Raw genomic sequence first — 72089 nt, 5'->3', positions numbered from 1 at the left:
TAAGTGGGTTTGTTGTGTGTTCAGTGTTTCCTTCTCACTCGTACCAGGTAATTTTATCCACCACTAATGCTAGGGTTACAGGACATGCCTGACTACATCTGGCTTTTAAGTGGGTGCTGGGAATTCAAACTCAGGTCCTCACACTTGTATAGCACACGAGTCATCTCTCCACCCCTATGGTTTCTATATTGTATTTAGAAACCTGTTTATATATATTATTATGTAGAAAACAACTGAGAACTTACAATCATATTAATGTTACTCTGCAATGCTCTGGGCTCCAGCAAGTGGTTTTGCTTGGTGGGTTTTGTAGTTAGAGGTAGACTAGAGGTGCAGACTTGAAAAACTCACTTGTGCTGGAGACCCAAGAGAGCTCTACCATATGGCTGGCAGCAGATACTGCCGTCAGTCAGGAGCTTAGCCCTGGTTGTCAATGGTACAACAATACTGGGCTTCTCCATATGGGCTGGAATCTCAGTGCTTTGTAACTGTGTATCTAGAAAAAAGAGTCCCCTCAATGAACTCTCCGATGTGGAAGCCCAAAAATGAGGGCCCATTTCTACCTTGTCTGAAAGTCAGAGAGTTGGGAGATCGCTCAAAATGATTAATAAAGCATAGTTGCAGGTCCCACCTCAGGATGTAATTGCTTGGTTCTTTTAACATTAGAATAGCTGATTGAAGTAAGTCCATGCCATCCTGACAGGTGGTCAGGATATGCAAATGTACTTCCACTCCTTTAGTAACAATGAGGTCACCTGGGGAGGGGCAGCCTTCAGGATATCAGATCTAGAGCAGCTTTGCGATCTAGACAACAGAATGCTGATGATTTGATGTCTCAGAGTGATAAAGTGATTTGACTGTTTGAGTTGTCCTCATATCATGTTAATAAAGTCTTTTGTTACCTTCTCCCCCCCCCCCCCTTTGCACTGGGTATAAAAGCTATGGAAAAATAAACACAGGTGATTTCAGTAATCCCTTGAATGTCCTGCTGGTACTATGCTCTATTTTCCATCTTATTATTTTTTATGTGCCTTCATATTCTTTACTAATATTTCTAAATTCACCCTGGCAAGAGGTATTTTTGTCAAGCCCTGTCCATGACACTCCAAGAGGCCCAAATGGAAGCAACAAAGTTCACACGATCTGACATTAGAAGTCCCAAAATAACGCTCTTGCTGTCTTCTATTGATTGGACAAATTACTAAGGTCAGCTCTGATTCAAACTCAGACACAGCTTCCTCTCAATGATAACAGAGCAGGAGGGTCTGTGACCATATTTAACAGATGACATTTCATTCTATTGGTTTTACCAGTCTGTAGTTAGAAGAGTATTGCTCTATCTGCTGAGGTAATGTCTCTTTTAGTCCTGTCATTTCTTCGATCTGTGAGTTAACCTGATCTCATGCCAAGTGATGAAAACTACTTTGTTTCCATTTGGAAAAAGGCTGCGGGAAAAGCAAAGAAGTGTAGCCATGCTCTGTGTCTGAAGTCTATGGTCAGGTTCCTGCCTAGAAGGACATCCCAGTTTCTATGCACAGCTCCTGCGGCTTCGCTTGAGTCTAGGCAACTTTAAGGTGAGTGATTTCCTAAAGGGCAATTTGGAGTATGATAAGTCATGTATAAAGTCAGCAGGGTCCAATACTGGCAAGTGTTTTTTTGTGGGACACAGAGGAAGTTACAGATCTTCAAGAAGGCTGAGCCTGAAAAGAAATCCATTAAGAATTATGCACACTCGTTAATGTTGTTCCCAGACTTCAGCGCTTATGTAAACAACATTCCGAGGAAAATATTATTACTTAGAAGCTATTGCAAAGAAGCATATTTTATAGTCCTGTGGCAGATAATAAATGTCTGTTTTTGTCTCCATTTTCAGAGACTTTCCATTGAAACTCCAGGAACACTTGCTATAAATTGACTTTTACTCTTCATTCTTTTTTTGGCTTCCCTTGGCTTCCCTTGCCTGAACAGAGAGCAAACAGGATTATTAAGAAAGGCAAAATAGGGGGCTGAGAGAGTCTCAGTAAAGTGTCTCTCATGCAAGCATGAGAACCCAAGTTCAAACCCCTGAATTCCTGTAAAGGAGGGGTGTGGTAACACACCTGAACTCCTAGTGCTGGGGAGGTAAAGACAGGTAGATCCCTAGAGGTCATTCGTAGCCAAACAGTTGATGAGCTCCAGGTTCAGAGAATACACTATCTTAATAAATAAGGCTGCATTTAGTGAGATGGCTCAGTGGGTAAAGGTTCTTGCTACCAAACCTGATTATCTGAGCCCAATCCTTAGAATACACATGCTGGAAGAAGAGAACTGACCCATCCACAAGTTGTTCTTTGACCTCCATGTACCTGTTATAGCATGTGCATGTGCACACATATGTATACACACGCATACATATGCACTCTCATACACACATACACTGTAAAAATACAAAGGTGGAGAAGCAATCGAGGAAGAAATCTGACATTGACCTCTGGTCTTCACACACATACACACAAACAGGAACACACACCCACATACATGAACACACATATGTACAATCAAAAGACAAAGGAAAGGACTGGCCGACAAGGTGGATTCTGTCTGCTGCTAGGACTGTGCTCAGATGACTTGGAGAACTGACCTGCAGACTTATGTGAGCATCTCTGAGAACGACTTAGTCAGTCCAAATAGTGGCCATATGGCTCACTGCACCACAGTCATATCTCTCAAGGACGAGACGAAGAAAAAAATGTTCTTATTCTATCATTGTATTCTATTGGGTGTTATAATGTGCTCCTAAATGGACAGTCAGGCTCCTAAGTGACCATGTAATCCCCATTCCTGCATGACAGGAAGAGGCAGGAATAAATATGCAAAAGCTGTTCCATTTCGTGGTTGCGTGGCTACCAAGCAGATGGGTAGATAAACACAAAATTGTTTTTTATAAACATCCAGAACCCCCATCAACCTGAACTGGATCCATCTGGCTAGAGAACTCAGTCCAGCTCTATCCCAGTGAGAGGGCAGATAAGAGAGAACTGCTAGACCTGCCTGTCTGTCTAATTCATATAACATGAAAAAATAGCTCTTTGTCACATGAACTGGTCATGTATATGAACTTCAAATGCCGAATGTCTGCGTATAACGTAATTAAGTGGTCTGTTTAATAATTTCAGCATGACTTGCCATCAGCTACTTCACATCTATCTATGAAATGGGCAATTACATGATTATATCCTGGGGTTTTTTAAATGAACTAAAATGGCATTTGCAAAACTTGGTCTATAGTGTGTGTCACACCACAGATGTCCAATAATTATAAAAATAGACTTAGTGGTTTTATTGTGATCATTGCCTTATAGCTACTTGCTTTTCCCCGGAAAGAAATCCTACTTTTCTTTTTCTCTTTCTGTCTTCCTGGTGTCGTCAGTTCTGTGCTTGTCATTGTTATTTATTTCACATTCAGTAGAAACTTCAATGTTCTCCATGGAATGTACTGTTGAGTTGTGGTCCAAAGAAAAACCTGATGTCAAAGTCACCAGAGCATCTCTCTGAGTAAGGCCACCCTCTCCTCTTGCTGCCCCCCCACCACCACCACCAACTATCAGAAATTGTTATGGCCTCAAAAGTTGTTGGATCATTTATTTTAATAATTATATTCTACTTATTTAAATAATGAAAATTTAGTGATATCTGGATATGTACCCTCTGAGAATTTAAGAGAACCTAGAGGTCAAGATCCTCATTCTCTCCCCAAGTTCCCTTTTGTCCTCACTGCCCACTTGTTCTCAGCCATACTGAAAATCTCTCCCCATTCCAGCACTTTCTCACTTCTGGAGTATGAGAGAGATAAAGAAAAATTCTTTCTTACACAATGGCCTTCCAAATGCTTGCAAACATTTGTTTCTGTCTTCCGTTGTGCTAACTCAAGCAGTAGCATGCTCTGAGCCCTCCCCTCACATATAGAACAATTCCTCAGCGTTTTCTAGCCCTCTTGCTCCTTCCTTAAAGGCATGTTTACTCACAATGAGTATTTTTGTATATGTGAGGATGGAAAAGGGTGAGCAAGGCAGAGGAGAGGAGTGAGTATCAGGGCTTCCAGAAAAGACACTGATAAACAATTATTGGTACTGGATTCTTCCTGGCATGAAACACAGTTGGGCCATAAATCTACTGGCCTTTGCTATTCATTTCTTCTCTGCTCTGGGTTCCAAACCACACCACCTGTGTCAGACATCTCAAGCTGCTGAGACAAAACACCATCAACTGGGTGGCTTAGACACATGGATTTCCCATAGTTTGTAAGGCTTCAAAGTCCCAGATCAAGGGGCTATTGGACTCAGTATCTCTTTTAGGTTTACTGATGTCCATCTTCTGGTTGGACCCTGAGAGGGAAGAAGGGAACAATGTACTTCCTCACCTGTGTCTCTCTTGGGCGCTGATGCCATCACGGGTATTCCAACATTATAAACTAATTCTCCAAATATCATCACATTGGCAGTTGTGGGTGCAACCTGTGATTGGAGTGGACACAAACCTTGCCACTGTCATCCTGCCTTTCTCTCACCGTCTACTGTTCCCTGGCCCAGCTGCACCGAGCTTGAAAAGTCCCGTCTTTTTAGGATTTTGCTCAAGTTTTCTTTTTGTGCATGAGTCCTCATGCAGTGTCTTTGGCTGACAGCACATGGCTTTTGGAGTTAGAAAAACTTCGGGTCCTTGTTCCTTCTCTTCCTAGTTTCAAAGACGTGGTGACATTCATCTTTAACCTTTTAAACCAGTTCCTCATCTGAACAAAGGAAAGAGTCTAGCACCATGTACTCTAATCTCACAGGCCGTCCTCAAGTTGTATGAGTGATCCAGAATATCTCAAACACCCAGACTGTGCTCGGAGAATACTCAGCCTCTGGTCCTTCCTCCTCAAAGCAGAAAACAAGAACTGTCCTGCATTGGCATAGGCATACGGACCAATCACATTTGCCCATCCACCAGAGACATCAGTCCTGAAGAGCTAGCTAGCAGAAAGTCTCTGGTGGCAATCATCTTGAGTCGGATGCAGAAACATAGCATTTCAGGGCTGAGTGGCAGTGAAGCTGAATTCCCCAAGTAATGGTGTCGGTCTCGATTATCACCCTACTGTTCGCTGGACCAGTTCACACTCTGCTGTGAGCTATTATTCCTACACACGGCGTCTCCAGCCTGGACCTTCAGACAGACTCTATGGAATATTGTTATAATAAAACTTTCTTCTGAAGAATAGGTCTGTCAGGTGATCGTGACCCCTGACTAATACGATAAAATCAAGCACTTAAATGTGGCTCAGCATAAAGGTACGACTACGATCTTTATGGCTCACACATTCTGTCAGCGTCACTTACAAAATAAATTATTTTACCTGTTAGTTTCCTGTGACTTACTTTCTGCCTGGTGGAATTTATTTCTAAGCTCTTTCTGGTGTTCTAGTGATCTTTGGCTCAGGTTGTGTTTGGTTCCAATACCATTCTATTTCAGATATTTCAATCTATATCTATGAATAAGAAGTCTCTTCCATTAGTCCCTGCTTTTCAGAATTGCCTTTATGTGATCTTTGTACTCCTACATACATTTAAATTTGCTGAGATTTTTATTGAAATATCACAATTCTAAATCAGTCTTAAGAATGGACATCTTTACATGTCAATTACTTGCATCCAGTGTCTTGACATATTCAAGTCATGGTTTATATCACTTATTATTGTCTTGTTCTGGTCATGTAGGCTCTAGTTTACTTCTTGTGAACATGCACATAATTACAGTGGCAAAGAGCATCCTTTCCCAAATGGTTTCCAACTGTTCACATCTGGTACCTAGATGTTTGTTTTATATTAGAAATCTTCCTTGCTGAAGAAATTTCTCTCTATTTAATATTTATTAGGCATTCCTCCCTGCCAGACATCATGAGTCCTAAACCATGAGCATATTTACTCCTAAACATATACAGACCATGTGTTTTCAAAATGTCCCCTAAAATTTCCTGCTAGCCTATGTTGTCATCTCTTATTAAGGATTCCAGGTGGGACCTATTCTTTCTTTCTGAGTTCATCCCATGATGTTTTCTCAGGCAGATGCTATAATTCTTTCATAACTTGATTGTGTGTTTTGCTCGCCTTTGTTGCTCCTTCTATTTGATTACCGGGGGAATTCCTATTCATTATTTAAAAACCAGCTCAAATGTCACTTCCTGTCTGCATCTGGCTCTGACCACACACTCAGACAGAATTAATTTCTCTCATCTGTATTCCCACAGCAGTGTCTACACACCTCTGTTACAACACAAGACATATCATACTGCCTTTTCACCCCAAGTTTCTGTCCCCCCCCGAAGAGGATCCTCCTCATCTCCATATCCCCGGTAATCAATATGATTTGTAGAATAAATAAGTGGGATGATTAATCAGTGACTATTTTATGATCTAAATAAAACCAGTGATTTGTTGTTTCTGGAAACAACCACTTTCCAACTTACCTTGCCTTGTCTCATCTCCCCGAGGTATCCGACAGACTGCATGTTCTAAAATAGTATCATGCCTAAATCTGATCGCACAGTCTTTTTCTGGTCTATAAAGCAATGTATTTCCAATGAGAACTTAACCTTGTTTTAGATTAGAGGCTAAATAGCTCTTAATCCCTTCCTTCCTCCCTCTTTGGTTTAGATACATTGTGCTATGAAATTATCCTTCTCTTAGTAGAAAAAACCATTTTCTGTGCTGAACTGGATGTACAAACCAACTAATTCATTACTCCTTCAGTAAATACTACTAAAGTACAAGTCAAGAGTCAAAGCCAGAGGCAAATGCCACATTACAGGCAGAATGCAACTGAAGCTGTGCTGAATGCCTACAGTTGCTGTCATGAACAAGCAGAGGAAGCTCAGCTCCACAGCTGGAAAAACAGGGGGATTTCCTGGAGGCAGTAGGTCAGCCTGGGAAAATACAGGCTAAAAATATTCTGGGAAAATAATTCAACTTTTCCATGCTGTAATCTAGGGATGCAGAAATGCTCCTGTGGGCAGTTATTTTTGTTGAAAATTAGATAGAAATCAAGTAATGTCCCAATAAAATTAACCACATCTCTAATATCTTCCAATTTCAACAAACACCATCACTTCCAAGCATCCTGTTGCTCCTCTTAATATTTGTCCTTAATGATCCTCTTCCTTTCTGTCTGTTCCCAGTCAATCCAGGCCCTGTTCAGTCTACCTCCTAAATACCTCTCAGTGGGAACCCACGTGTGACTCAGTTTCCATCTGGAGTCATTTCTGACTTAAAGAAGTCATTTGAGTTTAAGCTTGCCTGTTCTACTTTTTCTTATAACCTTTAAGGCTATGAGAGACTTCTGATTTAGCCTGTGAGGAAAGAATACTCTATCTAGTAAACAATATACTGCTGACAACAAACCTCAGGAACATCAAGATAGAAAGGAAGGCTGCTTATAACAGCAAGCACATGTTGAGAGGAGGCTGCTCACTCAAGGACAGGAATGGTCTTGTGGTTAGATACCTACTGACTGTGCTGTGCTTTGTTCTGGTTTTGTATATAAGCAAGTTCTGAAATAAACTCTGGGCTGTTTGGCTTCTTCAGCATGACCAGACAGACCTCCTGATTCTATCCTGTCTTCTATTTCTTCTGACTTTTCTTTGGCCTCAAGATTCCTTTATCCAGGAACCCTAGCTGAGCTTGTAGGAGTGGGCTCCTACACCTCTCAGATCTGACTATGGTACATGCAGGCCGTCACCACCACCTCCATCACCCCCAGCCTGCCACCTCCTAACCATACATTGACCATTCATTGTTCCTTGCTGATTCCAAACAGCTTCCTACACTGAAACTACAGTTGCCCTTTGTAAAATGCACAAGGTGGTGTTAACTTTCTTCTTTCCACACCTCTATGCTTTCCTGGATAAATAAACACAACCCTTCATCATTATAGCCTTTTGGAAGGTGGTGAGAAATTGTAAGACATTCCAAAGCTGTAAAGGAAAAGAATTTAAACCTACATCAACATTTTTCGCTTAAAATGTCTGCAAGCTCTGGGCAAGTTACTCAGCCTTTCTCGTCCTCCCTTTCTCATCAGTAAGATGGACATAATAATAATAATAATCACTGTATAATATAAGGTAATAAAGAATAACAGAGATGATAGTTATGAAAAACATCTGTAAAGTACAACCTATTGTGCAAATAATGCTTAATAAGAGCTTCACCACCTAGTAAGAAATACAACACTTTCACATGGCAATTACCTGCATTATGTAAATAATAATAAGAGCTTCACCTCCTAATAGGAAATACCAACCACCAGGTAAACACAGACAATATCATGTGAGTGTTGAGATTCAAGCATGAGGCAATACTTGGAAAGAACCCAAGTTTGAGTACAAAAAGAATTTTTTAAAAATATATTCAGTTTTCGGGAGACAGTCCAGACAAGAGAAAAATGAAGGTCACTGGGGAATATCACGGAGTAAACACTATAACACAGTGATGGTTTACTCCTAAAGAAACAGAAATTATACCATGCTTTCACTTTTAATGCTTTCTTTTATGACTTATTTGGAATAGAGTTCAATGCCCCTGATATTTTAGAATCACTTGTAAATATTTTAGCAATGAAGTCTGCATGTTTGGTGATTTTTATACTATTTTTAAAAGATTTTTGCCTTGTTAAGGGGGCTGCAAAAATACCTAAGGATGGGCTCCCATTTGTAAAGGAGTAACCTACTATGTAATAATGAAATCCAGCGAGGAAAAATTAGAGTCCACTTAAAAGAAATTGATTTTATGCCTTATAAAAGAAAATGCAAATACATTCACTTCCTCAAACAAGCGCACTTGGGAAGCTGTAATCGAGGATGCTAAGCAAACTGAACTGATGGAATGTGGCTTAGCTGACTGCTGCCTTCCTCCTTCACGTTCTTTCTGCCCTTAATTCAGGTACCATTTCCCTTCATGGTCCAGGGTGCACAGCCTTTCTCCAATTCACTAAGAACCTCTGCTGCCATCTAGTGCTTTATATAAAGCGTCTAGCCAGATGAGGTTTTTCTTTTTTTTTTTTTTTTATGTTTACTGCTTCTTTATTTTTTTTATCATTTTCTTTTTTTTAATTAATTTATTTAATTATTAAAGATTTCTGCCTCTTCCCCGCCACCACCTCCCATTCCCTCCCCCTCCCCCAATCAAGTCTTCCTTCTTCCTCAGCCCAAAGAGCAAGCAGGTTTCTCTGCCCTGTGGGGGAAGATGAGGTTTTTCTTGGTTTAACTTTAGCTCAGTGTGTGAGGCAGAGAGACACGACGCTGTGGGTGGCAGAAGGCTAAAATTTAGAATAGTTTTTTGTTTGTTTTGTTTTGTTTAAAATCTACTGCATTAGTTGGTAAGATGTGTGGAGTCATGGGACACACAATATGGGCTTCTGAAGCATATGTCGGGGAGTAGGAAATCGGGTGTCAGGGGATTCTGAAGCTCCATTCAGTTATTAAACTTTATGGAGGAAGATTTATGGAGGAAGATTTCCTTTGTGATTGTGAAGAGCCAGACTGAGCACAGAGGAGAGCAGGTGGGAAATAAGATGCACATAGCTCTTGTAAGACCTCAATTCATGAAAGACTATGTATGATACACCCCTTCCAAGACCTTCAGCAAAACTGCTCCTTTGCCAACAGGAAATGCCTGCCTCTGATGCCTTCTCCATGCCTTTCCTCTAATCCTTCACCTCCCTTTCTCACCAGCAACATGAAAAACTCTGCTCCGGACAGGGCTTGGCAATCCAAGCTCACTACTTGATATGACTTAGTGTCTCAAGCTTGCCTTCTGAAAACACTGGGCAAGCTGACCTGCACCACCATCATCATGGTCTTCGAGGGCACGCTTGAATACTTTCTGAAGGCTAGTGAAATTCCAGGTTCAAAATAAAGATGAAGGAGGCTGAGGTTGGCATCTGTTCATTTCTGACATCATTTCAGATAAGCATTTAATCACAGACCGACAGCACCTACACAGTGGCTCTCAACCATCTGTAACTCTAGCTCCAGGGGATCCGTCATACAGCTGCTAAATCCAGAACCTGGAGATCATCTTTAACCTTGTCTGTCTCCAACACACACACACACACACACACACACACACACCTACCCCCTAAGTCTCCTAAGTCCACACCCTTTGCTTCTTACTGCAGACATAAATATGACTTACAGCCATTGTGTATCCTCCTCTTTTATCCCCTCATCCAATAGCCATCTGGGATAGGGAATGAATTTCTTTATTAATTTAATAATATTGCAGTTTCATCAATGTTCTTTAGTAGTTTTCCTTAGAATTTAAAATATTTTGTGAACATTTAAACACAACTAGAATGCCCTGTGAGATCTGATGGCTCTCTCTGGGTTCATCATGTGCCCTTCCTACATGCGGGGCTTCTCTATTGCTATAATGTCCACAAACCATTCTCATTGGTGACACATCTGTCTCTAAGCCCAAACTGTAAATACTATGAAGTCAGATACCAAGCTGTGTTGTGGGATATTTGTATACTGTGTGAAAATGTGTTGCTGTGATTGGTGTGATCAAATGCTGAATGGCCAATAGCTAGGCAGGAGGTATAGATAGAACTTCTGGGCAGACAGAGAGGAAGTGGAAGATGAATCTAGGCATGCAAGAGATGTTCATGAGACATAAAAAATGAGAGAAAGGTAAAGAGCCATGGGGCAAAATGTATATTAATATAAATGGGTTAGTTTAAGTTATAAGAGTTAGTGGGATAAGACTAAGCTATAGGCCAAACTTTCATAATTAATAATAAATCTCCATGTCATTATTTGGGAGCTGGCTACTGGGACATAGAAAGGCTCATTACAAAGCTTTCTTATTATACTTAAGCCAAAGCAGGCAACCAACAAAAACATGTACTGAATGAATTAATGAAGTTAATATCGCCTCCAACACATTTGGATTATTTTTAACATTCTCTTTTTAAAAAAAAAAATAACTGTTTTGTTTACTTTATTCTCTCTCTTATTCTCTCTCTCTCTCTCTCTCTCTCTCTCTCTCTGTGTGTGTGTGTGTGTGTGTGTGTGTATGCTTATGCATGCAGGAGCCTGTGGAAGTCAGTGGACATTGGATCCCCAGAACTAGAGTTACAAATGGTTGGAAGCTAAAATGTGGGTGCTAAATTTAACCCAGGTCTTCTACAAGATTAAGTAACAGTTAAACAATCTCTTTAGCCCCAAAGAGTAAGTGGCTTAGAGGCAAATAGTCCTCAAATGATACTGACACCTAATGTTGAGAGGGCAAAGATGACTCAGACATGATATTACAACTACAAAACAGTGGTTTACAAAAAAAAGCATATAAAAAGAACAATACTCTTGAAAATATCTTTCACAATAGGGGCTTTATTACTCAGAATCACAGAGGGAAAGAGTTTAATATAAGTTGACAAAATCTGAGTAGACAAAGAAGATGAAATTCAAGTTGAAGTTTTAGAGGGCAAGGAGGTCACAGTCAAGAAATATGTGGAGAAAATCAAGAGTAAAGTCAAATATAAAAATATTGCAGTGGTGGAATGAAACCGGACTCTCTGAACATGGTGGACAATGAAGGCTGATGAGAAGCCAAGGACAATGGCACTAGGTTTCGATCCTACGGCATGAACTGGCTTTGTGGGAGCCTAGCCTGTTTGGATGCTCACCTTCCTGGACCTGGATAGAAATGGGAGGACCTTGGACTTCCCTCAGGGCAGGGAATCTGGACTGCTCTTCAGTCTCGAGAGGGAGGGGGAATGGAGTGGGGGGGAGGGGAAGAGGAGTGGGGGGAGGGGGAGAGGAGGGGGAGGAGGGGGAGGGAAATGGGAAACGGGGAGGAGGCGGAAATTTTTTTCAACAATAACAAAAAATTTTTAAAAAATAATAAAATAAATAAATAATGATGTGACCAATGGGGGGGGGAATATTGCAGTGGTTTTAATCCAGGGAAAAGGTAGATGAGCTATTTCCACCATAGAAAACTGCATCATGGGTAATTAAATGTTCTCAATAGACATTCAGTGAACACTTGTGGTTTGACTTTTGGAGAATGGCTTTCTGTAACTGTATGACCCATTTGTAATCGAAACTTAGGACCTAGAGGCAGGGTGCATCACACCTGCTCAGGTCTTGACACACACAGCACACACCCTTTCAAGAGGAATTTCTTCCACAGTACTGAAGGACCTGTCAGAGGATAACTTGAGGAAGTCACCAGGCATCTGGGTCTCAGAGAACACCCTAGCATGGAAACCAAATCAGACTGTCATAGGCTCAGTCTGCCTCATCTGGCTGTGGGACTTTAGGCAAGTCCTTTAAGAAATAGAGATTGAAACCTGGAAGAAGCTGGTCCCAACACTCCTTGCAACATCCAACTACCAATCTAGGGAATACTTATATAGTCGGGATTGAACTGTCAGCAGCAACTGATGGGTTGGATGGAGAAACACTTTAATGATTTAAGATGTTATTCACTGGGAAGAAAAAAGTAATTTTGTTTCTTCCAAACCTCCTGATTATTATGGAGATTTTTCTGCTGAGTTTTATTCTAAAAAGGCATTATGAACATCAAGACTGACATAGCCATAAGGGATTGTGGAAAGTTTAATATCTGTTGATGGGGATAGAAACAAAATTTTCCACTTTTAAAATCGTCAGATAACTTTTAAATGGATAACATTAAATTACTGTCAGAAATGTTCAATATTTTCTCATCTGCATACAATTGTTTCCCGGTGGATGAAAGCTGCAATCTGGTTTATTAGGATGCCGTGGCCATTTCTCCACTTTGTCCTGAGCTTGCTACCAAGATTAAGGAGACGGTATTAAATTATGTCTGGGAAGGGGTATATTCAGAGAGTAGAATAAACTAGATCAGACAATATCTCTCAATGGAATATTTTTAAAATAAGATGATTGGGTTGGGAAGTTGTCTCAATCAATAAAGTATCTGATGGGCAAGCAAACGAGACCAGAGTTTAGATTCCAGCACCCACATTCAAAAACCTGGTCTAGTGGCTTTTGCCTGGAACCACATCAACACTGGGAAGAGGAGGTGAGGAAGGCAGAACCCTGAAGCTCACTGAGAGCAGGCTAGCCAATTCTGTGAGCTCCAATTCCAATAGGAGACTCAAAGTAAAGACGGAGAACACTGGAGGAAAGACCTCACTCTGGTCCTCAAAGCCACGCATATGCGCGTATGCACACACACCCATGCTAACAAGTGCATTCACCGCATACATACAACATACCACACAAACAATTTTAAAAATTAGGAATAAAATTAAGTAATAAAGATTAGATCATTTTCCTCAAACTGAGATTTTTTTTTCTTAAAGTGATACATAAAAAGGTGTTTGAAATGAGAAATGCAAAATAGCCTTTCTTCATACTTGAGGGTTGTGTGTGTGTGTGTGTGTGTGTGTGTGTGTGTTTTCATTCAAGGGCATGAGAAAAAGTGAGAAACACATCATTATGTTATCTTAGCTCTCTGCATTCAAAAGAAAGAAGACAATGGAACATGATGTAATCCAATGAAAACGTCGTGATTTCTGCTGGGAATGCAATGTTCTGTGCCAACCATGCAGAACGGGGAGGAAGTTATCACTTCTCAAAGCACTTCAGAGATCATTTGCCAAACAGTCCCACTGTTGTGGCCGCTTAGTCCCATGGTTCCTGTGTGACTATCTTTTTCTCCAACAGACCTAAGGACCATTCCCAACACAAGTGTTAGACTTAAATATTTCTGGATTCAGGGCTTGCTAAAAGATAATAAATACCCGACTATAACTAAGAGGAATTAATTTACCTAAGCGAGGAAGTTTTCATGTTTAATTAATCAAGCTGGTAGTCAAACTTAAAACAGGCAGGAAGAGGAGAGGGGAGGATGCAGAAGTTCCTCGTCTAATCTGAGAAAACAAATCAGGTAGCTTTTGTGTTCCTGGGTTCGGAATAGAGAAGAGAAATAAGAGAAAATAGCATGCATTGAGTGTCTACTAAGTCCCATACACTCTGTTAAGTTGTTCAACATTTTAACTGTAACTTACATCTATTTTAATCTCTTTCTGGTGAAACAATGCCTTAGAAAAGCTTTTAAAAGAGAAACTTTTGGGGCTGGAGAGATGGCTCAGAGGTTAAGAGCATTGCCTGCTCTTCCAAAGGTCCTGAGTTCAATTCCCAGCAACCACGTGGTGGCTCACAACCATCTGTAATGAGGTCTGGTGCCCTCTTCTGGCCTGCAGGTATACACACATACAGAACATTGTATACATAATAAATAAATAAATATCTTTAAAAAAAAAAAAGAGAGAAACTTTTAAAAAATGAGTTTTCAACACCAGTGTAGGCAGAAGTCTTACCATTGACCAAGCCAAAGTCCTCAGACTTTTTCCATAATTTTCTAAAGAGTTTGACACCAATGTTAACTTTATTTTTTTCCAACATAATCTTCTTATTGACTATTTGGGAATCTCACATCATACACCACAATCACACTCACTTCCCAGTCCTCCCAGGTCTACCTCTACCCTTATGATTCCCCCCTTGATGTGGGATTCCCCTCTGTATGCTGTGAATACCATTGGGGAATAAAGAAACTGTCTTGGACCTGCACAGGGAATAGAGGTAGGTGGGGAAAACTAAACTGAATGCTGGGAGAAAGGAGGAGTTAGGGAGAAGCCATTAGCCCCACTAGAGACAGATGCCAGAACTTTAGCCAGTAAGCCATAGCCACGTGGTGATACACAGATTAATAAAAATGGGTTAAATTAATATATAAGAGTTAGCCAATAATAAGGTAGAGCTAATGGGCCAAGCAATGATTTAATTAATACAGTTTCTGTGTGATTATTTTGGGGCTTAGCAGCCAGGAACTAACTAGCAGCCTCCTCACTACACCCTCCCCCAAAAAGGAGAAAAAAATAATTCCAATTTGTGTTGCCCATATATTCACTGGAGCATGGTCAAACTCCCAATGGCCAGCCCCTTAAAGAAACTGAGTCCTTCCCCACCCTGACGAAAGCCATCAGTTGTGGAGAGCTACTCTTCAGCATCCTATCACAATTCCTAAGAGTTTTCTTTAATGGCTTTCTGCCTAGGCTGTTACTTTGGGGAGGGGTTTCAATTATCACATGAACTTTCTATGTCCCTCTTTCTCAACTGTGAGTCTGCAGTCATAGGCACCACTGCAAAAGTAGCTTCCTTTCCCTTTACAGTCTGGGAGCATGGATCATGGGCTTCTACATGGTTTCTGGAGACAGCACAACCCACAGATATCCACATGATCTCCAGCATCAACAAGTGCCACATACCTTTTCAGGTTCTCTGGTGGCAGTACAGGTCACAGACATCAACATTGGTAACAGCATGGCCCACAAATATCAACATGGCTCCAGGAAACAGCATAGACCACAGATATTCACATGGCCTTTGGTGGTAACAGGGGCCACAGACATTAACAGGACCTGAGTTGCAATAAGACCACAGACCCAGACATGGCCCTATGTGTCAGCACAGACTATGGACATCGGCATGACCTCAGGTGGAAGGGCAGGCCACTCAAATCAACATGGCTCATGGCGGCCCAACAGCCCACAGACATCAACATTCAGGAGGCAACACAGACGATAGACATGTGCATGGCTTTGGTGTTAATGTGGGCTACAGATATCAACATGACCCTAGCTGCTGCAGGACCACGGACATCCACATGAATCTCAGGTTTCAGCATGGCCTGGGATAGTGCACCATGGACACCAGCGCGGCCTCCAGGGCAGCATGGACCCGGGAGTTCTTTCAAGGGATCTAATCTAGAAAATGAACTGTTCCTCATCTCAAACATCCTATCTTTGCTCAGAACCGTGGTGATCCTGATCATGCATTGTGTTCGGGTTGGTGGGGGGTGTGGAAGGGAGCTGAGTCTGTGCAAGCTCCCGGCTGGTGCACACCATCCTCTTGGGCCCTACTCAGCAAGTGCATCTAGCTCCGCCATCAGCCACAGACTTCTCTAGCACCTGTCACCGCCCTGGTGTCTCTAGCTCCACCCCTTCCACCATGTACTCGCTGCTCCATTCTTCCATCTTTCCCACCCCCCAATCACATGTTCGTTTGTCGTTGGGGCACTGGAAACTGCAGTGGATCACACCGTTTATTTTTGGGCTTAAACAGTTTGCCATGCAAATGTTCGTTGCAATAAATTGTTGGTCTGGTTGAAGTTTTCTTGTTTCTGAAGCCCTGTAAATACTGGACCATTGCTTAGAATCATCTCAGATATCCTGCTGTTGCCCAAAGTCGGGGTCCTGGCTGCCATACTCATCCTCGCCCTCAGTGAGTGCTGCCTCCAGCACTGCTGTCCTCACTCTCCATCTCTCAGCAAAGCAAGCAGCAATGACTGCAGCCACAGCGGCTCTGTGATGGGGGTCTGCTGGACCGGCCCTATTCAGCAATGACCTGCCTCTGCTGGAGCTCTAGGTCGTGACATCTCCGTGTCGTGAGTGCAGGCAGCTGCATGGCTCACTGGGCGTGACCTTTATACTTGCAGCTGCTGGCTAAGATGCGGCACTGAAGGGTATACATTTGTCATTCCCCACCTCGTAGGACCCTGTTCTGCCGTCTTTCTTTCCAATCTTTCTTTCCAATTTCATGAATTTATTTTTTAAAAGCCTGTTTGTAAGACTTTGCCTTTTCTCCTCCTCCTCTTCTCCTTCTTCTTCTCCTTCTTCTTCTCCATTCTTTCAGAGCTGATGAGGACTCTATGGCCCCCTTTTCTGCAGATGTATCACCCCTTGGAGCCTCCATGGGTCTCTCAGACTCCTCAGAGCTCTGAGGTCGATCTTTGTTTTCTTCCCCAAAGTTAACTTTAAACAAGAGTCAAAAAGATCTTTAATTAGGAGGCTACAGAGATGGCTCAGCATGCCAGTTGTGGTGGCACACACCAGTAGGATTTGCTCAGCATCTAAGAGCATTTTCTGCTCTTGCAGAGAACCAGGGTTTGGCTCAAAGCACCCACATGGTGGTGCACAACCATCCAGAATTGAATTTCTGTGGGCTCTGATGCCCTCTTCTGGTTTCTGATGACACCTGGCACACGTGTGGTGCATGTACATACGTACGGATGAATACTATACACAGAAAGCAAATTTGTAGAAATTATTTAATTAACTAATAATATAGTGTAGTTTTAAAGTTAAAAAATATTAAGTACAAGGACATAGTGGCATACATGTTTAATCTCAGCACTTGGGAGGAGAAGCAGACAGATTTCTATGAGTTCAAGGTTGGCCTGGTCTACATAGAGAGTTCCAGAACAGCCTAAGCTATGTAAAGAGACCTTGTCTCTAACAACCTTATATGTGTGTGTGTGTCTACATATTTAGAGAAAATATAGTCTATATGTTTAGAGAATATATATGTATATGTTGTAATATATTACAGTAATAGAGAAATATATGTGTAATGTACACAAATTACAGACTATATATTGTCTAAGACATAATTCTTTAAAGTGAGTCTGAGCTGGTAATTTTAAACTCAAATTCTTTTAATAGATTTAGAAAACCATGAAAAGTGAAGAAGAGCTAACGACTTCTTTTATCAGTACACCTACTCTTAAGGCACGCTCTCCTTTTCTGGTGGTAAATTTGATAAATTGTGAGGGGAAAGAATAAAGGAGTGCAGAAGAGCTTGTGTACATTAACATAATGATGCTTATTTCTGCACAGCAGGCTATTGTGGTACTTAATGCTTTTTATTTCATTTACCTAAATTTTACAATAATCATATATTGCTTGGGTAAATGAGAAAGAAAAAAAATATATAAGGAATAAATAGAGAGCTGCTGTTGAAAGAGAACTAACATCCAACCATCTTCATCCATGGTCTAGTGTCTAGAAAAAACCTGCAAAGTTTTCCTAAGATGAGCATGCACTTTGCTTTCATGCAACAGAGGAGAAAACAGAGGCTTGGTGCTCCTTACCCCATATCACCTCCTTAAATCCTTAGCCACAGTCACCTGCATGCACTAAAGACCCCATCTTTTCTCAACTCTTGCTGGCTCTCTGTGCCCACAGTTTGGTGTGCAGGGGCTGCTGGCACTGTGCCAGTCTTCTCTCAGTTTGTATAAATAGATCTCCATTTCTTTTTGCCATGCAGCTTTCACACATGCCATCCCATATGAGACTGTCTTGTCTCCCACAGTCCCCAGTGTTTCTCCGTGAGATCCCTGAGTTGATCACCAGGTCCCGATCAACATATCACCTCCTCAGCTTTGGCTGATCACCATACCCCTCCATAAAGGAACAGCAGTTACAGCACTGTGTGCTCTTCTTGGTCTCGCCTTTATTTCCCTGACTCAGCCCCAGAATCGATGCCTTCCCAGTCCTTAGTGCAATTTGTCATGACTTAATTTCTTTGCATCATTTTTTCTTCCTTTCTCATCAGAACATGAGATCTATGAGGTAAAGGACGCATTCATCTTCACAGTTGTGCCTCCAGCTGACACACTCAGCACACACTCAAATAAATGGCCCTGAGGACGGGACACAGGGTAGGAATCGTCCCCATTTCACTGGTGAGCCAATACCAGAAGGTGACTTGCCTTAATCACAGAGCACAACTTGGTTCTTTCCAGTTACCTCTGAGATCCGAGTTGGGCTGTCTTCGTTAGGCCACCTGGTGCTCTATATAACTGTTATTCTTCTACTTCTCCACCTGTAAAGTGAGGGACAGGAAAGAGTGGAAGAGGCTGAGATTGCTAGGAGGACCATATGTGTTACTGTGTAATGGTAACCAGCACAGGATGCTATAGTTTGGACATTAAATGTCCTCCAAACACAAATATGGTAAAGGCTTGATCCTCAGAGTGGAGTTATCAGGAAACAGTACAAGTTTTTTCCTTGTTTGTTTGTTTGGTGGTTGGTTTTGTTTGCTTATGTTTTTAATTTATTCTAAGTGTCTTATACATCTTGTATCTTGATCCTTCTCATTCCCTGTCCCTTCATATCCACCCTCCACCCCTGAACCCCTTCAAACAAAATTCAAGAGAACAAAAAAAAGAAACTAAATAGAAAAAATAAAAATAGAGAAAAAAATTAAAAAAAAATCTCATCAAGTAAGCTGCGGTGTGACCCAATAAGTCACACTGTATACCCTCTGTCCATAATTTCTACTCATGAGTGTTCATTGCAGAGTCATTGGTCTGGTTTGAGGCCACCAATCTCCACCCGTGATCCATGCTGGGCCACCACTAGAACTCTTCGTGGACATCCTGCTGCCACCCTGTATTGTGGAGATCTTACAGCTTTGGGTCTGCAGGTCAGGTCCCTTCATGAGCTCCAGCAGATGGCAGATGAGGTGGATGTTGGGGCAGGCCAAGTCATAACCCTGGGCCAGCTGTAGGGTTGGTCTACCAGATGAGAAATGGGAACAGCTCTCCCATGGTTGCAGTTTTGGGGCTGGCTCACCTACACCTGTGCTAACAGGGTTGGCTCTACTGTATGGCCCTGGTGAGGTACAGGGCCTGCTCTTTGGAGTTTTGCAGCTGGTGGGGGTGAGGAATGGCTCTCTCACTCTTAGACCACAGGGCCAGCTCTCCCACCTGCCTCCGGCATTGATGGGAGGGCGGGCATTTCTCCCCTGCCTATGTCACCACAAGGCAGAAGAAGGTTTAAGAGAGAGGGTGTGGCTGGAGGCTTTAGGTAATTAGGAATGTGTTCTCAAAGGGAACTATGGCAGGCTGGTCTCTCTGATGCTCTCAGTCATAAAACATGGTTAGGGTTCACCACACAGCTGCTACCACAAGGTGCTATGCTATGCCTCACCCATACAACACGTTAGAGGTCCATCTCATCAGAGACAATTCCAAGACTGTGGCCCCAAATCAACTTTTCTAAATTGATTGTCCCAGGCATTTTTTTTATTGTTTTTATTGGTCTCTCCTCCCTTCTTCCCCCTCTCCTTCTACCCTTTCCTATAACCCTCAAGCTCCCAATTTACTCAGAAAAACTTGACTTTTTCTCCTTCCTATGTAGATCCATGTATGTCCCTCTTAGGGTCCTCTTTGCTGTCTAGGTTCTCTGGGGTTGTGGATTGTAGGCTGGTTTTTCTTTGCTTTATGTCTAAAAGCCACTAATGAGAGAGTACGTATTATATTTGTCTTTCTGGGTCTGGGTTACCTCACGCAAAATGTTTTTTTCTAGATTCATTCATTTGCCATCTCAGGCATTTCCTACAGTTGAATAGCATGGCTCCTCATACAGCAAGGACCCTGCAAGTGACCTCTGGCCATCATATGGCACTGTGCCCTTCAGTTCAAGGCCATTGAACTTGGGTTTGGGGTTTTACTTTGTTTTGCTTTGGTTTGTTATAGTGGTTCCATTTTAAAACTCAGTGTCTCATATATCTTTTATGGCATAGAATTCTGAAATATTTTTGAAATAGAGTTTTTAAGTTGAATTTTAAATTGTGGTTTATCTAACTATGTCTAAGTCCCAACCTACAGGCTAGGGAAGCTTCACTTTCCCTCACCATCTCCCCCATGTAATATTTGATAATCTCTACTCTAAGGAATATTTTTACGTGACAGAGAGAATTCCAGAATATCAAAGCCATAGTTTCCTGAAGAGCATGGCAATCCGCATGTGCTCTCCAACTTCCAAGCCAAAGAACAGTTTAAACGTAAGTAAAACTATTTGGGGTAAGGGAGCTATTGTGAAACGGGACTCTAAGACCTGGTGCACACTGGTCCTCAGTTGACAGTTACTGGCTCTTCCTTACCACAGAACAATCCAGAAATGAGTAGCCTAAGGCCCGAGCTATGCTAGGCTGAGCCTGATTGAGCTGAGCAAACTTCCCTAAACAATTTTCACTTCTCCTGAGAGCTTGAAGCATAACGGCTTTCGCTCCACATTTGGAGCCCAGAAGTTAGAATGTAATTCTAGTGGGAAATAGCCCCTTCCACAGAAAAGACGTGAGTCTGTCAGCAGGTCACACATTTTGATGGAAGCTAGAGGTCGGGATTCTTAACGTGATGGTGAGCCGAGCTCGGGAGAACGGGGAAGCTATGCGGTATAGAGGATCAAGCCGGTTGAAGGGGAGTCTGGAACATCCAAAGCAAAGGGAAAAGACGACGAGGCATGTGAATGGCTCTTTACCCAGCTCCCTGCTAGGAGTCGTGGAAGTTTGGTCTGTTTCTTTAGTTCTGAAAACGTCTTATGAACATTTATGGGTGTTGTTGCCAAGTTACAGTTCTTTTCCGCTTTGATTTCTTCATTCGGCAAGGCAAGCTCTGACCACGAGAGGGCGCTGCTCCACAGATTTGTGATGAGATGGCTCCAGACTTCCTCACTTGTGTTTATGACTACACCATTTTGCACCATTTGTCTTAGAAGCATAAATTGATCGTTAACCCAATAATCTCGTCTTCGTAACCTACCATGTATACACTACTGCTTTGGCTCTGTGAACTTGGGAACAGTTCTGTGCACCGAAATGTGCTCTCGGAGACCTTTCCTGTTCTCACGTTCCTTCTCTGCAACAATTGTGCCTACCAGACTGAGAGACTGCTTCTAGAGGTGGGAAACAGATTCTGCGCAGGTAGCTCCATCAGGTCAAAAGTATGACCACCTTCATTCTCCGGAAGCGGGAAACGCCTTCCCAAAAGTTTCCCTGAGCGCTAGCTTACTTTAAACAGGAGCCCAGCAATTTAAACTTGGTACACTACGATTCAGATCTCCATTAGGTGTCGAGCTGGACAAAGCATGTCAAACTGGCACCCACAGTAAGTAAGGAAGAGACAAAAAATGGGGGGAAATGCTTTGAAAAGAATTTCCAATTGCTTCTGTGTCTCACTTGGTGTCTGAAGAAAGCATCCTTCCTTCGGTCATTTAAGGATCCCTGAATAAAGACAAGAGAACAAACCGAAGTCAGGAGAGAAGAGGGGTACTCCTCTTCCCTGCAAGCTTTCAGATAACAAATCCTTAATAAAGATCACATAAATATGTCCTTGTTTAGAATTCTTATTTATACAGCAACATTAACATTCTCTACCCACCAGAAACTGGTCCTGTGTGATCTCAGTTACTGCCTTTAAAAAAATTTCTACTTAGGCTTCTCATTTGTGTTTATTGTAAATTCAAATCCATCTGTAAGAAATGGTGCAGAGGTCCCTTGCCCCAGATTCTCTAACATTCACATCTGGCAAAACCGGGGTCCAGCAACACGACCTGGATATTGGAATGGATGTGGTCAGGGTACAGGTATGTCCATCACAAGGCCCCTCCGGTCTGCTGTTGGCAGATTCTCATGTCGTCTTCGGAAAATGTCATGGGTTCCCACCTCATTCCGGGAGCATATTTTTGCTGAACACAAAATTCTGGGTTAATAGTTCTTTCTTCTAGGGCTTGAAAATTGTGCCACTTCTGATTGCATCATGCAGACAAGTTTGCCATGCTTAGAATTATTTCCCTTGCAAGTGAGGGGTGGTGTATGCCACTGGTGTCAAGGACTCTCATTTTCGGCAGTTGGCTGCGGTGTGACTTGACACTTGACATAGATTTCTTCGCATTTATCTGTTCAGGACCTTTTCAACTTCCTGAACTTGCACTGTTACATATTTGGCAAATAAAGTGTCCAGTTGTTATTTCTTCTAGTATTTTCCACTTGTGCCTATTCTCTTTCTCCATAATTTCAATAATATAACGTTAAGTAATTTCATACCCCACAGGTCCCTGAGACTCCACATACACTTTTCATTCTGTCTTTGCTTTATTACTTACTAGTTAATCTTTATCATCATGCTCACTGCTTCTTCCAGTTTGCAGCTAAGCTTATTAACGAGGATTGTTTGATGTCAGATACTAAACAGTTTTAGTTCCAAAATGTCCATTTTGTTCTATTTTGTATTTTACACTTCCTTATTGGTATTGTTTGGTATCTTTGTTTCAAGTGTGTTTCTAACTACTCATTGAAGCACTGTGATTTTTAACAGTTTCTTAAATACTTACCAGGCAACACCCAACATCTCTGTTGTCTTGGCTTTGGTCTCTGCTAAGGGCTTTTTCCACTCACTCTGTTTTCTTGTCTCTAGTCAGAATGAGCTATTTTCTGTATAAATGTGAACATTCTGAGTCTTGAATTGAAATTATAATTCTTGTTCAAATCTTCTGGGTCCCTCTGACACTATGCTGGCAGAAGGAAGGTCAATGCTGATTCATGGGCTCCAGGTAGGACTGGCGTTATTTCTCACTTGAACTTAATCCACCTCAGACAACAGTAGGAGTTGTTGATTGTTGCTGAATAGGCACAGAGTGCTGCCTCACCAAGACCTACTGGGGATGTCACTGTGTCTGCGAGTGACAGGTGTGTCCCCTTACAGAGACTTCACTCTACTGAGAGGAAGAAGTTAAAGCTCATGTTCCACCATGGTCTCCGCTGACAGCAGTAAGGGCTATGAGTGTGAGCCAATGCTCAACCCTTAGCTGCTGTGGACACGACTCAGGCTGCAGAGTTTTTGATGGCACTGAGCTCCAGGAGAGGTGTTCTTTAAAGCAGCCCCTCTTCCCTGCCTGCCACTTAGCTGACAGGAATTGTGTTTTACTCAAAGCCGTTCATCTTTAAATTGTTTCTCCTGTGTTTACATGGTTTCTCCAGGTTGCAGGCTTCACCAGCTTCAAGTTGGGGGATATGATAAAGCAAAAGGAAAACGTGAATACAATGAAACGCCAACATTGCTTTTTAGTTCTGGAGACCCCTGGCCAATCTCCTTGTTCCTGTTCACCTTTCAGCGCATTCTTTCCTGAGTCTCAGACATAATCCCAGGGTTTTTAGCTGGCTTTAGTGGGAGGAGTAAGGAAAATGCGTCTTTCTCTTGTCTCAGAAGCAGCAAGAAGTGGGCATTTTAAAATGTTTTGGCCCAGTAACCAAGGTTGGTTTTATTCTTGTTAATTCTTCCTTCCCATTGTCCCTCCCTTCAAGGAAGCCGTAAGAGTCCTTGCGTAGCAGCGGAGACTCCAGATACTTTTATTTTCTTTCTAATTCACAGAAACCATACTTGTTTTAAAGGCACGAAACATGTTTATAGACCTGAGAGTTTTTAGCACAGAATGCTTACTAGAAGGTTCTGGAAGATCAGGTGACAGGATGTGGACAGGTTTTCCTGACAAGCAAGAGAAAATATTCCTCGTGGATGCCAGCCAGGCAGGAACAGGACATGGAGGGTGGGGAGGGGGGAGGCAAGTATCTTCTCTCCCAGGCAGGAACAGGGCACTGGGTAGGGAGGAGAGGAGGTAAATGTCTTCTCTCTCAGCTTGAGAACCACAAGGTGTTGGGGATGCTGTGTAAACCTCTAAGTAGAATCAGGACAGGATGGAAGTGGGTATTTTACACCAAAAAGTGGGATAAACTCAACAACAGCAACAAATGAGTCTTCTGTGCTGTAAATGACTGCATAGAGGCAGAAATGGCGGTGAAGCACAGCTAGGTGGCGTCTTCCTAAGGCTTAGTTCTTCCTGGTTCCTCACCATCACCTCCATTCAGCAGTTCCTACTTGCTGCTTAGAGGCTAAGGAGTACAAAACCCTGAAGATCAGAGGGCGTAGCTACAGGTAGCAGCAGATGCAGGGCAGAGAGATGTGATGGTCAATTCAAGCAGAAGAGGAACAAGGACCATCACACTGGGCAGTGAGGTGGAAGCCCCCCAGGCCAGAAACATCATCTCTGCTTCCATGCCAACCCCACCCCTCCACCATGTTCTCAGAAGCTACTGTAAGGAGTAAATGATGGCATCCAGGAAGATGTCAGAAAAGGAGCATGGTGGACTCCTGGGAGGAAAGGTTGCCCCAAGCCAGCAGCCTGAACTTTTAATCAGCTAGATTTAAATTCTAGATAATAACACCAGAAGACTACACTTAGAGCCAGAAGAAAGCAAGATTAAAATTGTTTTGTGGGTTTCTAAGGTATTTTTCCTCTCTCTCTCTCTCTCTCTCTCTGGTGTGTGTGTGTGTGTGTGTGTGTTTCTGCTATCACTGAAATTTATGAAGGGTATATTTGTAAAAGTTGTATTTTGCTATAGAGATAATAATTTTATCTTAAAAAGAACATTATTGCATCCTGGCACATATGCGGCTTAGAGGATCTGTAATTTATCTGCAGAGGTCACTGACTATGCTGGGATGGGCTTTCTGACAGTGTGGCTGTCTGAGTCACTCATACTCCATAAATAACCCCAATCAACTCTGGAACACCAAAATGAGCTTGGACGGCTTCATCTCCTGAGTCTGTCATCAGCGGCCTTTGTGGGGTAATAAATGCTGCCTCACGTCTCCCCAGGAAAATAATGCAACATAGGCATCATGATTGTTGGTGGGGGAAATCACTGGGTTCATTAGATGTTCGGGTTTACACACACACACAGAGAGAGAGAGAGAGAGAGAGAGAGAGAGAGAGAGAGAGAGACCTCTGTTCTTGGGACCATCAGCCAGACATCAACGACATTAAGATTGTTCCCTTGACTCTCTCTCACTGTGGTAATTCCCTCTGCTGTGACATTCAATTTTTGCAGTGCCAGCTAGTCGTGACTGCTGGTGGCATCTCTAACAAAACACATTGGATTCTGTTGTAAAGTTTCATGGTTGAGTCGCAGGTCTAAAAATAGAACTATATTGTATCATCTGATGTGTTCAGATGGTTGGTGATACCAGTCCTCTCCTCTCTGGAAACAACAGAGGTGGATTTTAAAATTCTGCTGTCTAAGCAGTCCAAGACAGAGGCTCCCTCGGTTCCCAAGCAGACTTGGGTCCCACTCTGTGTCCTCAGCCCAATGCCCCCGAGACATTGCCTTTTCGCTGTCTGGATCAGCCTTCCTTTGTTCTTGTTTCTATGCTGACTTTTAAATTCTAGTTCACTTACTTGTAGGTGTGTGAGCCTGTGTGTGCAGGTGAATACGAGAGCAGGTGCGTGTGCATGTGTGTGCACACCAATGTGGGGGCCAGAAGACAGTTTCAGGCTTGTTCTCCAGGTGCTGGCACCTGTTTATCCTTTTGGGACAGCTTCTCACCGGACTGGGGCGTGTCGGGTACATTTGACTGGCTGGTCCCCAGACCCAGCTCTATTTCGCAGTGCTGGGATTACCAGTGGGTCCCACCATGCCAGGCTTTAAAAGAAAAACGAAAACACAGGTTCTGGGATTAAACTCCCATCCTCATGCTCACAAGACAAACACTTTACTGTCTGAACTAACTCCCAACTCAAACATGTGTTTTTGTAAACCAGGTTAATGGGATGTGCAGGGCACGAATCCATCGCCTTGCTTCCCCGGCTTCTGCTTGCTCAGTCAAAGGATTTGCTCGACTTGGATCTGAGAAGGAAAGGAAAATAAGTAAGAGGAGAAGACCCATGGAGGATGTAAAGTGCCTTTCACAGGACGAGGGTTTAATTTCATGCGCCAGCTCTGAGCAACCAGTAGATGTGCCAATGACACTTTTCTTATTCTGTTTATGTAGTTATGATTCCAGCTTAAGGTCATTAATGAAGAAATCTTGTGAAATGAGAGTGAGAGTCAATTTCAGTAAACTCAAGGAGTACATTGAGTTTTCACCCAAGCAATATTCTTTGCTTCATTTCTGCTCGCTCTCTCGCTCTCTCTCGCTCTCTCTCTCTCTCTCATCATAGAAAAAGCAGACATGATTTGAAAGGGGGATATAGTGGGCCTGGGAAGTGTTAGATGAAAGAGAGTCAGGAGTGAAAGTAATATAAATATAGTGTATTTGTACATGAAATTCTAAAATAAATGATTGTAGATTTTTCAAATCATCATCATCCACCACTCTGAAACCAGATAGCAGATCAAGCTGGGGTAGTGGTTTGTTTTGTCAGACTCTGGCACGAATAGATCCCTTCCCTTTTGATCATATCTGCAGTTTAGGGGCTTGCTTGGACAGCGTTTGTACAAGATAAATGGTATTCTCTAGATGTAAGGGAAACCAACAATTTCTCTTTTGAGATTCTTCACACTCAATTAACAAGCTTCAGTGCATTTTTAGACTTTGAGTGCTCTGTGCTTTGTTTATATCTTTTTAAAAAGTCCTTCTTATTTGGCTTTTTCTAATCAAGGAACTAAATTGATATCTTAGCCAGAGGGGGCCTGAGGAAGAGTTGCAAGCATTATACTGTACTTTGTCGAGTGGGTTTAGAATAGTTTATGATGCATTATCATAAAACAGATTGACATCAATAGCATAATTGCTGCATGAATAATCTCAGAGCAAGTGAGGCCTTCCAAGGCCTTTTCATTGTAAACAGTCATTATGCTCGCTCTCATCACATAAAACAAATGCCTCCTGGGAATTAAAAAAAAAAAGTCTCTGCTTTCCGTGGTTTCTTTTCCTTGGTATCAACATGAGATAGCCGAAGGATGGAAGATGCCGCCTAGTCTACATACAGGATAATATCGGACATAGCCAGTGATGGTTGATGCAGTAAACCTCTGGGGAAAGTTGTACATGTAGCAAAACCTTGGCGAGGCGGTCCCCATTACCGTCACAGTATCTGGCACCTAGATTTTATTCCTCTGCCTTTTCTCATCATAAAGAGTATCATAACCATATTTTAAAAAGCCCATGGCGGTACGCTAGATGAAAGGGATAACGCTAACTCAATTTTACATGTGAGAAACGGAGTCCGAGAGATTAAGAAAATGACCTAGACGGATTTAAAAAAAAAAGGTATTCATAAGCCACAATATGTCAGTGGCAAAATGCAAACGAGGCTCAGGCTCCGCGGCTGCAGCTGTGCTTGGTGCCTGTCACAGAAGCTTGGCAATCAAAGCTTCTGCTTTGTGCAGATGTTTCTCTTCACTCCTCCGCCCTGCATTCCCTCCACGCTAATTAATTCAGTATTAATTTGCAGTTAATGATTGAAAAATGGAAAGCTTTTTCAGCTCCTTTAGGCCAGAAACCAATTCTTCCTTTGTCTCTTTCTCGACATCTTTCCTGCTCATTTCCATGCAGCGGGCAAGGAAAACACACAAGGTCCTGGGTTGGATGGGGTCAGAAGCTTTTTGAATCCAAGAATTCTGAGTGTTTGGTGTTTGGTGATAGAGTTGTAAAAGTCCAAGAGGGAAATGGGACTTTCAAATTTATGTGGCGGCAAAACACAATCTCTATTTCAAAGTTGTGGTGGACAGCTTAATACCTAACCGCTGCCATTTTACATGGCACAGAGAGATTAAGGGAACAGATGAAATTAAAATGACTCATTAATTGACTTTAATATAATGAGGTGATGCTGGGTCATGGGGTGGGCCCGCTATGATCATAAAGCACTTAAAATTGGATAGGGGAAGCTCGTTCTATAATGACACAGGGAGATAAACTCTGGAGCATCGCTGGCCTGAGAGGAGGCAGGAGGTAAAGGAGTGGAGGCTCCCAGAGTAGGGGAGAGGGAGGAAACAATCCACCCTGACAGTCCTCAGAAAGGACGCAGCCCTACTGAGACCCAGCTCAGGCTCTTCACCTCCAGAGCTATCGTGTTAAGACTCTCAAGTTGTGGCAATTTATCCCAGGGACCGCAGACACTAACACTGTGAGACACCTACTCCTACTCCGTGAGCATCTCCCAGAATTACACCTCTTTTTAAGACCATTTTAGGAAATTTGCTATTCTGCCCAGTTGAAGAGCCCACATTAGACGGCCAGTCAATACCCATGACAGACAGGATAATGCCTTTCTATAAAGCATCTTTCATACTCATAGTTTCTACCAGCCATTCTGAACCATGAAGAAACACGCACTTACTTTTATATGGGGGCTGGTGTGAAAATAGAAAGGGGGTCTTCTTTTCTTGTTCTGTTCTTTAATGTTTTATATATGTGCATGTGTATATGTGAGTATGTGGATGTATGTGTATGTGAGTGTATGTAGCGAGTGTGTGTTTGTGAGTGTGTTGATGTGAATGTGGGCAATGTGCGTGTGTGGCTGTAATTGTCTGTGTGTGGCTGTAGTTGTCTGTGAGTGGCTATTTCTGTGTGTATGTCTAAGTCTTGTTTACATGAGTGTCTGTGTCTGTGAGAGTGCGTGTATCTGTGTGTATGTGAATGTATGTGTATATGAGCCTGTGTATGTGAATGTGTGTATATGTGAGTATATAAGCATATATGTGTATGTGTGTGTCTATAAATGTGTATGTGTCTATGAATGTGTGCGAGTGTGTATGAGTATTTCTGTATGTATATGTCTGTGTATGTTTGTATGTATGTTTGTGTGTGTGTCTGTGAGTGTGTGTATGTGTATTTCTGTCTGTGTATGTGTGTGTAGATGAATGTCTGTATGTATCTGTTCTCTATGAAAATCTAAAAAGGTGCTTTTTCATGAGACTTAATACCCATGCAATCTCTATAAGCTACCTTATGGTGGTACAAGGCATGTATACAGTGTCTAATAATTAAATCAATTTCAGTCAGTTATTACCCTACTATTCTTTTGCTGCCAGTGCTTGATGATATTATCTTAAAAGCAAAACACTGGGCCTGAGGAGGTGACAGAACAGTGGGTAAAGCATTTGCCTTGCAAGCCTGATGACCCATGTAAGCAGCTGAATGGAGCGGCATGTATCTGAAATCTCAGCATTCCTACTGGGAGTTGGAGGTGGAACTCAAACCCACTGGCCAGTTAGAGGCATACAGAGAGCGGCAAAAATACAAGACAGGGTATCAAGGTGGGGAAGCTGGGAAAGTGGGAGGTAGCTATATCCTGCATATGCTATATGCATATATTAAATGTTCAAAAACTAAAAATAGAAATATCTCAGGTCCCTCCTTTCTCAGGAAACGCCCAGAGCAGGCTGTTACGGAAGCAAGTGGGCTGCACTATGCCACCTTGAGAAGTGATCACCAGGAGATTTGGACAAAGAAGTTCCCGGTGAATGCTGACAAAAACCACAAGGAGAAAATGGGCTATGATTCGGGGAGCTACACACAGGAAACAATACTGATGTTAAATCCAAGTACATTCCCTTCCCCGAGGTGGGGAACCTGGCAGCATTTACCTCTGAGGACTTTCCAGTTGCTCTAACCCATGATTGGTATAATCATCTCACTCTTCCCTGTTAGGGTGTGGATGTCAACTGTGGGTATCCTGCTTCTGTTCCACTACCGTATCTTGTGTGTAGGAGGGGAAACACTTACTTTTTAGTTAAAATCTTTCTAGAACCCAGAACAAGAAGAGGCACATCTGGAGTTAACATAGATTCCAAGATACCCTTGTCTACTCTGATGCCATCAAGGAATCAGACGTTTGGGGACCTTAGGGTAGACATGTGTGAGAGAGGCATGTGAGAAGGACGGAGAATAGACTGGTATATTGGACGCTCCATCCAGTTCCTTACTCCTCTGCATTAGAATTATATTTAATGCAATCTTGTCATTTTTCTCATGGCAGGGAGACAGTACTTCACCACCTCCAGACTTTAGGCCACATAACTAGCTTTGGCCAATGTAAGGGTAGACCCTGGTAGATGCTTGCAATATTTTATGCGATTACACTTGCCTTCCATTGCGCTTGGAGAGAAGCTTACCCTGGTAACAAATGTTCTTTCAACCTAGGCTGAGAAATGGATACAGCCTTCAACTTAAGATGGTTCGAATTTAGGCTGATTTTACTCAAGATAGTGTGAAAGCAATAAGCGCTCGGTGGAAACTGTGCTTTGAATTTTGACCTTTTCCTGGGTCAGCAATAAGCAGTAAGGTACTTTCTCGAGTGAATAGATTGTAGCAACTAGCTGGAACTGACTCCCAGTCGCTCAACCATGACGTCACCACCCCACAGTGCACTGTCACTAAACTACCCTGCTGGGTATAGTAAATGTAGTTTCAACTTACCATAGGTTTATTAAGACACGCCCCATCTTCAGCTAAGGAACATCTACACATATACATTGTGTCTGAGCTCAGATCTGCAACCAAGGGCTGCTTTCCTGAAACTAAGAGCATAGCCACCACACTAACGTGCCAGCATCTGCATAAGAAGTAAACGTGGCTTATGTTGTAATCTACGCCACCTAGATTCCATGTGTATTTATTCTGTAATGTGTCCACTTCTCTCTTCTCAAAGTCTCTGCTCCATTGCATTCTCCAGATTTCACATCCTCCCAATTCATTTCTGTGCTGAATCTTCCCAGCTGACAATGCATGTCAAAATTAAGAGTTCTTACATACGATATGAAACTCGAAATGAATTTTAAACATCGCATGTATTTTTAAAATAATATACTTACTATTATCTACAAGTTCACATTCTATTTATATATAATTTACATTTATATTCTGCTTATTCCATTTCTGTCATCCAAACATGATTTTTTGCAATACTGAGTTAGTTATTTTTATATTGTGTCATTGAAAGAGCACATACAAGCCTCGTAAGCAATTTCATACATTTCCAAATTCCCCTGCCTCTGCCCACACACCTTCCAGTGCAACCCTGAATCCTCTCGCCCACGTCAGTATAGACAAAGGTTATGCTTGCAATCACTAGTGTTTGAAGGTTCTCTCCACTCCAGCTCGAGCTAACCAAAATGTCAAGATATTTACTCATAATTCCTGAGGTTTTTTTTTAGTCTAGACTGAGGGTGAGGTATGTGTGGGTTAACTTAGCTGGTAAAGTACAATTTAAAATGACAATAGTAAAGGGGAAATAATAAGAATGATAATAAAACAATAATGATAAATTCTTTAACAAAAAGGCAGTCTGATGATGAAGTAGTCATGCTAATGAATTGGAAGGGATGAACATGTGACTTGGAAATGCACGGTGCTGCCCTCATCTGAACTCATGATTATAGAACTCATTTGCCTTAGAGAAATATTTGTGCCACCTCTTAATGCCAAGCAGGTTTCCTCCAGGATTCTGCCCTTTCTCATCCACCTCCCACCACTCCCATGGTGCTTAGAGAATTCAAGCCAATTTGAGACATGAGCATGTGGAGCAATAAGGTCAAGAGGATTCTTCAGGAAGCATGGGCTGATGGTCCTGCAATGTCTCCTGAGCGTCTTTGCAAAGCATCTCATTGCCTTTAAATCCGTTAACAGATGAGCCCTTCTCTGTTCACAGTGGTGAGGAACCCATCTCTCAGGGAGATACTGAGCATGGACGAAGGAAGAATTCCCTTCTTTCTAAGACTCATCGAGATAGACACTCAACAGCTTTGAACTGCTTTGTTTTCAAAACATTAGTTATTCTGACAACGGAGTTCCATGAAACCAGCTTTTATTCCTTGCATGAAAATCAAATAGAGATTTCAAAAAAAAAAATCATTCTGATACTGTGGAGTAAATAGCTATTGCCTTGTTTTAGGCCTATTAGAGATTTCTGTGAAGATGCCTAAATATTTTGATTAATTTGAAAGTAGATGAACTGATGTGTAGGTATTTACCACATCAAAGTGCTCTTCTGATTGAATCAGTTTCAAAACTGCAGTATAAAAGGTAGGATATTCATCTTAAGGAGCAATTTGGAAATGCTGCTTTACTATCTGGAGGCTTTCAGGCCCAGCTTGAAATCCCAGAGTGATGGATTCGGTGGGTGTGACGGAAAGGCCTCACTCTGGATTTGATAGTTTTGTCAAACGAAAAGCATCTGCTCCAGCTCTTGGGGGCATGATCACACCAGATGAGGCCAGCACATATCTGAATGGCAGTCCCTGATCCTGGGCCCATACGGTCTCATTTCATCTTCAAAGCATTCATCTGGGAGATAGATATCATTCGCACTAATTACTGGTGTGGCTGAGGATGAGTCGTCCTTTGCAGTTGCTGATCAAGAATAACTCATCCTTCTTGAGCTCCGCTGTATCGTTTCGGGTTGGAACTTCTGCAAATGGAACTAGACCTATTTTTAGGTGTGATTCCAAAAAGCAGCTGCAATTCAAGAACCTCCGGGTGTGTCAGCTGATGAATCTAGCTCACTTCGTTCATCCCCACCCCTACCCCAACTCCTAGCGCAGGGACACAGAGGTGTTTGGGACATTGCTGTGTTTTGGATGTCAGGTGTGATCCAAAGATCCAGGAAGCAAAGGCCTGATTTCCAGTGTGGTCTACTGAGAGACATTTAAGAGGTTGGATTTAGTGGAAAGTCTTTAGGTCATTGTGCTCCTGAACAGGGTAGCAAGACCCTAGTCCTGTCTCTCCTTCCTTTTGCATGCTTTAGTCACAAGGTAAGCAATCTTACATTGCCTAATGGCAGGCTGCTGCCATGATGTGATGCTTCATTATGGGCCAAAAAAAAGCAAAGAGGCCAACCAGTCTTGGACTGAAGCCTCTGGAACTGTGAGCCAGAATAACCTCTTCTCTATAACAGATGATTGTCTCCAGAGATGTGTTTTTAGTAATGGAAAACTGACTAACATCTCCATGCTATGCTGGACATTTTGCACATACTAAATCTGCCCAATGTGATTTCACACCCCTTGAGTTTCGTCATGCTTGAAACCTTGGTGCAAAGCCTTGAACAACCACCATCGACAAAGGCTCACTAATAATGAGCTTCTGTGAAATTTCAGAGGCCACTGTGGTGCATTATAGTCCTGACCTATTATACGGAGAGTAGATCTCTAAGAATGCATGGTTCTGATGGAGCCCCTAAAGAAAAAAAGTTGGAGATGAGGAACAGTTAGGCCTCGCCTGAGAGAACTGAGAATCCACCTTAAGTGGCTAAAGGTTTCAAGAGCCAAGGCACGGGCAATACTTGTCAGATGATGGCTGTTTCCAGTTTGGGTCACTACTATTTTTTAAGAATCTTTCCAAGCACCCTGAGAGCCAGAAGACTAGAACCTTTCCTCTCATCATCTGACCAACTGCTACTCTCTCTCTCTGTCTCTCTCTAGCTGAAAAAACAAAAAGCCACCTAGTTTATCTAATCTTTATCACACAAACCTGATCTTGCCTAGCAATGGCAGAATTATAGAATCTATAACTGTAAGAGAAGTCTTTCATTTCCAAGCCTAAACCTAATTTTCAAATGCTGTTCCCTAGTAATAAAGGACTCAACAGGGTTAAGTAGTCGCGTAGTTATTTGAGCACATCTTCTCCTGGCCTTTCCCCCACTTACAGGCTTATAAACAATCCTTAGCTCATTGTCTCACCAAGGGCATACAGCTGGTCAGAAAGCAGAAACTGTCAGCAACCACTTTTTGGGTCTGTGTTTTAAAATGGGGAACTTAGAGCTGGGGGATGCCATAAAGACATAATGTGTGGGAGGTGCATGGGTTAAGAAGTATTCATTTTTTCTACTCCCTGCCTTGAATAGAATTCTCTAGGTCAGAGGGAAAGAGTTTGAAGAGGAGGTAAGAAAAACTTACAAAACAATGAGCCCAAGAGACCCAATTTCCTTCTTTCTGGGAAGGTCCCCAAAGAAATGATGGCTTCATCATGAATCTAGGCATATTACTCAATTACATTTTAAACATTACCCTCTGAGAAGGGAGCCAGAAGATGTGTTGAGCTTGCACTCCTAAAGGACTCAAAGTGTTTTGGGTAGCTAAAGCAGAATGGAATAGTCAATGACCAGAAGGCTCCCACTCCCTCCACTTCACTGTCCAAGGCATTACCTAAGTCCTTCCAGGGCCTATGTCTCAACCCAACGGAAGGAAGATCCAAAAGCAACCAGAGATTATTGCCTTAGCCCACTGGTACCAATTAAATATCCCATTGAGTTAAAGGAAATATGGCAACTAATTTCCTAATTTGATAGTCTATGAACTTGAGAATGGAAGACCTCCCAATGTATATGCAGCTTCTACACTTGATACATGAAAAATGCTCAAAGCTCTACCTTCCTTATCACTGGCAGTGATAATATTAGTGAACATAAAGCCGACTGAAAGTTGTGCTTCACTATATAAATGTCAATTCACTTGCATGTGGCTGTCTTATATACAGATGGAAAACAATGTTCGTTAAATCCTTTCTTCCTTAAAAACTTTATTAAGAATTCTCACTTAAAAATCATGATCACTTAAGGGAAAAGAGAAAAGAAGAGAAGTGGGATGTCTAGAAGTCCATTCCACATGAACCAACCCTCCACAGTTTCATTTAGGCCTTGGACAATTTCTTGGCAAAATAGAGAAAAATATGTGCAACCCTGTGTAACTTTCCACTTGACTCGATTTTACCAGCTATCGCAACTCTGCCTTGTTATCCCTGAGTCTCAATGAAGACAGCTAATCTTTTAGTTGCCTACCCAACATTTTACGAGCTTCACTTCGTGAATTTACTTTCTTAACTCCTTTAGCTACCTCCACATTTCCTTAGTCTTCATTTTGTTATTTCTGCAAACTTCTTATTTTTAGACCATTCTGTCTATTGTTCTTTTGCATCCTGGTAGCTGAGAACTTCTGAAGAAAAGAAAAAAAATCACACATTATTAAACATGCCCCTCCTGTGAAAACCCAGTCATTGTGGGAACTTTCACAGTCATATAAACTAATGATTGCCGGATCCCTGTTTTCAGCCCAAAGCCTTCAGAGCTACATCCAAAGGCATCTTCCCTGACATCATTAACATGGTTGAACCAGAAGTCTATAAAATATTGAGTTCTTTTGCTTCATCTAGCAACTCTTGGGTTTTCAGTTTTAATGGAAACTATTATTAGTTTTTGTCTCTTACTTGGCTAGATCGCTGACTCATTCTCTGTAAGATGTTTGCTTCTTGCCTGCACTTGATAGCGAGTGACCAAGTTGCTATGTCTCTGACTAAAAGAAAAAAAAAAGACAAGCAATATGCTTCCACCTAATCCCTATTAAGCAAAACACTCACACACCTATTTACTGAATGAGTGTGTCATTTCCATGACCTCTGGGCTTAATAATCATAATCTTCATCAGAAAGGAAAATTGACACACTGAAAGGGCTTACATTTAAGAAATAGTGCCTGCCTCTTATGCTCATTCCTTCCCCCTTCATGCTATTACCATCCCATTTAATATCCCACTTAGGGTGAATATATAATTCATGAAAATAAGTAGATTCTCCTCTCTGTGTTAGAAAGCAGAATAGCAACGATACTCTGTGTTGTCTGGACACTACTTCACTCTGTGTGACTCCTCCCAGAGTCTTGTTTGTGGCCTCCCAGTCTCACCTGCTCTTCATCTCATCGGTAGCTTCTGGCTATTCTATACGAACATGCCTGGTAGGCACTCGCCTAGGTAACTCACTTCGGCTAATGTGGACTCATTTGGCTGACTGCCTGAATCTTAGATTCTTCTGGATATGTTTCGTATTCCCTTGCAACTGAAAATTCTTCCCTTTAACCGAGAAGTAAGACATTTCACTAGTCCAATAATTTAGGGTTATTATCTCTTATTTTCTCTTAACACCTCTTGGTTACCTTAAGTAGTATATAGTCCTGGGTGTCTTACTCTGACAGTGACTCTGAGAATGCATTTTTGTTGTTCTTTGTAGTTTTTGAAAATCTCTCCTCTTTGAGCTTTGACCTCTTTCATTCACTCTTTCCAGGTTCCTAACTCCATTTCTCTTTAGATGCCCCCACCCCCTGTCTGACATATGACTGCTTTATTTGAAAGTCTACCAGAAAATGCGAATGATCCACATTGACAGATGACAGTGGCTGAGCATTTTGGATCCTCTACATGTTACATCTGTTTCTGCCATTTCACAGTGACCCACCAGAGCAAGTGGCATTGTGACCCCTTCAGTAGACACAAGAAATGAGTCCAGTCTTTCCCTCTGTCATGGAGCTACTAAATACCAGATCAATAGGTAAACCCAAGCCTGGATGCCTCAAAGTTCCAATACTCAGATTTGAACATCTTTCCCATGATAGTAACACGGGACTGAGTAACAGACTCAAAAGTCTTCATACACACATAAGGAGCACACATTCTTTGCTTGCACAAGGATATAGAAATTTGTCATGTGCCATTTGTTTGCTTTAATTTTTGCCTTCAGGGAAGGCATAGGAGAAAGATCTCTAAATAATAGTCACTGGGAGCTTAGTGACAAACGGCAATGGTACCTGGAGTGGCAATGGAGGAGAAGCGCTAGGAACTGGATACAGAAAACATAATGAGACCCTGTGGTTCTCCAGTGCAGATGCCTAAGCAGTAGCGGCAGCACTTAGGAGACAACTGGGGGACATCCCAGACCAAGTGACTGGAAACTTTGGGACAGAGCCTAGGAATCTGTAGCCAGAAGGACCAAGCTTGCGGGTGTTCCTGTGTACCCAAGATTCAGACACTCTGCACTCGCTGGAAGCCAATACCTGCTGTTCAACTCTAGCCAAGAGTCCCCAAGGGGAGCACATGGACCTCAGGTCATCAGAGCCTCTTGCACCTAAAGTGCAAGTTTCAATTGTTTTCCTTCTCCCAGTTTTTAAATACCAAATAATACTCAATAACTTTATTACCAGGTGAGCGAAACAAAACCGTGCACAGTCCAGTTCAGGCCTGCAGAGCACTTGCTAACGACTTCTCTATAGACTCTAAATTATATTAGGCATTACCATTATCTTATTATCAACTGCTTACTGAAATGGCAGTTAGGACAGAGGCTTTCTCTCATTGTAACCATTTGTCTGTCTGCATTGTACTAATGTCTGATGGAGTTTAAATGTTTTGGGCAAAAGTTCTTTACCCTACTAACAATTACCAAGATAGGATTCCTCTTCATGCTCAAATTTGAGCTACATTTAAATAAAGAATTGGTTTTATAGATAGACTAACAGCCTACAAACTAACGTCCTTCAGGAAATATATGTTTGTTAAAATAATGTTCTGTGTGTGTGTGTGTGCGCGCGCGCGCACGCGCGCACACGCGCTCACGTGCACATTCGCGCATGCACACTTATGCACACGTGTACCGTGTGTTTGGGCACACATGTGCATGCACATGCATGTTTAGGGTATGTCAAAGATTTTCAAGTCAGATAGATCCAGTTCTGTGTCTGAATCAGCCTTTTAGAGTCTGCTGTCTGTGTGGTTTGATTTGGAGCTTTAACCACAGGCACACTAGACCAGGTAAGGAATTTAAGTAGTAGACAGAAAGAGGAGGAAGGGAGACTGTATGCACGAGAGTCTTAACACAGTAAGACTGGCAATGTCAAGGATGGAAGTAATCCAGACCTGATGGTGCAGGTTTATAGTCATAGCATATGGGAAGCTGTGGCAGAAGGAGCATATATTTGAAGTCGGCCTGGAATACAGAATTAGAGCCTGGAGAGAGAGAGGGGGCAGGTGAGAAGAAGGGAGGATTTAAGGATTTGAGGTCGCTTGTAAGAACAATGGGAAATCATTGACAGATTTTACTAGTTCACAAGTCCCCCAAAATCAAATCTTTAGAAGTCTCATCTGGTTATCTAACAAAAGCTCAGGGTAGCTGAGTGACAGCAGCACACACCTTTAATTCCAGCGCTCAGGAGGCAGAGGCTGGCAGATCTCTGAGTTTGAGGAAGCCTGGTTACAGAGTGAGTTCAAGAACAGCTGCCGGGGCTACACAGAGAAACGTGTCTCAAAAAAACAAAACAAAAAACAAAAAAAAACCAAAAAAAACAAACAAACAAACAAAAAAAAAACCTTAGTGGCAGAGAGTAGACCCAAAGCCTATCAGATATCAGTTTCCAGGAGTCCTGAAAGGATGAGGTATGCCAGTGGTGGCAGTGGTGGTGGTGGTAATAAATAAAACTATCAGAATCGTGCAGATTCAATAAGCACACATAAAACAACCCAACATACTTTCGTGGCTACTGATGAGACAGTAAACCAAAATGCCTGGTACCAAAGGGGATTCCTGGGGCCAACCAGGAGTGTCCATGTTTCATAATGCTTGTACTATAGAGGCTGATTGTCCATGAATAAATAGTCTCTTTCCAGTCCCTTCACCACGCCCACATCACACTCCCACTCAGAGCACCTGGACCCTGCCTGTATGTTTATATATTATATGTGTGCATGCATGGGTGGTATAAGTGGTAGTTGTTATGAATCTTGAGAAGCCACTCTTTGTAATTTCAGGCTGTGAAATGGTGCTAAGTTCTGAGACAAGCAATGTTTCTGGAAAATGGCCCATTTTAAATCATCTATCCTTTGGTGCTTGCTTACTACGAGATTCCCAGATATAAGGCTCCTAAACTGCATGCTTATTCATTAGTTCCCATTTTTGTGTATTACTTCCCTTGTGACGACAGCATGATTCAGTCATCCTGACCCAATAAACGTCTTCCTGTTCATCAGTCAAAACCCAAGGTACAGTGCTGAGTTCATACTTGCCCCGAAACATTGACTTCTCAGCTTAGAGTATACTTATAATTTATGGAATTATATATTCTCAGGACAAAATAAATCAAATTAGCACAAAATATTTTCAACTTTATTGCCATATTAATTTTTTCACGTTCCTTCATGGTGGTGAAGCTGCCCATTTCTGTTTATTTCTTTTGAAAAACTGGCAATTTGAAATCACGAAGGCTAACCAGAGGAGACTAAGGCCCTTGCAACGAAAAAAGAAAAAGGAGATACTGGAGCTAGAAATATCAGCAGAATATTGTCTAGACGAATCATTTGGAAATTCTTCATCAGCTAAGAACTGTCAATTCAACCTCTGTTGGTTATGTAAGATTTGGGTCAATGTCATGTGTTTTTATTCTATTAAGTTAGCAGATGAAATGTGAATCAGAATTAAGAAAGAAATAGGTATAGTGATGCATTCCGCAGGTAGCCTGGGCTATCTCATTGCATCTTGTCTCAAACATCAGAAGAAAAAGGCACGGGGGAAGAAGGAAAGAAGGAAGGGAGGGAGGGAGGAATGGAGGGAGGAAGGGACAGGGAGAGGGAGGGAAGGAGAGAAGGAGGAAGAAAGGAAAGAAGGAAGAAGGAAGGAAGAAGGAAGGAAGAGTTGTGTACACCTGTGTGACAATCTTTCACTCGCTCCCAGATTCATTTGCTTTTTGTAGCATCCTTTGTTAGGTAAGGCTTAGATGCATGTGGTAGATGAAATGGGGGTGCCATGAAGACAGATTTAGTTCATGTAAACCAGCCCAATCTATACTTTTAAGGTGTGGCCTGGAGCTTCCTTTATTCTTCCAGAGAACTGGGGATATAGAAAAAGAGGAAGCATAGACAACAAAAATAGGAGTAGACTTGTCCTTTTATGTGAGATATTTGTTAATGGACAGCAGAAGTAGTATTTGGTGGGATGGTGAGGTTATTTGAATGTACTTGGCCCCCATAATCTCATAGGGAGTGACACTATGAGGAGGTGTGGCTTTGTTGGAGTGGTACAGCCTTGTGGGAGGCAGTGTGCTGCTGTGGGGGTAGACTTTGAGGCTTCCTATGCTCAGGATACAACCCAGTGTCTCAATCGACTTCCTGTTGCCTGCAAGATGTAGCACTCTTAGCCCCAGCAGCATGTTTACCTGCATGCCACCATGCTCCCCACCAGGACGGTAATGGACTGAACCTCTGAAACTGTGAGCTAGCCACCCTAATTAAATCTTTTCTTTATAGGAGTTGCCATGGTCATGGTGCCTCTTCAGAGCAATAAAAATCTTAGCTAAGACAGATGGGCTCTTGCCCAATGGTTATTTAGTAAGAGGAAATATTCAGATAACAGAGAATGCCTTCTAATTTTCATGAAAGATTTTATATACATTCCTGTAACTCCACAAGTTGGGAGGCTGAAGGTAGGAGGATTGAGAGTTCAGGGCCATCCTGAGATACAGTCACATTTCAGAATACCGTTTCAAGAGATAAGGAGAAAACCCATCCATTCCTTGCTTCTGAAACGTCTTTTCCTATAAACCTAGGTGGAGGCAACCTGTCTCCGTGGGGCTGGAAATGAAGTGGAAGACAATGGCAGTCTTCAGCCATTCTCAGGCCACAATCAAGTGATCATTGAGTTTTATTACTTCTGTAGTTTCTAGGGTCATTAAAACAAATGGACTTAATATTTAGAATTAATGTTAGGACAGTGTTTTGTGTATGATAGATATGTGTTGATCTTTTTATCAGCATAACAGAACACTTCACAGAGCAACTAAAAGGAGGAAGGATTTGCCTTGGCTCATCATCTGAAGTTCCATTCTATCATAAAGGGAAAGATATGACATATGAAGGGGAAGGTCTTCACAACATGGGTGACAAGAGTCCAGGGCAGAACCAGGGGCAGTTAGAGCCGTCAAAGGTCTGTCTCTAATGATCTGTAACATAGCCCTGCAACTGTGGCTCATCTGACAAAGTCACTGCAGCCTTCAAAATAGCCTCCCAAGTGAGACCAAGTATTCAAAACATGAGCTTATGCCGAACATTTCCAGTTAAACCACAGCATTGTATGGTAAAGGCTCATGGTCATTTCACATTGCAAAAAATGCATTTTGTCCAATGGTCAGAGTCCAGATAGTATTAATAATCCCTACATGGCTTAAAAGATGAAAATCTCTATGGAAATTCAAGGTGATCACTTAGCTGTGAGCAACTGGAAAATGAAAAATAAAACTATAGGCTTCTAATACCCAAGGGTACAGAGCAAATATTCCCATTCTAGAAATGAAAGAATGGGAAGATATCAAAGAAATACTAAACTAAAATAAGCCCAAATCCCAACAAGTCAAACATTAAATTTGCAGTTCTATGTTCTATCTCTTGAGTGGATGGTAGCATGCTGTAAGCTCAAACAAGCTTCCCCTTACAGTCCTGCTGCCCGGAGCACATATGGGTTCCCTTGGGCTTGTTCCACTTTGCACCGTTCCATCTCCTCGGAAGGTATTTCACATTCCTGGCATCCTCAATGTCCTAGAGTCTCCACTGCTATTCAGGCTTCCCTTTTACAGTCTCACCTATGGGTCTCCCAGAGAAACCCTCAGGGAACCATCACCTACTACACTTTGTGCAGCTGCACAGGCCTTGCTCTGGACCCTTGGTGCAAGCCCTCAAGATTCCACAACTGTTGCGCTTATACATCTTGCAAAAGGCACCACTTAGATGGTGACAAGTCACCCTTTCAGCTCTGAAGGTAGCTAAGCTCCTTTTACCAATGCTGCAGAAGCCTCTGATTGCCTTGGAGGTCGAACCCAGAAAACATTTCCTATTAGCCTTTTAATGAATGAGGCCCTGGAATGCTTTCTCCTTTCAGGACTCTTCCTTCAGGCTTCCTCCTTTGGAATGTGCAATTTGATACCTTGGAATTTGGTGTGAATGGTTCCCAGAAGGTGCCTTTTCTATTGGCCCAATATAATGGATATGGTTTCTCTTTAATGGCACTAATCATTGTAACAGTTACTTTGCCTGTAACTTTCTAACACTAAAAACACCATATTCTAATTAACTCACAAATAAAAATATCACGTAGCTAGTTTAAGGAAGTCCTTGAACATGTGTACAGTCCCAATCTCTGTACATCTGGAGGAATGTCTCTGCATTAGAATGGCCGTTCTGAAGCAGCGGAGCTTCACTTAGGATCTTACACTCACTCTGTCCACTACATTTTTTTTCGCCTGTCTACTGTGGAAATAGGAAAAACTATGAGAAAATTGAAACTAGGGGAAGAAAAGCTTTCTATCCTTTCTTGACTCCATGGTCTTTTTGCCTAAATTCATCTTTCCATAGTACCTACCCTTACCTTCCCTTAGTCTCTTTCCTAAACTTTGTACTATATCCATACCTACACTTGTTTATACATACACACACACATACATTATAGGCTAAGACAGGCCTGTGAGAGAGAAGATACAGCTTTTTCTTTCTGAGTTTGGGTCACTTTCCTTAATATACTTTCCAAATTCATCCATTTTTCTGAAATTTTCATTTCAATTTTTTTTTACAGCTGAATATTCTATTTTATATATGTATCTTTTTTTCATGATCCATTCATCTGTTGATGGATGCCCAGTTGGCTGTAAATTTCAATGCAAACATGATCCCTTTGATGAACTGCACACATCTTTCTGCTCTGTTTTTGGTTGACTCTCGCTGTAAACAAAGCTAGAAGCAGTGAACAGAGATCACACAACAAAGCCTGAATGTTAGGCTCTCTCAAAACGTCATCCACCAAATGTATTAATTCATTACCTCTGAATTCAGAGCCACTGAAATCTTCAGGACACAGGCGAAGTATAACCCGATTCCTCATCAGAATGTACAATGAATGGCTGCTTGCCCAATTCCTGATAGAGTCCTTGTTCACACATAGAAGAAAATGAGCATGGTGCTCACTGCTTACCTTTCAATCAGCATTGTAGTCTTCCAAAATACCACCAGGAAGGCCCAATAAGCTCGACTTACAGCATTCTATGGTTTCACTATCCTGTATCTCCAAAGTGTTCCACAGCCCCCCAATCAGTTTCAGAGGCATGAGACACATGTGGTTAGGTTTATCATAGCAACAGCCACACTTCTTCATCCCTTTTTTTCTTCCTTCCTTCCTTCCTTCCTTCCTTCCTTCCTTCCTTCCTTCCTTCCTTCCTTCCTTCCTTCCGTTCTTCCTTTCTTACGTCACTGTGACACCACACCTGACAGAGCAACTTAAGAGAGGAGTGAGATGCTTTGGCTTACATTCTCAGAGGGGTCAGCGCATTGTAGTGGGAGCATAGTGGTGAGAACATCTCTATTGGTAATGATGGGAACATGAGGTCGATGGTCCAGACAATGCAACAGTCTAGGATGGAAGGGGGGCAGCCTAGAACCAGGAGTGTGTAAAACCTGAAAGGTCTACTTTAAGTGACCCACTTATGCAAGCCAGGCACCCTCGAAGGTCCCCTCAACCTACAAAAGAATGCTCCAAGCTGAGGACCAGTCATCCCACACATGAGCCTGCAGTGGGGTTCAGAATCAAAGTACAGCAAGTTGGAAACTACAGAATAACGAATAAATCTGTATCACCTCTGTGGGTGCAGCTCCTTAAATAGACTATCTTTGGTTAATATTTATGTTATAATCAGTAACCATAGTAGCATATGGATTTGAATATATGTTGCTAGATTCCATGTGACTGGCATACTGTGAAGTTGAGTTAATGTCACTTTGTGTTGTTTCTTTCTATTTCTCAGCAGGGACAAGGTGGTGTGAAGTTCGACTATTCTCAAACAGAATGGAAAATTTTTCTTTTGCAAAAGTGTAAAAAAAGGGGGGGGGAACTAAACAAGAAAACTGAATTTTAGATTTGAAAGAGTTGGATCTAACATACAGCAAATACTTCAAACAAAGATGTTTTTATCTGGACTAAAATATGTCACTTTTCCCCAAGCATCAGAAACATGGGTACCATTGCTACTGCTTTGTAAGAAAACTAAAGACAAGGCATTTACATCGATAACCAGAAGCTCACTGCTGCTAGTGAGAGGCACAGGCAGATCCAAGCATCAGTGCCCATGATCCACACGGGTATTTCAGATCCCGAATCTGAAGCCTTCCTCGGACATATTAGCTCCCACCTGGGCCATTCTCAAGACAAGAGAGCCACTCGCCACTTTCCTCTCATCATTTCACACATGATAAAACATCAGCGTGGAGTAGTGAAGTGTCCCAGAATTATGGAATGGCACAGATCCCAAACCAAGGATTTCTAAATTATTCTTCAGGAGTCTTTCCACCTCTCATGTGCCTGTGAAGTTCCACCAAGGCCATTTGTCATTTTCTATAAGTCAAATGTAACTTTTGTTAACTGTTTAATGGAGATGACATTCATGCTAACTCAACTTTTTAAAACCCAGCTTAAGACTGATTCTCACTTCCAATCCACCTGGTGCTGAAAATTAGTTTTCTCTCAAAATGCTTCTGTATTTTCCCAAGACTTATGTTCTCCTGGCCCCTCTTCCTTCACTTGATTTCTGATTCTCTACTTGACATTTTGCAATTATTTTTATACTGCTAATATGATCTTAACTAGTATTCAACTACTAGTATTACCAGTATTACTCAGTTTTAAACACAATCCACAAAACCAGAGTCTGCAGAATTATGAACTAGATGGGTTTTGCACGGTTGTCCTATAAACAAATCAGTGTGAATATCGGTCAACCCGTTTTATAAATTCTTTCAGTCTCTCACATTCCACATCCATTCTTCTTCCTTTCTTGTTCTCCCCCAGTCATCAATATTCTTTGAAATGCAGGGAGTTTCTACCCTTCATTTGTTCTACCCTAAGATTCCCGAATCATTTGATGGGATACTTTTTTTCCATTCCCAAATGCCTCTTCAAGATCTTAGTTTCTTCAAGAAGACATATTCCCAAAGTTAATTCTGCTAACAACTATAAAAAAGTAAGTTCACGTTTTATCGCACAGCGAGTAGTCCACGTGTTGTGAGGATACTGCTCAAAGCGTAGTTAGCCTAATAAGGAAACAAGCACACATGACGCCGATTTCTCTTGAGCTCTCCAGTCTGAGGAATAATGAGACCGCGTGGAATTCACCAATGCTGCCTCTTCCAACTCATCCACCTACCTTGAGACCCTCAGTCTCATATCCTCACAGCTTGGAGAAAGACCAGCCTAAGAGATACTCAATCAACACAACTGTGAAAATCATCTAAACTACAGCTGGAGAGGCCAAAGCTTCTGAAGGTTGATGAAAGCAGAATTACCAGATAACCACAGGCCCAAAGTGACCACAAGGTTTCAGTCAGCTATTTAGGTTTCTGAACTTGAGTCACCAGCATTTAATGGTAAGAGGTTGTAAGAGTCTGATTATCTATTTTAGTTTACAAAAACAGAAAGGAAAAAAATCTAGGGTTTTCTGGGGTTTCCATTTCTGACCGAATGGAAAGTATTCACATTCAGAAAGCAACTGGCAGTGGAGATGTCTTTGGCTTCTCACCACTGTGTGCTTGAGTGAAATCTGTGTAAAGGCAGATTTGCAGAACAAAGTTTAAGTGCTGTTTCTACCGTGTTCACCACCCCTTGTCCACAACCTAAAAAAAGCAATGGCCTTTGAGAGTTTAGAGTTCTTGATTTATGCAGTTTCTAGGAATACCATTTGTCTTCAAAACCTGAACAAAACAGCCATGAGACTGTCGGCTTTATTTACCTTGCTTCTGGAAGGGGTCCCGTGTTTCTCACAGAAACACAAAACATTTGATGACAAAGTGTTCTTCCAAATAAAGAAAGCAGACAAGATTCTGAATGGCAACTCAACCCTTTTGAATAAGGCATATTAAAGTTGCAGAACACATCTGGATCCCAGGATTGCAGATGAAAGATTATATATCTGCAGCAATATGTGCTGGGAGCAAAGTGGAGGGGGGGGACAGAGAAAATGCAAGTGGCTCCCAGGACCCTATTTCCAGAAGCACTGATTAGAACCTGTGATCTGTCGAAGAATGGAACATCAGACATGTGTTATAGTCACGGAAAGCCATGGGGAAGTGATGGCGAGGCAAAATATTGAGGAAGCGGCCAAATTCTCGAACTGAAGAGGATATGCCTGTGATAAGATTGCTGCCCACCCATCCACCCTGAAAAGCAGAATAGTGAGGTCAGGACAGTGAAATCACAAACAATTCAATCAAAGTTTTCCAACCTCCTTTTGTTTAAAAATTAAAAAAGAAATCTAATGACTTAATACTTAGGGATATAGCTCAATCAGTAAAGTGTATGTCTTGTAAACATGGGGACCCAAGTTTGATCCCCAGAACCCACATTTAAAAAAAGCCAGGTACATTGATACTTTGTAATACAAGTGCTGGGAAGGGCGAGGCAGGCAGATAACCAGGGACTGGTGGCCAAATGACAGATCTTGGCTCAAAATGAAAGTGGAAGCCAAGTGGTGGTAGCACATGCCTTTAATCCCAGCACTTGGGAGGAGGACCCAGGCAGATTTCTTTGAGTCCGAGGCTATCCTGGTCTACAAAGCTAGTTCCAGGACTGGCACCAAAGCAACACAGAGAAACCCTGTCTCAAAAAACAAAACAAAAACAACAAAAAAGTGGATGGTGCCTGAGGCACAACATCCAAGGTTGCCCTCTGGGCTCTACCATATGTGTGCCCCCTACACACACACACACACACACACACACACAAACACATACACTAATGATTTGAGCTATTTGATGTTTCTTCTGTGTTTTTTTAATTTTCAGGGAAACAGGGATTATTTTTAAAAGATATAATGTAAATATGGTTTAATAAAATGCTTCCTTAGGGCTGTATATAAGGATTGCTCAGTGGTTAAGAGTAAAAGTTGATCTTCCAAAGGATACAGGTTTGATTCCCAGCACTCACATGGTGGTTCACAGCCATCTGAAATTCCAGTTCTAGGAAACCCAACGCTGGTACCGTATGCGTATGTCATACATGTAGGCAAAACACCAATACACATACAATAAAATAGAAACATTAAAAAACTTTCCCAACCTTCATCCTGCATAGCAGAATCATTCCAATCCCTGACCCCACTTGATAAAGAATTCCTGATATGTCACCTAGGCATATGGAGATTTTTTTTAAGTGACACAACCAACAGAGGTGTGCAGGCAGAGCTCATAATTCAGGACTCGTGGATTTCTTATTGTTTTGTTTGAACAGGTGGAAATGAAATGGAAGTGCCTACAAGCTGGAAAAGCCAAGACTGCTATCGTGAGTTCAACTCTCAGTCCTGTTTAAATCACATGTGTGAAGCGCACAAGCGAGATTTCATCTACCTGTCACCCTTTGATGCTCCTGTTTGCACTCACAGGTACATGAAAGCATTTGGAGGCAACAATGTCATCCCCAGACGTTATGCCAAGCATGCATCCTACACTCATGTGCCATCAAGGATTAAGGGACTGTCTATTCTACCTCGGGAGGGAAAAGCAGCTTCCAGAACCTTCTTTGATGTGTTGAGTGAAATTTAACAGAGTTGAAAAGGAAGTCAACTTCTTCATTCTTCCTTCTGTAAAGCACTGATGTACTTGAATTCCTGTTCCTTGTGAGTCTGACTAGGCAGTGTTGCTCTTGCTCCTTTTTTCTGAACCAGGTCAATGTGAAGAAAAGCTCGGCCAATCAGTCCCTTATCTGTAAAACATGGCTTCACACCTGCTTGCTGCTTGATGTGACCATCACGTTTAATCTCTGTATGCGCCTGGTTTCTTGTTGGTAACTGATGTTTCCAAATCAGTTTCCGTGACTAGGGAAATCATTTGCCAAGCAAGACTCATATTCCTCATGTGCTGTCTAATCAACCATGTCTTCCAAGTTTTCATTCTTTTTCTTTCTCCATCTGGATTCTTTAAATTGCTGCTTTCCCTTACTCGAGTCTCCTTTTTGGACAGACTGCTTTGATCTTCCATCTTAATTGCGCTCCCTGTAAGTTTCTCCGAGCACCACACTTTTCTTTCTCACACTCAGCACACTTTATACTATCTCTGTGCTTATGTGGTTTAATGTCTATCTTCCTACTAGATGATAAGGTGTGTAAGGTCAGGATCCAAGACTGGCTTTTGTTGTTTTTAAGTTTGACTGGGATTTCTGATTTAATTTCCTTTTGTTTACTTTTATTTTTGTTTAGTTTTGTGGCTGTCTTTTTCTTTGTTGGTGATGCCATTGGTGATGCTACTTCAAGGAACGCAGTCAGCACCTCCTGCTGATACACAGAGGATGATCAAGAAATAGTTATTATTCCAGTGCACTGGCTGTCCCTAAAACTCCATCATGCTGAAGCCACAGGAGTTTTCGTTGGGTTGTTCGGGATTTTATGAAAAGTGTCAGTGAAGGAAGAAATTGACTGTAAAGCAGGAAGCAGAGACTGAAGGACTGGGCCCAGAGCAAGGAGATCTAGTGCACATACCTTTCAGACTGAGATCTGAAATATTCAAGGTAAAAAACAGTGTTCAGAATGTAAGGCACTGACCTATGAGTACAGCACCAGCCGTAATTTCAGCTGCACCCTCCACCCTTCCACAACTGTGATCAGAGGGAACACCTTGGCAGCACATTGGTTGTTGTGGCAAATGCTTAATTACAATTTGTGTTGTTGAGATTTATTTAAATGTCACTTAAACTCTCTCCCGGAGATATTAAAGTTTATAATTCATCATTCATGAAGCCTTCTTTAATCAGCTTTTCTTAAGTATTTCAAATAGTTGACAGACCCATTCATTTCCTCTGCGATGGCCTAAGGATTGGTCCTAGATGATATATGAACTGTGTTCTCTGGAAGCACATCCTTAAGGTCCTGCTAACATTTGTCTGCATTAATCTGAGTTATCACACAGTGAAGCCCAAGCCACAGGGAACACAGAATAATGAGTAGCATCTGTCACCCTTAACGGCAAGGGATGCCAAGCATTCTCAAGCCCCTGTACATGTTTATGACAAGTAAAATAAAATGATCCACACAACTCAGTGAGTCAGCCACTCAACACTTGTGTGAGTGCCAGCTGTGATTTACATCTGGTGATAAAATGACATACATCACACTATGTTCATTCCGATGGAGTTTATAGTCCAAGGAGAGGAACGAGCATGAAAGCAAATAGAAACCATAAAGAACTGTGATGACTAAGACAGAAGAAGCACATATAATTGACTAAGGAAACTAGAGTTCCGGAGTGAGGGAGTAAGGAAGATTTCCTAACTATTTGTTTAACACTGAGCAAACAAGGATGCTGACGGTAGCAGGACTACCAGGAAGATAAAGCAATCCAAGTGTGAGGGTAAAAGCTGATTGAAGGCTGTGTTAATCAGATTTTCATTACTGTAACAAAATACTTGTGATAATCAGCTTATAAAGAGGGAAGATTTATCTTGGCTCACCCTTTGGTTTCAGTTTACACGTTGGGGCCTAGAGTGAAACCCTGCATTATGGCAGGTAGCATACTGTAGAACAAAGCTTATAACCATGTGGTCAGCATGCAAAGAGAGGGAAGATACCAGGGTCCCACTGTCTCCTTTTAGGTCATGCCCACCATGACTCAAACACTCTGCTAGGCCACATCTCTTAGTTTCTGTCACTTCCTGTACTCCAAGCTACTTTACACATGAGCCTTTGGGGGAGTGTTTCACATTCAAGATGTGAGGAGATAGCTCAGTTTGATAAAGTGTTTGTCACTCAATAAAAGGATAGATGTACACAATCCATATACAAAACCAGGCAAAGTGTCACGCGTGTATAATCCCAGCACAGGGAAGGTGGAGACAGGCAGATTCTTAGGGCTGACTGACTAGTCAGCCAGCCAAGGCTACCTGGTGAGCTCCAGGCCACTCAAAGCCATAGCATTATCTCAGAGGTAGCAAACATCAGGCACCTTGGACAGACTGATCATTAGACACATGTAGATCATTAGACGTGGAAGAGAGAACAGGGGACGAGGCTTGAGATACAGAGGTCAGATGGTCAGATGGTGGAGGGTTGTGTGCCATGCTGAGCAGTTTCAATTATATTTTCTTTCTTTTGGGGCTCTAGAAATTTCCTTAAGTGTAGAGTGACTTGATAAGATGTGATTTTTTATTTATTTTATTTTTTTTTAGAGAATTCACTCTGACAGCTTTTTAGTTCTTGGATGATAAACTTTGTGACCTGGTTTACAGTGTATATATTATAGCTTTCAATTTTGTGTTTAGGGGTTAATGAGTATGAGAATGAGTGGTCTCTCATTCTTGTGCCTTCTCTTGGGCTCTTTCTTTCTGTTGGTTTATCTTGTTTAACTTCTCAAACAAGTTTGTTTATCACAGACTTGGTTTGTGTTAGTTTTTGGGTTATAGTATTAAATTTTATTTTGTTTATTTTTTTAAAAATGAATGAATGCTAGACAAAAGGGTAAAGGTTAACCACTAAACTGTCACTTATAACTGTCATAAGAGAGAAAGGCAATTTACTCCAAAGGAGTGACACTGGGTGTATCAACCACTCCACGACATGGCCTCATATTCAGGAGTAGTAAACCAACATATAATGGACTCTACATTTCTTATGTTTTTTTTTTTTTATTTGATTACAGTTAGTAGGGTTTTGTTTTGTTGGTTTTTTTTTTTTTTTTGCATCTTTGTTTTCCTATTTGGGTGTTGTTTTGTGTCCTTGGTTTTGTTACATTATTTTTTGTTTTTGCCTTTTTTTTAAAGAAAGATCTTAAAGTTGGTCAGGAGGGGGATCTGTCAGGACTTAGGATAATGCAAGAATGTGATCAAAATATATTTTCATTTAAAATTGTTCTAAATGTAATAACAATTTTTAAAAAAAAAAATCTCAGGATCTGGAAGCATGTTGCTCATTATATATAGTTTTAAAAGTACCTGTGAGTAGTAAACACTCTTTCACAGTTGTGTCGATACGGCGATGAGCCAGAGGCAGGACTCTACTCTCAAGTCACACTCTCTCAGGGCCACATGGACACTAGCTGGGCAAGGGAGGAGATGAGTGAGAAGAGAGTCAGACACTGATACCAAGTGCCATGACAAACATCAGAGGAGCATGTGTTCAGTGCCTACTTTAGACTTCATGCCTAGAAAATGTCTCTGCAGAATCTAAATGACATAAAAGAAAAAAGACACTGTGTTATTGAAGAGAAAAGAATGCAGGCAGAGAGAGCAATGGGGCAAAATCCCTCAGAGTAAACACACATACCTGACATTCCAAGGAGAGATCAGAGAGAGAGACAAAAATTTGGAAATCACCAGCATATATTTCTGAGGCCCTGGGGCAGAGTGGGACATTACGAAGATGAATGTAAAACTGGAAAAGAGAAGAGGGGCCAAGAAAGCATTTCTTTGTGCTGAAAAAAAAAATGTAAACACATTTTTTTAAAAGATAGCAAGGCACCATAAAATTCAAGAGAAGAATGAATGACTTCAGCATGTGATTAAATTATTCATGAAGATGTGAGTGATGCCAGGGAGCGTGATTGTCGGATAGCAAAATGAATGCTGCAAAGGTGGGAGGAATCTGTCGTAGATGACAGAACAGCGGCCAGAAGCAGCTCGAAATTCTGGTTTTATCGAAAAGAGATAAGAGAGGAATAAAGCAAGTGTGGACTATTCCTCCATAGAAGGAGAGGTGTCAGGAAGGTTCAAGAGCATGGGAAAGGTATGTTTGTGGGGAAAAGCCCGTTGAAATAAAGAGATTTTTAAAAACCATTTGACGATTGGTAGAACTGTAAAATTGTACAGTCACTATGGAAAACAGCATGGTGACACCTCAAAAACTAATCATATAATGACTGCAAGGTTTACCACTCCCATCTCTGAACAAAGATCCAAAAGAATCAAAAGCAGTGTTTTGGGAGATATCTGTATGTCAATTTTAGACCTCTTATTCATAGTAAATAATAGGTAGAAGTAACCAGAAATCCATCAACAGATGAACGGAGGAGCAAACAGTACTGCATGTGTATGGACACATGCCACAGTGTGGACATGCTTGAAGACATGCTAAGGATGAGCAAGCCATGCATATGCTGATCTGAGACATCAAGACTAACTCATTGGTGGCGCTGGGGCAGGAGGGACAGGGACCAGGGAGGCATTATTTAATAGATGCAGGATTTCTATCTGAAGGAGTTTAGAGATTGATTTCACAGTCATGTGAATGGTCACCCTGAACATTTTTGTTATGAACATTTTAAAGTAATTTCTTTCACGCAGTCAAACAGCCAAAGGTTGAGCAGTAGAAGAGACATTTCTTCTGAGGCTGGAGGGAGGGTGGAGCTAATACTGAAGAAGGTGCGTTCTCAAATAGGTGAGTCAAGAACTGCTGGCACCATGTCTGTGAACTTGTGCTCTCTCCATTTTAAGTTCACCTGTGAGAATGGGGGTGGGGCAAGTTGGGAGTCTCTCAGTTATCCACAGGAGATCTTTATCACAGGGTAAGCAAACCTCGTGTTTGTTTTCCAGTCTCCTCCTGGTCATTTTCCCCTACAGGGTCAATGTATTATTACAGAATGTAAAAATAATTTATCTCATTTCATGCTTGAGAACATTCAGATGTGAAATTCAGCACGCAAGTCACTTCCTTTGTTCTGGTTTTACAGTATCTGTAAGATTATGAGATTGTGTCTTGAAACTGATTTACTTGTGGACAGCTTACATTGTAAGGGCAAGTTTTAAGAAGCATGAAGAAAGAACAATGCAAAGATATTTTGAATCTTAATCTTGATAGATGAGCATTTGATGTGGGTTTCCCCTCTGTATGCTGTGAATATGTTTTATTATCATTGATTAATAAAGAATCTGTTTTGGGCCTATGACAGGACAAAATATAGCCAGGTAGAAAATCTGAACAGAGATATATAAAGAGAATAGGCCGAGTGAGAGAGATGCCATGTAGCTGCTGAAGGAGAAAGATGCCAGTCGCCAGACAGAACCTTACCAGTAGGCCACAGCCTCATAGTCATTCACAGATTAATAGAAATGGGTTTATTTAAGATATAAAAGCTGGCTAGAAAGACATCTAAGCTATTGTTCAAACAGTATTGTAACTAAAATAGTTTCTATGTGATTATTTGGGTCTGAGCAGTTGGGAACAAATGAACTGTCTCTAACTACAAAATGGTGCCTGAACATTCAGCAATGTACATCCACATAAAGCCTAAGAAAGCTTAAAAAGAGTGCTTCTAGATGCACAAAACAGGAGCAAAGTGTAGCTTCTTGGTAGCTACATTATTTTCAGGAAGGTTCTGTTTACTGGCCACAAGCAGAGGTGTAGCTCCTTTAAAAAACACCTTCCAGGTTCATACTGGCATGAGCAGGTCTGGTTCTTTTGGGAGGTCTGGCTATGGAGCACTTAAATGGAGTTTGTGAGCAGAGTGCTACAGCTTGCTTGATGACAACATAGACCCCACTGTGTTCCTGGAGCTGGGGTGGTGAGCATGGCTTGCAGAGCTGGCAGTGAACATACCTCTACCATGTTGGACTGGACATGGCCAAAAGGCAAAGCAGCCTCAGTCCTGGTCATGCCACGTAAGAGTTTAAGAAGCACTCCTGGTCAGAAAACGATTACAGATACACAAAAAAAGACAGATTCAGATAAAAAAAAGAGCTCTGAGTGGGTCACAGTGTTGGATAAGTGTACCTAGGCTTTGGGGAGAGAAAAAAAGAATATAGACAGTTATAAAAAGAAGTAATGGTTTTAAAAAATAAAACAGTATTTAACAAGACAGTAAAAGTAATATAAAAGAATACAGACAGTCATAGATTAAAGGAGTAAAGAAAATAATTCATATACTGCTCTTGCCTGGAGTGCTTGATTGTATTCTGTATGAACTGGACATGTAAAACCCACAGAAAAATGACTGCTGAAGTTGTCTAAAGAAAGTGAGACAGTTCTTCAGGGTTCCTGCTTCACAAAAGAGTCTGCCAGACATTCTGCAAGATACAGAAGAAAGTGACTGACAAACTGCCAGTATACATAGAACTGTCTTTGAAATTTCTTGCTTCATGGAAAAGTATGCCAGATACTATGGACCTGTAGACTGAAGATGAATGCCCCACTGTTACAGAAGAACTTTTGACTGTCCAGGCAGCAAGATGTCTTTGTCAATTTTGGAGTTTTAGAAGTTGCTTACAGTGCACTTCCTGTTAACTTAGGTAATATTATATCCTTCTGTAGTCTTTGATGAAGCTGAAGAAAGATAGTTATAATTACAAAAGATACATTAGATATAAAACTTTAGACTCACAAAGATAAAATAGATAATAGTATATTTTCTTTAATTTTGCCAAACACAAATAGACTAAATACTGTAACTGTAATTCTTGCTTGAACTTGTTTTATTGTAAGTAATTTTATTATGTTAAAGTTAGAACCTTCCTTTTTACTTATACAGAAAAAAGAAGGTGATGTGGGATTCCCCTTTGTATTCTGTGAATATGTATTATTATCATCAGCTAATAAAGAAGCTGCTTTGGGTCTATGGCAGGGCAGAATATAACCAGGCAGGAAATATGAACAGAGATACATAGAGAGAGTAGGCAGAGTCAGAGAGATGCTATGTAGCTTCTGAAGGAGAAAGATGCCAGCTGCCAGCCAGAACCTTACCACAGCCGCAGCCCCGTGGTGATTCACAGATTAATATAAATGGGTTAATTTAAGATGTAAGAGCTAGCTAGAAAGATGTCTATGTTACTAGCCAAACAGTATTGTGATTAATATAGTTTCTGTGTGATTGTTTGGGTCTGAAAAGCTGGGGACAAACAAGCAGTCTCTAATTACAAACATTACGATGTATTCATGCAATCCCAGCATTGAGACTGGAGGATGCAGACTTGAGGCCAACCTATGCTGGATAAGTTCACAGTCAGGCAGAGATCCTCCAGATCCTGTCCAAAACTAAAAGGAAAGAAATTGAATCACAATATTTAAGAGTGATTTCATTCTTTTTATAAACATTCATGATTCATAATGTGTACCCAAAACAACCCCAGTGTATTCGGACAGTGCAGTGACACCCTCTGTCACCCACCTGGTCTTCATGTCCTTGAGAAAAGCAATGGAGCATGGAAGCCCAAACCTTGGCTGGTGTTCTCTTTATCTAAGTGCACATGTATGGCAATATTGAATTTGCTTGTCAAATCTAATGTGCATCCATACATATAGGTTTTCAAATGAGCACTCTGAGGTAGTAACATTTTAATCATGGGAGTGGTGTAAGTGTTTGATGCAGAGATATTTCAATATGTGTATAAAATCTAGGAACCCCGTTTTGAAACACAACAGTACCATAATCATATGTAAATATGTACTTATTATTGGGTTTTGTTTTGAGACTCTAACCAAGACCTTCTTAAGCATGCCTGGCTGGCCTCAAGCTTGTGAACATCCTGCCTCTGTCTCCTGTGTATTGGGACTGTGGGTCTATGCCACCACATCTAGCCTCGTGCTTTAAAATGTTAAGAGTTCTATAATGCCATCACATGGCTCCTTAACATTCAAAATTCCTCTATTTATTTATTTATTTATTTATTTATTTATTTATTTATGTGTGTTTTAGTGAAGGTCCAAATGGTCTCCAATTTGCAAATGACTCTTGTAGTCTACAGATTTTTTCAGTCTATAGGCATTCTCTCTCTGCCCCACCCCCTTGTTTCCTCACTCTCTCCATCTCATGCCCATCCCTACCCCCACACTGTGCCTCTTTCTCTTCTGTTGAAATTTAGTAATTGGGTCATGAACTGTGCAGGGTCATTGTATTAATTTACTTAATCTGCCATTAAAAAAAATCTGCCATGACTCAGGTATGATAGAAAATACTTGTAATCCCAGCACTTCATATAAAGGATCAAGAGTTCAATGTCAACCTCAGCTACACAAAGACTTAGTGCTTCCCTGGGCTACAGGAAAGTCTGACTCAAAACAAAACAAAATCAGGAGAAAAAAATATAACAAAAAATTGCACAAACTGATGATTTAAACAGCAAGAAAAGTGCTTATTTTCTGGGTGGCCAATAGAATTTATTTATACTTAAAGGCTACATATATAATCTTCCAATCTGGGAGCAACTTCAGGGCAGAAATTAATGACCATATTTTATCGCATAATGTGGCCAGTAGACAACAAATAAATAGTTCTCGGATGTCTGTCTGTGGCAGACACTGTAGTGGGCACCGCAGGGTGGGAAAAGAACAAGCATGGCACCTACATCAGAAAGGAGAGTAGCTGGAGGCAGAAAGCAACATGGCAGCCTGCTATGGCAGTATGGAACAGACCAGCCATCAGACCGCCTGCACAAGGTGAGGCTGTGGCTGCACCGCCGCTCTCCTCAGCCACGTGTAATCCCAGGGGTGCTGTCTCCAGCTACCTTCGGGGCACAAAGCAAACAAAGCATGCCAGTTAGAATGTCACGGCTACACAATTAGAAATTAGATCCACACGTAGAATAAACAATCAGAATTAGAATGAATAAGAGCCAGCACTGGGAAATGGCTTCCAGTATTCAATATCCTTTGCCTCATTAGACCTCAGATAATTGCACTGTGGGCTGAAAATGCCAGATTTGGATATTTCAACTTATGTCTGCTGGGAATTTGTCTTGGAATGACATTATAGGCAATACCGCAGCATATCTGCTTTTTAATAAGTGAAGGTGTAAGAGAATTAAGCCTTGTGGATATTAGTGTTTAAATAGGTCCCCCTTGCTGATCTCTTTAAATTAAAAACTGCGTGTCAGGGTCCTAGTCCCAAGTGAAATAGCTGGAGTATTCACCAATCACTGATGATATAATGTTTAAAGTAAATTCATCAGTAAGCAGAAAGTGAAAATAGAAATTGAGTGAACATCACGAGTCTGGAGAAGTAAATGAAAATTGAGAAGAACGGGTATGAGCTTTCAGAGGCTCCTTTAGGGTCCTTGAATCACAAATAGGAGGTCTGGTCTCTCCTCAGTGCCCGGGCTTGCTGGACAAGAAAAATGCATGCAGGCCTGTGCAAGGCTGCTGATGTCTGTAAATAACGGAAGCACACGTTCTCTAGGTCCTAAGATTTACCAGTCTCCCTCTCCTAACCTAACTCTTCTGTTGACGGCGTTCACAGGGGACTTTGGGGGAGTTACAGCATACAGTGGTTCTGCACCGATATGAATATAAGACTAAAAATGGAAGTTCCTCTTTGTGATGGTGTGTAAGTACTCTTAAAAGGATTGACATTAGCATCTGGAGAGATGGCTCAGTGGGCAAACTCATTTGTTGTGTAAGCTTGAGGAATTGAATTCAGATCTCCAGCACCCTTGTAAAAAGCCAGGCATGGAGTGAGTGCCTAAGTAGAGACAGAATTTCTGGGACTTGTTGATCAGCAGCCTTGTTATAGAAATAACAGTCTCTGGACCTCAGTAAGAGACCGTCTCATGGGGGTAGAGTGGGGTGACACTTGCCTTAAATCCCAGCACTCGGGAGGCAGAGGCAGGTGGATCTCCGTGAGTTCGAGGCCAGCCTGGTCTACAGAGTGAGACAGGACAACCAGGGCTGTTACACAAAGAAACCCTGTCTGAAAAAAAAATCAGAGAGAGAGAGAGTGAGAGACCCTGTCTCAAGGTGAGGTAGAAAGTGAAGAACACCAACTATACACGACATTCGCACACATGTATATAACACACACACACTCTGACACACATATACAGATACACATGTACACATATGCATATACACACACACACACACACAGATGTGATGGTGCCCAACTTGTCCACAAAGGCAGCAAGAGAAACAAGAGGAAGAGTGGTAAATCCATCCATCTCTGTAGCTTTGAACTAAAGGCCAGATTCACACTTGAAGTTATTAAACAACCCAGAAATTACTCCAGGAACATTCACTTTCTTGTCTCACACCTTTTAGCATCTACCAGTGGGTATTTATGGTGATTCATAAGACATCACTGTACATGTCTTTCACACAAAACATCATGAAAGATTTCAGTATTCACTTTCTCTAACTTCCTCCCAACTGTCTGTTACCACAATTAAAGTAGATTTTACCACCACTCCTGATGGCTGTTTTTCCAAGTTCATCAATAATCTCTATATGACAGCATCTCATATCCCTGTTCAGTCCTTACCCACCCAGTGTATCAGCAGCTTTTGATATACTTAGTCATATTCGGCTTTTTGCAAACACTTCTTTAGTTGGAATTCATGGCAGCACTGTCTGCCCTCCTTATGGCTGCATTCTCTGCTTTGAGCCCCAGCCTTTCCCCTACAAATGTCTAATTTCTATACACTCTTTTGAGATTTGAAGGTATACACATTTTAAAAGAGTGTCTTGTATGTCTGGAAATCTTGACTTGTGTGGCCATCTACCCAGCAGTACTGTGAAGATGTCCAAAGGGTATCTCGAAAGTAACATGCTCACATTGAGCTCCTGGTCCTTTGACCACCCTCATCTTCAAGCCTTTCATAGTTTTCCCTGCACACATTCATCCTTCAACATTCACAAGTCAAGAATCTCAGGCATATTCTTTATTTCCTCAAAACTGAAGGGATGTTTTTTCTTTTCACCAGTATAAAGGAATCCTAACCAAATGTCATAGACCTACTGAAGAAGGACTTTGCGCCCTGAGTAACACAAGTGTTCTTCCTCCTAGTTTTCCCTAAATAGAATGTGGCCACTGATCAGGGTGTCTGCTCTACAGAAATGGAATTACCCAAACTTTTCTAGGATTGTTAAAGACTAGGTTTAAACTGACACTCATTTCTAAGAACCCAAAATGTCACTGTGGCCTAAGATGCCAAGTGGGGATTTATGGAAGTCTGGCTATAATGGAATTTTGGCCTAAATCTCATAGTTGGTCCATAAGCCTACCATGTGATGTATTTTCCTATTGCCTTTAGACTTCACTGGAATCAACATGCTTAACAACTAACATGAAAGTCAGTGTAATTAAATATAATGATAAAAGTCATTAACTTTTAGAGCTAATTTGTCAAGTCCTAGACGTGGCATTACATGTGTGACTTTGGGAAGACAATCCAGTTTCTGTGCTTCCTTTCCCTAATATGTACGATGAGATAATGGTCCCCTTATGGGTATGGTACAGGGATGAAAGGTGATTGTCAACTGCTAAGACTAGCAACTGTTCTTGGTAAGGGCTACACGGAAGTTAAGGTGCTTAAAGGTTTGCCTTATGGTAAAGTATCTCAGTGAGTTAGGAAACCCCTTTTGGAAGGCTCTGCATCCAGAACATCTCACTTCCCATCACTCCTACTGCTGTTGCCATGTCACCATAGAGCAGCCACACCTCCCTTTTGCTGCTTACTACAATAATCCCTTGGCTGACCAGGTCTTCCTGATCTTCTGATAATGGTAGTGGAATAATCTGTTTCACATTCACTCAATCTCAACTGTAGTGGTTTGAATAAGAGATGTCTCCCAAAGTCTCGGACATTTAAATACTTGGTTCCCAGTAGAGGAAGCTGTCTGTGGAGATTCTGGAGGTGTCTTGCTGGAGGAAGTATGTCTGGAGGTGGGTGGGCTTTGAGAGTTTAAAGACTCGTACCATTTCCCATTGCTCACTCTGTTTTGTATTTACTGTAAAAGGATTTCTCAGCATGCTGCCCTAGCTCTCATGATGGCTGGTTGCTATGGCTACCTACTATGATGATGATGGGCTCTTATCCCTCTGGATTCCTAAGCCCAAATGAGCTGTTTCTCCTGCAAGTTGCCTTAGTCATGGGGTTTTATCACAGTAGCAGAAAGATGACTAATAAACCAGCCCTAGTGGCCACTGGCTACTTCTTAGATACCCACCCTAGGCTTACCCTCAGTTCCCCTGACTTCCATATCTTCATCATTCAACCCTCTTAATGGTTTTTTAAATGTCTTCTTCTTAATAAAACTACTCTGGCTAACTCGTTTACCCTGCAGCCGTGTCCTCATAAGTCACCAGTATGTCTCATCCCTGTTCCATTTTGATAATACATTTTACCTTCAAAAAACATCTAATCTGCCCCATTTAACTAGATCCAGCAGAAGATCATGAAATTGTCCCAAAGGATTATGGATGTACTTGATGAGCTCCACTTGGATAGCCAAGACCCTGCATGGAGCAAAGTTATTCCGGAAAACTTTTGGATTAGCAGCTTGGACAGTGTGTTTCCCGGAAGCAAGGGCTGATCACTGGACAAGGCTAAAAGAACAGACCTGCTTCCCCCTGGCTTTGCAGGCACTTGTGTGCATCCTCTGCTACTTGGCTTATACCTCAGAGTTGTCCACAGGGAGGGCCATGCTACAGGTGAAAGAAAGTAGCTGTGCAACCCACAAGACCTAGTAACCAGATAAGAGGAAGATTAAGCAGAGTGCAAATCCAAACAGGCAGCTACTTCTGAACTAGGACTGTTACAGATTAGATAAACTGTAGTTTTTGAATGAGGTAGGAAATCATAGTGAAGCTCTCAGGGAACTTCAGCCCCAAGATGACAACAAACACCCGGGTAACAGCTCTGGGGGTCAAAGAGGCTGGAGGTTTTTGCTTGCTTGTTTGTTTTGTTGATTTTTTTTAACATCACAGAAACCAAAGATAAATCTAAAGGATGTCAGTACCTGTTAGGTGCCTGGAGTACGAAGCCAAAGATGTCACAGAAAGCAAAACCACAAAGTGATAGAAACAATGAGCGGATTTTTTCAGGCTCAGAAGACAGATGCGGGAGTAAAACTGTGAAGGACAGGACTTCCCAAGAAGGAAAGGGGGCAGATGAGAGAATCATCAATTAGGGAAATAATAGAAGAAATTTTCCCTGGCTTAAAGACAGGCTCAGTTCTGCAACTTTAAAGTGCTCAGTTAGTTTCAGGCAGTGTTTATGGAGGTGGGGGAGTCAAAAAATTTTTGATGCACTTACCACTTGGGCATACCCTGGCAGAGTTCCTAAATTCAAATATAAAAAAGTTTCAGGCTGTCATACACAAAGTCTAAACTATATACAAAGAAAGAACCATCATGAATTAGCACGGCACATAAGTCAGAAAAAAAGAATACTCTTCAAAGCTCTCAGGAATCGAAGCACAAACGTCCTGCAAATAGAGTCATGGAACACCTGGTGGTGTGAAAGACAGGGGAGTCCATGCACGGAAGGAGTCAAGGACCACATCACCCATGTATTTCATCCAAGGACCCACTCCAGGAAGTGGTCTGCCACAAGACATGAGCCAAAAGAGTCTCCAAAGGGCACGAGGACGAATGGAGAGTGTGTCTGCATACTTATGTTTATGTTTAATTTTCCACTCCAACAATTACATGCATGCATGTGTGTATACATATACACAAATTTAAATGGAAATTTGAAATGATAGTGTTGTGTGGCCAGGCTGCCCTAGGTCCCACATTTGGGTGTAACATACTGTGGTTAGAAACGTAAGCACTAACTAATGTTTATACAAAAGGAGGCTTCTGTACCAGAAAATCTAAAGTTATCTACAAATAAAAATATATAAATTGCAGAAATCTTTAGGGAGGTGAGAATAAGTAGAGGCAGGGCATAAAAATTTCCTTCAAGTGTTAAGTGAGTATAGGGATACATTCTTAATATAAAAGGGGGCAGTGAGGACGTGGCCCTGACGGAGGGATGTAGTTGGTATCTTATTTCGATAGCAAACAGTAGGAACAGAAATAAGTGGTCTCGTAGAAGTGACCAGGATGGGTATTATTTGGAAGAATGGGGAAAGATCTCTCCATTTCCTAAGGAATACACTGCTAATAGGACATCTGTGAGCATAATATAAAGAGATAAGGTGAAAGAAATGCAGATCAAACTCAGATGTCCAGCTTCAAAGGGGCTGGAGTCATCTTTCAGAAACAAACCTTTCACTGCAAGGAGTCACTGGACTGACCCAGGACCTCTGGTTTCTGCTACACTATCAATGCTGGGCCCTCACTGGAACTCCTATTGGTTATCCTTTTGTTGACCTGTGTCGTGGAGATCCACTGAGTCCACTGAGAGCTACCTGCATGTACAGAGGTGCAGGACCATCTATGGGGGCCTCTCAGGGACCACATCTCTAACTAAATACTCACACTCTAACCCCTCCCATAACTATCACTTGCCTGTAGCACCTTGGACACAGTCGGGATTTCATGAGCTCCCCCTGGAGCCTTCCTGGGAGTTCAGCTTGTTTGACTATCTGCAGTTACATCTGATGTGAGCTATTGTCTGCAGCAGCCCTGTCACGCCTCACAAATACTATTCCACTGCATGTGCCCACTCCATCCATCTTCAAAGCCTTCTGCCCACTCTTCCACCGTGATTCTGAGTCCTGGGTAGAGGGATGTGATATAGAGATCTCATTTTGAGTAGGGCACTTCACAGTCTCTTATTCTCTGCACATTGGCTGGTTCTCTGAACAATGACAAATTGTCAGTCTCTGTATTAACCACCATTCACTGTGAAAAGAACTTCTGTAATGGAGATGAAGAGCTGGTCTAATCTAATGGTAGGGAGATAAGAACCTGGGATAATTTTATTACTGTGTCCCTGTAGAGGACTGATAGTACTAGGTTCTAACTTATGGCCTATGATTTGGCCAGACCAGGCATTAGTCCTGTCTTGGAGAGTGGACTTTAAATCTGATGAGAATGTGGTTTGTTACTTCATGCGACTATTGCAGAAGTGAGCACAACTTGCCAGGCCACTCGCTGTCATGGCACCCAAGGTCACAGCTGGGTAATATTGATTACTTTTATTCTTATCCCATAGTGGCATGCCTAGAATTTTCCAGCGCTATGAATGCTAGCCAATAGGGATGAAGTTCTAGGTTATTACCAGTTTGATTTCTCTGTGTTCTGTAGTTCATGCATGTGATGTCTTCAGCAGTAGGGTCTTATTATTACATTCTAGAAGGTAACCAAGTTAATGGCAATAGCCTATAACATTGAAGGGGTTTATGGGACTTGGGATTTATGAGATCAACAACTTGAATAAAGGTAATCCATTCTTATCCCTGGGCTTTTTAATGTAATACCTTATGGTATATTTGCCTCCCCTGATCCCACATTATAGCATTAAAAGGTAACTCCACTTAAACCCTTTGAACTTCGTTTACACACAAACACCTGTATGTATGACGAAGCTTCTAGAGTAGTATGTTTTCATGTGCCATTTTCAAAGATCTTTAGTGGTAATTATCCCTCCCCACACCCCGTCTTTTACCACCCCCTCCCATATACCATCCCATTAATTTTCAGAGCAGACTTCAAATTCAGGTATGTCTCATTTTCAAAACACCATTAAAGTGCTTCTCTCAATGTTGGAAAAAAACTGGAAAAGAAAATTAAGTAACAGGAAAACACATTTTAAAAAAAGAAGAAAGGAAGGGGAAAGGAGGGTCACTCCTAACTCACACAGCACTGAAGATAGGGGTGCATTAAGGAAGACAAACAGAAAGGCCGTAAAACAAAGACAAGACTGTGACAGGGATGCAGCAGTCATGAATTTGCTACACCAAATGCTTAAAAGCTGAGCACACAAAGCAAAACCCATTGGGAATCTTCTCAGACGTTAACACAAAGCCTTGGCTGTTCAGGGAGTTATTTGAATAATCACTTTCATGATGTGATTTTGAGACTTGATTTACACTGTGTTCAGCAGAGTTGGTCGGGTTTACATCGAGATCCAGACCCTCAGGTACAGCTGTCCGCTGGAGAGGGATGCCTTTGGGTATTGAGTCTAGATACAAAGATTCCAAGCTCTTACATTTGTCTCCAAAGATGGCAATCTCACCACACTGTGTTTATGAACCAGGTAAATCTGCTAAGGCACTGAGGATGCAGAGGAGGCCTGGGACCTCAGTGGGGTGATGCTCGGCCATCATTGCTGTATCCTGAGCTGATACTTCCCATCCAGACCACCATGGAGAACATTTGATTCATGAGGAGAGAACCAGACCCTCAGAAGGAAGCCCCTTTGTCTAAAGCTCTGGGGCAAGAAAACAAAGAGGTTTGGGTTCCTGAAAAGAGGTCTTGACAAACTCTGCACCCTCCTCAGGCACTCCCTAGATTTAGTCCATGAATTTGGAAATATACAACAACAAGTTTTGAGAAATGTCCACATGGCCCTGCTTTGGCCTACTGCTTTCTTAGAGCACGTTCCCAAAATTTCCCTCAAATCAGAAAGTAAACCAAAAAACTAGGGCTCAGTTGGCCTCTGAGGATTACACATCCAGGGATTGTCAGACAAGATTACACAGGCTAGTCCACAGCAGAGTCCCATCAGGCTGAGAATAAAGCTAGGGATACAGGCAGTAGAGTGAGGTCTCATCTTATATCCAGTCCATCTGAAAGGCTATCTTTACATTGGGATAATCCCCTTCTACTTGTTAACTTTAAAATACTATATCTTTAGGTCAGAAGGGTAGATTAGATACATTTTAATTTTAATATTTATTATCATTAATAATAAATTGTTATTATTATTTGTTATATCTATATTTGTTTCTGTGCATATGGGTATGTGCATGTGAATGCTGGCACCTGTGAAGACCAGAAGATCCCCTGAGCTAGAGTTATTTGTGAGCTATAAGGCATTGGGAATTGAACTCTGGTCCTCAGCAAGAGTAGGTTGCCCTTTTAACTACTGAGCCATCTTTCTAGCTTCCATTTTTAGTTTTTGAATGTCCTTCCTGAGAAAATTATAGCCTGACAACCCTAGGAGTCCCAAATATATCAGTGTATACAAAAATATGTGATATAATCACTCTGTGAACTCAAACGTGGGGACCATTGTTCTCACGTTTTTCTTTCTCGAGTTCTAGAGACTAAATCAGAAGGAAATACTGCAGTATCTGCAATCGCCCCTTTCCCTTTGCAAATGGACTCTGGCCAGCATTAGCCATGGTCGAGTCATTCAAGGAGACAGACTTACAGTGGAAGAAGGGTCAGAGGCTCACTGCGCAGTCCCACTGTGGGAGGCTGGACAAAACACTCTCTGGCCAATTAATGCTAAGCTTGCTGCTTCCTAACCCCCTTTAAATCCTGGCGAATTCTACTTTCATATTGCCAGCTGGTACCATAAGCCAAGTTCTTGATTCCCCACATAGTATACTGAGCAATCTCATTTTAACCCCATGTCATTCCAAAGGGAAGATTCTTAGATATCCATTTAACAACCATCACAAATGTGACAAATTCAACTTAAATCTGTCAAGTTATGGTTTTACCAGTTTCAGATCATCAGAAGACAGGATCCAACTTCATGTGTACCATACTCTGAGTCCCCAACATTTTAAGATGATTACTAACGTTATCTTTATATTTTGCCAACCAGAACGCCATCCACTTTAAACCAACGTTGAGCATGGACATTTAGTTATTTTAGGTGGTTCACTTAAAACCTGCAATCCCCTGTTTCCACTGGGGTGTGGGGTAGGGAACCTGGGTCTGTCCAACAGGAGGTATCTAAGCCAGAATCCTGACTGAAGATTATCTCGTAGCTGCTGTGTTCTGTTCGGCAGCCCTTCCACCACACTAAGCCTCCAGCTTGCCTCTTACAAAACAAGCTTTGAAAGACAAAGAGCTGATGGCTAAAAAGCCTCATGTGTGAAGTTCTAAAAAATGCTAATCTGGTTTTTGTATATTGTTTTAAATGAAAGCTGAGGGGTGCAGCTCAGTTGGCAAAGTGATTGTCTAGCAAGCACAATGTCCCTGGGTCTGATCCCCAGCATTCCATAAATGTGGTCGTTGTGGCACGTGATCACTCAAGAGTAAGGGAGGGGGTATCAGGAATCCAACGTCACCCTCAGCTACATACTGAGTATGAAGCCAAGCTGGACTACAGGAGACTTTTAAAAAAGAGGTGGGGGTTCCAAGAAGACACCGACTTTTTTTTTAAAAATGAACTTATCGTTGATGTCTTTTCTGCTTTTAATACTGAGAAAAACAACTTTGGGAGTCATAGTCTGCTCCTCAAACTTCTGAAGAGGTGCACAGATGATTCCAGAGGAAGAGGTGTCTTTGCTGAATGTTTAGCTTGCTCCAAATGCCAAATACTCAGGATGTCAAACAAGAAGGCTGGGTGGTCTCAGCTTCAATTTCCCACTACTGTGGCTCTTATGGAGCAGTCTCCCGAGCCTGGGCTTGAGAGCTGATTCACTGCTGACTCAGGGTTATAAATACCGCTTCTCGAATCACTTGGAGTTTTCTTTAGTGATTCCCTAACTCCATCTCAGCGTTTCAATTAAGCCTGACCCTGAAAAGGAGCTGATAACTGACAAGTTCACTTCCCACATTAGCGAGACTGTTAAGACTCTATGACGTGCATGATGAGCTTATAAGAAAGAACATTCTAAAAATAAGTTTAATGTATTCTCGTTCAGCTCACTAAATAACTGATGTAAAAGACAGAAGGCTACGTGCACCAGTTTTCTCTAACGGCTTACTAAATGTCAGAAAGAAACGGAAGTCTTCCAAACAGAGATAGCACTCTAATACCTTACAAGGTAATTCAGAAAGCACATTTTTAAATAGGGGATGGGAGACTGCTTTCTGGGGCTGGAGAGAAGGCTCAGCAGTTAAGAGCAATGGCTGTTCTTGCAGAGTTCCTGGGTTCAGTTCCCAGCATCCACAGGGCATCTAATAACCATCTATAACTCCAATTCCCAGGGCATCTGATGCCCCCTTCTGGCCTCCCCAGGCACTGCATGTACATGGTACACATAAACTCAGGCAAGCATATGCATCACATTTTTTAGAAATGCTTTCAAAAAATGACCTAAGTAGGTAATGTTCAAAATCTGAAACTTACTTTTTGATATGATGATTTAGAGAAAATACTCCTAAAGGCAGTTAAGGTGCCCTGCTGAAAGCAGCTGAATGTCACAGCATGTGCATGAGATCATTTTAGTGAGAGCCTTACAGAGAGAACAGTGTGTAAGGAATTGCGGTTGTAGTGCACCAGTAGTCAACGGCATCAGGGCCACAAGCCAAACTAACAACAGCAGCAAGGGTCACACCCAAAAGTCCTTTATGTTTGCCTTCACGTTATACCATTATTCTCAGTAGATTTACCTTTCTGATTATACTTGATATCTATTTACTTTTAATGATTATTTATTATATGATAGGAGGAGAAAGGCACCGAACAGCACCCTCAAAGGCACAGAAAAGCAGGACAATGGAATTTTTCTGTATAATCCATGAAAGAAATTGAGTCTCTTAGAGATTAAGAGGTGTGGCCTGAGCCCTGCAGCCAAGGACAGGGGACAGCCACGTCAGCCACCAGGCAGGTTACAAACTCATGCTTCCTGTGCTGGCTCTCCTTTCCTTCTCCAGGTTCATCACCCCGGCCAAGAGCTGCTGTGGTCAGAACAAAAAGGACAGTAGGAGTTTCGAAAGTGACACTTTTAGCTTGGGAGGAGAGGAGTCCAAGGGACGTCTGTGTGAATCAGTGGCAAGATGACCAAGCTGAAGCAAGTATGACAGCCATCCAGAGGGGAATTGGCAAAGAAAGCTTCTCAAGGGGCCGCTGTGCTTCTGATTCTTAGGATGGACCTAGAATGCAAAATTTATAACTTACACCAAGTTCTCTATAATCTCTGGACATTTAAAGAAGCAATGAGTCTGTTCCAAGTTTCTCCCCCAGCAGACAAAATCAGAAAAGTAAGATACTGTAACAGATTTTCAGTACTGACTGTAAGTCTCTTTTAACACCCTTCCTACCGGGAAGACAATCCGACCCAGGAAGTAACGGAGGGAAAAGTTCAAAAGACCTCATGGGGAGACACCCTGTTTTATTGTCCTGGAAATGGTGCAAAGCCACAAGACACTAGGCAGGTCTGAACAAAGTTCACAGCCGTCCGTGTCAGGGGGATGAGGAAAAAGAATGAAGGTGTGCACCAGGCAGGTTCTTGGATTCAGAAGCTTTGGTGCCGGGAAGGAAGAGCAATCTTCTGGTCTGTCAGAAACTTTGTAGGAATTAAGCTGGCTGCCTGCCCATGTTGGCTGTAGCAGGAGAGATTCGTGCTGACCAAGGATTATTTTCCTAAGACGGGAGAGGTGAGATGTTCAGTCATACTCTGAAAGAAAGGGCTGTGAGCAAGAAGGAGCTATCCTAAACAGAAATGCTTTTGTTACTGAGAATACTACAGTATTCATTGGAAAAGGGTAACTACGAAACTCTGGGCTCCAAGAGTTTCCTCCAACTAGACTTTTGTCTACTTACTTGGCCATTATTATACCACAATAAACTCATAAATTAGATGGACTGCCTGTTACAATGTCAAAACATTTCTGTTTGGGCAAGTCAAAGTCATAGAGAAGATTCTAGAGAAAGCTTATGGTACAATAATTTTAGCAAAACACAATTTCTGTGACGAATTTTCAAATTCCTCCCCCTTCCTTCCTGATATGTATGTAATCCTAGCTCCCACCTACCTTACTCAGATGGCTAAATGATATAATCCAACAATATCCAGACTCAAGAACTGTAACACACACACACACACACATCACATCACATCACATCATATCACATCACATCACATCACACACAGATAGCTGGGCTGCATATTGTCTCTGCAACACTAAATGTTAAAAGATAATAAAATCCCTTCTTTTTGAAGGGAAATTGCTGTGGTTCTAGAGTTCTATCACTCAGCAAAGAGTCCATTTCATACAAACAGAGATTTTAACAAATTCGCACATTCTTGGAAAGTAGGCACTCTCTCCAGGAAAAAAAAAAAATGACTCCAAGATGAGTACTAGCAGCAAACAGGAGATGCCAATAGAGAGGCTCCAGATGGGGCAAGGCTCCAAAATGCAATCAAACCCCAAATCAAAGCCTGGTGGCTTAGTACAGAAGGTTGTAAAGTAAGAGCAAATATAATTCCTGAAAGAAAATGTAATGCATTTTAAGAGAATACTATTTTAAAGTTTCAGTAATAATATAGAAAAATTCTCAAATGGCACGTTTAAGAACCTCTAAGAAATGGGAAGAAATCTTGCTGACAACTCTTTTCTTTTATAGATGATAGGCATTAGAACAAAGAAACAATGTCAGAATGTTTGAACCTACAGATCTTCTAAGCCAATAGTGAAACAAATGTTGGGTTCCATTTGCAAAAACACAAAATAAATAAAACTAAAGAAAAATAGACTGTGCACATAGCAAGACATAATTGAAATCAAGAATTGGCAGAAAATGTAAAAGAGAAGAATGGCAGAACGATAAAGATAGATTTTCATATTTGTTACTTTTCTGTTTCTGTGATGAAACATCATGACCGAAGTAACTTTCAGAAAGGACAAGATTATTTTCATTTATGGTTCCAGGAAGTTTGGGTGCGCAATGGTGGGGACAGTGTGGCAGCACACATAACAACAGTTACAGGAAGCAGAGCAGTCACCGCTTCAACTGCAAGCATGAACCAGAAAGGAATCACTAGGAAGGGCTGGACTTTGAAATCTCCATGCTCCCAGCCACTTACTTCGTTCAGCAAGGTCACTCCTAGGCCTTCCCAAAGAGCACCACAGACTGGGAATCAACTGTTCAAATACACAAATACACACAGGTACACTCACATTTAAAATCACCACAGTTACAAAAACAAATATAAAGGAAATAAGCTCATCTGTTTAAAGAAAAAAGTCAAAAAGACTCATACGTTGTGAAGCAAAGTCCAGCTGCATGCCATAAATAAGAGATGTATTTTCAGAATCAAATGACTCTGGATGAAGATAAATAGTAAAATTAACATGTGAGAAGCCAATATTCATTTAAAAAAAGAAAAAGAAACTCATGGGCCACAATACAAACATCAAAGCACAAATCAAGAGAGAAGGCATTAAATGCAGCAGCTACTTTTGTTTAAAAAATATAATTTTCAGTAAACGTTTTCTTCTGTAGACATGTACCAAATAACTGATAACAAAAATATATCCTAAATCTAGTAGCTAATTATTATAGATGTGAAAATATTGACATCATAATTTCATTCATAGATAATAAAATACAAAAACAAAAAATAAAATCATCTTAATCACTTTACAAAGCCAAATCTATATAAAGTCTCATAAAGTCAGCCCACTCTGCCATGCTATCTATGAAAGCTACTTAAATGTTAGGCAATAATAAAAATCTGAACTATTTCAAAAGGTTAAAATGTTATAGACCATCTCTAACCACAAGGTAAAAAAAAAAACCGTAAGGAATAAATAAACCACAAAGAATTTTCATAATTCTATACTTGGAAATGAAAAGGAAGAAGAGAGGGAGACACAGAAGGATGAAGAGAAGAGGAGGTGGAGGATCAAAGGCGGGAATGGCAGCAGGGAGTGGAAACCAGGTTTATTTAAGTGACCCTGCAGTGAAGGAGAAAACACAGACTGTGCTCGGACAGTGGTTCTAGTGGGACTTTAGAGAGGCGAATGTACTGTATCTGATTCTTATTCTACAGAGAACCCGCAGGGCTTCTTTTGCTTTTCTTACTTGGCAGATTGCTTCCCTTCATTTACTGGTCATGACTGTCTTATCTCTGTTCTGATAAGAATATGGCAAGGAAAGAAAAATGCGCGGAAGCCGTAGCCAAAGTAAGGTGTCAATTCCAGGAAGGACACATACCGTAGGGAAACCCTATCAGGTTAATTATTTCAGAAGGATTCTTCACGGGCCTGCAGGCCTGTGTCCGTGCGTGAGTGTGTGTGTGTGTGTGTGTGTGTGTGTGTGTGTGTGTGTGTGAAACTCTCCACTTCCTCAGAAATGACTGGTTGGAATAGCATGCTAACACTCAAGCTACACTTACTTTCTAAGCACTTTTAATTTCTTTGAACCCCACAACACAGTGAGTGCTACCAGCAGCTACCGACGTCACCTCGAGTGTTGAATTAATTTATTGCTTCAATTTTTTTTATTCTCTGCCCTTGCCATTTACAATTTAGAAAAGTGTCCTTTTTCTGGTTTGTTTGTTCATTCTGTTTGTAACAATCTCGCTTGCATCCTTCTTTTTCACGTGTTAAATTTGCTCCCTGACAATGTCACACTTTAATGCATCCCGATGACTCTCACGGCCCGTCCTTTCTTATCTCCCTCCTATTCCTGTCATTTTCAGGTCTGATAGCCAAATAATCCTTCAGAGGAGCATGCCAGGGAATCTAAAGGCCCCTTGTTCTTCCCAGTCTTTACGTCCTCTGCTTTTCCAGCCTCTCACCACGTGTCCCTCAGAGATCCTCCCGACGCTGCTCTGAGCTTCCAAGATCTACCATAGTTGGGAAGAACAAGCTTATTGAGAATCTCTCCTTTGGACTGGATAAAAGCTAGCATCTCCTTTCTGACAGATGACCTTTTTCCTGGCTGTGATGACAGAGAATGAACTATCGTGCTGAACGTATGTCCAAATATTAGTGTGGCTCCTTTTAACTCTCCGTTTTTGGAAGCACAGCAGACAAAGAGAGCCAAGAGCCTTGGAAAGCGCCCAACCCCCAGCTCTCGCACAAGGTCACAGCTAGCCAAGGGGCAGCTGCTGCGATGTTTTGAAATGAATCATGTCTTAATAGTCTACAGACAATTATTTAAATTAAAAAAATAGACGAGTATAGCTTAGCAATCAAAAATCTTCCCATGAAGCTACTACAAATTCAGCCTGAGAGGTCACTGAAAACTCTCCCAGCTCTCCAAAGATAATTGGTTTCTTTGAATAATGCTTAAAGGAAAATAAGAAAATAGTCTCAAGTTCTGAGTCAGTTCATCTTATGAGAC

This window comes from Chionomys nivalis, chromosome 4 (assembly GCF_950005125.1).
Source record: "Chionomys nivalis chromosome 4, mChiNiv1.1, whole genome shotgun sequence".
Lineage (NCBI taxonomy): Eukaryota > Metazoa > Chordata > Mammalia > Rodentia > Cricetidae > Chionomys > Chionomys nivalis.
Note: the sequence above shows the minus strand (reverse complement) of the source record.